At 37.7% G+C, this 72,089-nt stretch overlaps 1 protein-coding gene across 2 annotated transcripts; it reads left to right on the forward strand.

Annotated features, from left to right (window-relative positions):
- The first annotated feature begins 518 nt into the window (after window positions 1–518).
- On the forward strand, window positions 519–49,331 carry LOC111594148. 2 transcript variants are annotated; one of them, XM_030224661.1, is made up of 8 exons: window positions 519–533; window positions 2,810–2,888; window positions 38,909–39,117; window positions 41,371–41,506; window positions 44,933–45,066; window positions 48,038–48,160; window positions 48,230–48,431; window positions 48,579–49,331. In XM_030224661.1, the coding sequence occupies exons 2-8, from the start codon at window positions 2,834–2,836 to the stop codon at window positions 48,929–48,931; spliced, it is 1,212 nt and encodes a 403-aa protein (XP_030080521.1). In that variant the 5' UTR covers window positions 519–533; window positions 2,810–2,833; the 3' UTR covers window positions 48,932–49,331. The 2 variants fall into 2 exon arrangements, with proteins under 2 accessions (XP_030080521.1, XP_030080522.1); XM_030224662.1 differs by having other exon boundaries at window positions 48,606–49,331.
- The last annotated feature ends 22,758 nt before the right edge of the window (window positions 49,332–72,089 follow it).

Genomic DNA, 72,089 nt, shown 5'->3' on the forward strand with positions numbered 1-72,089 from the left:
CCGTAGTAAACTCGAAGATAAAGGCGCCAATATTTTAGATAGAATGGCCTGAGAGAAATTATTAGAACTTCAAATATTTGAATAAATTTTGTGATGATGCAATTGTTTTTCTATAAACAAATCTTCTTTATATATTGATTTAAATATGTATTTGTAACTTTTAATCATTTATTTATTGCTAATCAGTCAGATTGTGTGCTTCATGAACTCCCGGGCAGACTGCACCTTGCTCAACTGTAATCATTTAAGTACAATTTTATATAATTTTAGATTTATAAATATATATGTATATGTTTAGCTAACTGATAAATTTATATACAATTGATAACATTTTGGCCACTTAGCATTTTAAGATGACCTATTTGATCTTCCTATTAATAATGAAATGTTTTTGCTCGTAAGTTATCAGCTATATTTAATATACATATATGTATATTCCATATATATTTATATATTTCGCATTTCATTTCATTTATATTCAGAGAAAATTTGTCAATTCATTTCAGATTTTTGTGTAGTCGAAAGTGAAGCAAGTCGGAATTATATTTAAAATAAATATTAAAATATATATTTAAGTAGATTCATATATTTTAATTTTATTATTATTTATTTTGCTGAAATGTTGTGCACATAATTAAATTTTGTTTACCTTAATTTTTCACTAAAATCGATATTCCATTAAATATATAATCAAATGTCATGTTTAAGACATGATAGTTACTCAACTCTGGTACAGTTTAAAGTGATCCCTGCTCAGATAGTTACTAAAGCGCATAAAGTGGCTGTTCGAAAGTCAAGTGAAAGAAATGCTTCAAAAAAAACTTCAGTTTTCTCTCTCTTTTATTCTTTGCACTGTTTGGCCGAAAACCAATTAAAAGGATGCTGCGCTTTTGCCTTGCATGCAATTTCGGTTCGCCTTTTGCGACCAGAACTTAACCCCTTAACCCTCTTAACACTCTTAAGCCCCCTTAACGCCCTGCGCGCAATTCTTGTGTCTGGATTGCAGTTTTGCGGCTTATCTCGCACTGCCCAGAGACCCAGACTCGATTCTTGCTGTTGTTGCTTGTCGTAACCCATTGACCACTTAGAATGTGTTTTTGTTTGTTTTTTTTTTTTTGTTTTGTGCGCCGAAAGTTTGTCAATGCATAAACTAAAAAGTTGTTTCTTCTGCTGCTCTTCGCCGTTAATGAAGCCCAAGCAATTAAAGGCGCCCACGGCCTAATGGGCCAAAAAATACTTGAAATCTTCTTTTATGTGGGCCATGCGCTAAAACAATTTGCTGCCTTAAAAGATTACAACATGTCATGTGGCGTGCTGTACAGATGGGTAAAGATGTGTGAGAGAGAGAGAGAGAGAGAAGTGAGAGAAAGTGAGAGAGAGGGAGAGAGAGAGTGAGAAAGATAGAGGAAGCTGTTTCTCTGTACTCCTTCCCTAAGGGGATTATTATAATCCGATTTTCAACTTTAAATGTGGAATATTTCCCATATGAACGCACTGAGTGCACTTTCTTTTTTTTGCATGCAGATTGTAGGTGATAAGCGCGGCGCATATTACACTTAAGCCTAGGTATGTAACAATTAGAAGTGCTTGTAAGGAGAAGAAGAAAAGACTGGCTTACAGTTATCGTTAATTTGTGAAATAGATATATATAATAGATATATATAACATCGATAATATGAAAAGCAGAGAAAGGGAGAGATGGGGGTGCAGAGAAAAGAAAAAGAATTAAGAGAAGTGCGAGAAAGAAAAGAAAAGTGAGAGAGGTCGAGAGATAGAGCAATATAAAGTTAGAGACTGAGAGAGCTAAAGAGGGATAGAGATAGAGAGAGATGGAAAATAGAGACCTGGAGAGGGAGAATATAAGAATGGAAATCACAATCTTGTCAACAATATATATTTATAATAATATAGTTTTTTACTCTTTACAGAGTATCTACTAGTCGCTTAGCCGACGCTAAAGCTCTTCCGCTTGGGCGTTTTTTTAACCAGCCATTTTGTGGTTCGTTTAGTAAAACCTCAGCCCTGTTTCCACTCTAAAATGGTAAACTTTTTGACTCAAATGTGTGAGTGTGTGTGTGTATGTGTTAGTGTGTGCGTCTGTGTGTGTGTTTTTTTGGGTGCTTGGTAAATCGCTGCAGTTTTCTTTATAGTTATTACTTTATAAAGCTTTCTTCTTCTACTTGTTCGTTCGCTTTATTTTTTTCTTTTTGATTACAAAATTGCTTTCAATATTTTGTGGAAGAACAACAAACTCGCTTTTGGCGCACCTGTCCAGGTGCTGTTGCTCAGCTGGCCATATACATATAAATATATATATATATATATATATATATATATATATATATCGGTATATATAGAACCCCATTTGGGCAACAGCAACTGCAGCCTAACTTGAGTTACGTGTTGCAGCAAAAGTTTAACGCATTAAGCAACTCATTTCTTGCCTTTGTTGTTCTTGTTGTTGGTGTTTTTATTGTTCTTTGTCGAAAGTTTAACTGCTAGGTCTAGGAGAGCATTTTCAACTAGCCAACCTTGCCATATCAGAGTTGCTTGTTGCAATAGCTAAAAATATAATAAATTATCATATTGTGTAGAGTAACCAAATTTTAAGAGCAGATGAGCAAAAACTTTGGTAAATTTTGAGTGTAAAGAAATTTATTTTAGTGCGTAAAACTAACAAAACTTCTACAGTTAGGCTTCGACTATGAGCCAATTGAATCTTCTAAAAAATTATTAATTATAAACTTATTATATATTTGTAATAGATGTATTAACGTATTTTTATTTACTTCTCTTTACTCTCTTACAGACTTAAAATCGAAAAAATATCAACATGCGGTTTCTACATGTTTTTTATCAACTAGCTTTTCTGCTCACAATATTAATTGGTAAGTTATGCATAAATTAATAAGCAACAGTATAGTTTAGTAGCTTAGAAAACTAATATACGTACATAGAAGATTATAGTAAATGCCCTGTATAAAACACAACTATTCAAGATTTTTGCTTACAACAATTAGACATTAAAATTAAAAAAAAATATATATAATTGTTACTATAATTGAATTAATAAGAAAAATATATGATAGTCATAACTATTTTAAAAAAGTTTCAAAGTTCCCCGAAAAAGAAAAAACATAAACAAATCAATAAAAATATGCACTTGCTATAAAATAATCTGAGCAATTAAATTCAATTAGCAAACAATTATTTGAATATTGACAAATTTGACGCAGAGTGTAAATAGGTATTAATAATAAGTCAACATGGGTCAGCAACTGTAACCCATCAATCGAAATCAATTGAAAACGAGCAAATCACAAGCAAAGCGTCGATTAAAAAAATAAATAAATAAAATTCAATTTGCATCAAATGCAAAATTAATTAATTAAATGTTATGTCACACAGAATCGCAATCGCAAAATTAATGCACTCCATAAATTTGAAGGTACAAAAAATGCATTATTATGATTAACAAGCCGCAGAAGATAAAAAGAATATTGATGCGCATATATTTAACGATTTTTTTTTAAGACCAATACATTTTTATTTTTTGCTTATTACCGTTAATTAAATTGTATGGCATAAATTAACATTTATGCGATTTGGCAAATGCAAATGCAAATGGAAAAAAAACATTTCAACATTTATTATTAATTTTTTTTTTAATGGCTTAAGCTTGAAAGCTAAAGGCTGTAAAAGGTCAAACATGTATGCGGCACAAAAATCAAAATAATCCAAAGTATTTGTAGCTCAACAACAAAAAAACGGGAAGATTTTTCATTTAAAATCAATTACGCAATTTGTTGATGCCAGATTTGATGTTTAATTAGCGGAAGAAATACAAAAATAAAGTTCAATATTTATATTCCATTAAACCCAGATTTAATACCCTGAAACTATTGCAAATGGTGTAGAGAGTATAAGGCTTTTAATGAAATGCAATTTACTCAAATATTATCTTCATTCCAGCTAAAATGTGAAGAGAAAAGTCAATTTTGAAGACAGATAAATGCATATTTATTTATTAATTATTTAAATACTTTACATAATTGACTAAAGATGTTAGAGCTAAAACATTTATATTGTGTATACCCTAATTTAGTACAGAGAAACGGCAACGCCATAATTTTTTATATGCTCGACGGGCTAGCTAAGCTTATCTCACAGGAAAATACAATCAGCGATATTATTGGATTATGACAACAAAATTGTATTATAAACTATCGTAAATGTAATTATAATTAGAAATACAATTTATGAACATTTTAAAACAAATAGAAAAATAAATAGCCAAAAAATAGAGCTGAGTTCGAATATTTCAAATACCTGTCTAAGGCGAGTTTCCGTGTATCTTCTTATATCTTCCAACAAATCCCTTGGAGACTATATGAAAATCCACACAACTTATCGTGAAATTCTTATCTAATATTTGCTTTTAAATGGATTTCCATGCTTTACTGGCTTCTCAACTGTGTGCACATGATTTTTTAAGACACGCTGTTAAGTGTGTGCAAATAAATTCTTTTACGAAAGTCAAAAAATAAGAGGAAAATGTAAATGCGCCTCTTTAATGTTTAACACACTTTTCGCGCAGTTATCTTATATATTTTATTGGCTCATCTTGCGGCTTTCAGCAGGTCTGCGGAGGCCCATTCTATTTACTAGCGCACATAAATTTAAAAACCACACGCACACACATACATGTGCACACATTCGCACAGATGCACTGATAAATATTTGAAGAGCTTGTGAAGTGGAACGCCCCACTGATTTATTCAATAAATCACAAGTTCTCCACCTGGAACAGGCGGCGCAGATTTAAATTTTATCTCACATGTAACTGCATATATATATATATATATATATATATATATATGCGGGTGTGTGTGCGTGTATATATAATTGACTTGCTGCGACAACTAACGGATAAGTCTGGCAGCCAGGACACATGTCAATAAGGCAAAAAAAGAAGAGACTCCTAGTGCCAACGTCCTTGTCAGTTAAATGCATTTAACTTGGGTTTATCTACGACTCCAGCATATGCATACAGTTGAAAGCGTTTGCTTGTTGTAGTTATTGGCAGGGCCAGGCCCCCATCGATTCAATTCAATATCAATCGACATTTATATATGTATGTATGTGTACATGTGTATATATCTATCTATCAGTCACTTTATCAGCTCGCCAACTTAAATGACAGTGAATACATCAAATGACTTTCAATCCTTTCGCGTGACTGAAATTTTCGACTCTTTGTCAACACAGGCGACAGGCTCATCTCCCACTCTGGGTGTATGTGTATGGGCGTGAAGGTGTGCCAATTGTTATTGTTGTTGTTCTTGTTAGCACACATGACTGTTGTGTGTGTGTGTGTCTCGCTTGATAAATGCGAGCAACGTGCCTGGCATTTGTTTTTACTTCATTTTTTATGCGGCGTAGCATTCGAATTTATTTAGTGCTGTAAAATACGTTCTGTTTTTATAGTGTATTTTAAGCGTTTCTCTGCTATGCTTTTAGGCCGTGACAAGCGGTCTTAGTGTGGCTTTATTTTTAGAATTTGTAAAACTTTAAAACCCTCCAGCCTAATAACAAAATGACGAAACAGTTTTAGCCTGAGATTATAAGAAGTTAGCTATGAAAACTGCTGGAACTTAAACACGTTTGCAAATGTGAGCCACAATGGTTAAATCTGGCTTACAATTGTTGTTTGGCTTAATAAAGACAAGTCGAAGATGAAATGAGTGTATTCTAGTCGGCTGTACATGACTAGGATATGCACTGGACTTTGCGTAATGCTGCCATACATGCAATTATTGAATGGTTTTGAGTTTCGTTAAAGCATGCATATGTATAAATTATATGATTTCCAGTCCTGTGGTGACTGAAAGTTAGGTTGAGAGGCGACTGTGCCTCTTATTGCTGGCCTCGGGCTCAGACAATGAAATAAGCCATTTAACGAGCAAATGACGGAGTGAATATTTATTTAAGCGGTTTACTGGAAGAACGCTTTTTAACCCTGCTTTTAATTGTTCTTTTTTGAATAATCGAAACAGTTAATTTTATTGGTTTTTCTTATTATATTCACTATTTTTAGTTTTACTTATATGACACCAATTTTTAGCATGTCCTATCAGTACGAGTTAAAACACGAGACTGATCTATATTTTTACAAATCATAGCCTCACCGGCGTAAGTAGAGTTGCCCTTGCCAGGGCTGTTCCTTAACTTGTCTAGCACCCGATAATAAGTGTTGAATAATACCTTACATTAAGTGTTATAAGCTAACTAAGTGTTATAAGTTAACTACCCCCCCCTCAAGTGTAAGGTCGTCCTCGACCGACCCAATTCCAGCGACGACTCCTCGCAAGTGCTTCGCGGACTTCTTTGCGTCGATGATCCACCAAAGAGTGAAGCCAATGCAGATTAAAGCACAGCATATGGCTCCTCTTTCGGAGTGCCGTACAACGACACATCATCAAAGTGCACCATTTCGGTTCCTTGGTCGCATATTAGCAGCGGTGACCAGCGAGTCGGTGCAGGTGTTCTCGAATGAAATCCGCAAGTCGTTCTCATTCACATTCAATACGGAGCAGTATGAGCAGCGTACTGATTCTTCGCTATCGCCGTTCAGCAGGCGCTTACTAAGCTTGCTCTTGCGCCTACGTATGTGGCGTCTGTTGAAGCTGTTGGTGCACGACGTGGACGTGGGCCTTGGCATCGGATGATGCATACCAAAGTTGTGCAGCTGCAGCGACTTGAGTGTGGCTGGCGCCGTCGATGACTGGCCGTGCACGTGCCCGTGATGGCCGTGATGACTGTGTCCCACCACTCCAGCGATGCTATGAGCCGTTACTGGACGAGTGATGTGTGTAGTCTGTCGGCGCGCTCAGCTGGCGATTGAATTCGGCCTTGCGGCGCGTCAAGTCCGTCAGGCAGTATTTGTTCAGATGGCCGTTGCTGGAGACAGGGCTCTTGGGCGATGATGCCAGATGCTGCGTATAGGCCGAAGGAGTTGCTGCTCACGCTTAGCTTATTGCCGGCGTTGTGCAGCAGATTGTTACAGTTCTTGCCGCTGATCTTGGCCGACTTTTGCCCGTCGTCGGTATCGTGTTGCTGCTGCTGCTAGCCGCCCTGTACTCCTTGTCGTCGCTCTCGCTGCGCACCGATGCTCGATACGCAGGAAATGTCTTCGTCTTGCTCTTCAGAGAGCCGTTCAGCAGTAGCTGCTGTTGCCGTGCGGCAACTGCCGACAATGCCGGCAGCTGCAGTTGACGTGACGCCGCTGCCGATGAGGATGAGGATGAGCCGGCAGCCGTGGCAGGTGTCGACAGAGATGGGCAGCGGTTGGAGCAACCTGTGGCTGTGAAACTTCTTGAATTAATGCAGTTGGCGGTGTTTTGGGGATTTCTTGACTTGGTTCTAGTATGGATGAAGAGTCGCTTGGCTCTGCCGCCGCGAAGAGTTCGTTAGTTGTTGCTGGCTGATGAGCTTCTACTGTTGGTGGTGGTGCCGTGAACAAGGGGGTTTCCTCAACGATTCCGCTTGTAGATTTGCATGCTGTGGTTCTGGCTTAGCATCCAACTATGGGGCGAATAGAGCTGTTGCTGGTTCTTGTGGACGACAGGATAAATCGTAATTTTTCTGCAGGCTTTTTTAATTTTTGGGAATTTGGTTATAAAATGTATAGTGTTGATGGATTCCTCTAGCCAAATTGATTTTAAATCTGAGGAGTCCAAAATGTTTGGGCTAACAATGAGCCTTCGCGAGAGTAATAGCAAGCATTAAACTTTGCAACTCCATCGTCCGCATTCTGTTTCTGGACAGTGTTTCAGTGTTTCAAATAAATAAATCAATAAAATCAATTTGTGAGTTTTGGCTATCCCGAGAACTCCACTGACAGCAAATGTTAACTGGTTAAGTTGGTCTTGAACCTCAGTGTTTACTTCTATCCGTCTACTGTTGGCATTCATTAGTCGCATTTCAGTGGACCTAGTCTGCTCTAAATCACCAGCATCGGGTGTACCCGCCACCAAAATGTTTTATAAAAACTATGCCAAGTGGCTAAAGGTAAATAGAAAACTATATCTAACTTATTCGAAATTGCCTAGCGGCTTAAAAAAAAGGTGTAATAAAAAAAAACAAGGGAGTCATCTTAGGTTGTCCTTGTGGACCACCCTTCCTTTAATGAGGACCTCGGTCCCCAGGTCTGCTTCCACGGCCTTCTCGACACATAAAGGTGTGAGTTTGTTTCCGAGCCGTCGGTTGGACTTGACCAAAACCTTGTCACCAACATCGAAGACTCTATTCTGCCGCTTTGCGTTCTCCCTAGCTCTGAGCGTCGTCTGAGCGTTTCTGATCTTTTCTTCTATCTTCTCTTGTGGCTCATCAGAGTGCGCCTGAACCACATCAACTGGTCTCTGGTCGATGACCGAATGGATCGACTTATTGTATTCGGTTGTGGCCAGTAAAATGACTTCTACGGTGTCATTTATGCCTTTGTCGATCTTTAGGCATCTGGCTAGCTCTAACAGAGTGCTGTGAAAGCGCTCAACCTGTCCATTCGATATGCTATGCAATGGTGGTGCATTTGAAATGCTGACCCCATAGTTGTTTGTGAGCATAGTCATGATGGTCTCTGAATTCAATGACGGTTCATTGTCACAGTAAATGGATCTGGCTTTTGGAAAAAAATTCATAAGTTGCATTACGGCTGGCTTCAGATCCACAATGGTTCTTGAAGCGACCGGTTGGACGATAGCAAACTTAGAGAACTTGTCGATGCAAGTGAGAAAGTATTTCTTGTCAGTGGAGAAAATGTCTATGTGTAACATCTCTCCTACATGTGAGGGGATCGGTGTCTCTCCAAGCTCTTGTTTTTTGGGGTGTCTATCATACTTAGCCCTAGCACATGTTTTGCAGTTTTGTACTATTTCCTTGGCAATTTTTGCCATCCGTGGAAAGTAGTACTCCGAGAGTACCTGCTTAACATTTTCCTGTGCAGACCTATGGGCCCTATTATGCTCGACTGTGAGGATTTCCCTTCCTTCTCCAACCGCAAATATGTCCACTACGCGATTTTTGCAATGCCAGAACTTTGTGGCTGGGTATCTTCGCACTAATGCATCTTGTATCATTGCAAGCGTGTGTAAATTACAGTGGAGAGCATTTACGCATTTGGGTGAGACTACATCTTCGAGCTCGTCTAGCAGCGATTCGACGCATGTATAGCTGATCAAGTAGCGTTTCTTATTTCCAAAAAGAATAAAACTTCGTTTTAAGGGGAAACGCGCCTCTTCTAGCACTATCTGGTTTTGAAAACAGTTCAAGGGTTTGTCTGTCGTCTCAATGGTGTTGGTGAGAGATACCTCACTGTGGATCGTTGCAGCGCAGGACTCAATTTCTTGCTCATTTATAGCGTTGAGCTGCTGTCTTGACAAGGCATCCGCAACCAGATTGTCCTTGCCAGGTTTATAGAAGATACGTGCATTAGACTCGTCAATGCGCGCTTTCCACCTTTTGATTTTCGCATTTGGATTAGATTCCGAAACTGCGAAGGTCAAGGGTTGATGGTCAGTGAAGATATTAATGTCTTTCACCCCATACAAATAGTGCCTTAATTTGGCAAGTGACCATACAATGGCCAATAACTCTCTCTCATTGGTTGCATAGTTAACCTCACTGTCCTTCAATGTTCTTGAAATCATTGTTATAGGACGACCCTCTTGAGACAAAACTGCACCTATGCCGTGAGCCGAAGCATCGGTCGTTAGATCGAATGGCTTCTTAAAATCGGGGTACCTGAGCATTACATTCTCGGATGACAAAATATCGCGCAACTTCTGAAATGCCCTCTGCTGCACTTCAGAGAATTGAACCTTTATATTTCTGGACCTATGCTTACTGACTGTTCCATTTTCACCCTTCAGGATATTCGAGATGGGTCTTGCTATTGCGGCGAAGTCCCTAATGAAACATCTGTAATAACTTGCGAGGCCTAGAAATGATCTAACCTCGAACAGCGTTTTTGGTTCTGGATACTCCTGTATTGCCCTAACCTTTTCAGGATCCGTCGTGGTGCCAGTGCTGGTGACTACGAAACCAAGAAAGTTCACGCTTTTCTTAAAAAAACGTGACTTTTCGACGGAGACCCTCATGTTTGCTTCGTGTAAGCTTTTTAGGACCCAATCCACGTGTTTAATGTGGGATTCCTCATCTTCTGAAAAGATGATTACGTCATCGACATAAACATAGCAAAATTTGCCAATCTGCTCTCGCAGTATGTCGTCGATGGTTCTTTGAAAGATGCTTGCTGCATTCTTTAATCCAAAGGGGAGTCTTTTGAACTCGTATTTCCCCCCGTTCACAGAGAAAGAGGTTTTTTCACGGTCGCGTTCAGCGAGTATGATCTGGTGATAACCAGACTTGAGGTCTAATGTTGAAAAGAATTTGGCTCTCCCCAAATTCCCCAATATCATTGATATATTTGGCATAGGGTATTTGTCCGGCACGGTTTTTTCGTTAAGTTTACGAAAGTCCATTACCAACCTCATTTTCCTATTGCCCGCTTCATCAGTGCCCTTCTTGTCTACTACCCATATTGGGTTATTGTAGGGAGAGACGGACTTTTGAATTATATCATTCTTTAGTAGATCTTTGATTTCTTTATTAACGAAATCAGCCGCTCCCATTGGATATGGGTAAAGCTTGGCATAGATCGGTTGCTCGTCTGTAGTCCTAATGGTAGCCACGACTGATGTGTTATACGGCAACGCCTCGTCTGGGTCTGCAAAGGCCTTTTGTCTGGTCTTCAGCATTTTCAAAAAAGAACTTCTAACTAATGGGGATGCGTCTGCACAGTCTACATTTGTGAAATTTACATTTTTGCATTTGTGGAAGGTGATTGGTTCGACCTCCGTGCCCCACTTAAGTTGTCCTGAAGCTAAACAAAGCGAAGCAGATGCCTGCTTTAGCAGGTCAAGGCCTATAATCCCATCAAAGGTTGATAAGTCCGGCAGAATAAAAAAAGTTGCTTTTAACCCAAACATTGAAACAAAGCATTTGTGTGTAATTTGTGTCTCGCCGTGAATGGAGTGAATTTTGAAGGGGGACTCTACCGAGCGGACGCCTTTCAACCCTTTATGTGGCCGAATGAAATTCTTGGCCGCGCCCGTGTCTATGAGGAATTGCATGTGAGTCCCTCCTACTCTTCGTCTGATGACGGGTAGAAGGGATTTACTCCTAAAAAATTAAGGGCATCAGAGTTATAACTAGTAACGTCATTGGTTTGTGCCGCTGCGCTGGAGGCAGCATCAGCACACACCTCTGCCCCCTGTCCCGCGCCTTGCGTGACGTGATTCAACCTTTGCTGCTTTCTCAGACCGCCTGTGCGGTCAGATGCGGGGTGCTTCTTGTTCGCGTAAGCAAGGGCCTGAGTGGGCTGCATTACCCTTGAAAAGGAAGGATCGACCTCCATGGGCACTGGTGCGCCATTATTGTTGTGCTGCCTGGTGCTTCGTGGGTCAGTCCGAAATGGGGCCCTGTTTTGCTTGCTAAAGTGCGGATTCTTTGTACCGCTAGCTTGTCTTTCGGCTTGATGCGAATACCTCTCATATTGGTGACCCTGCGCTTTTGCATGCGGCTTGCGCTCTTTGTCTTCAAGACTTTTTGCAAAATTAGCCGCGAATGAGTACCTTTCGTGATTCGACTCGACCTCTTGCGCGAGAGCTAGCGCTGAAGGCAGATCTCTGGGCTTTGCTGCAAAGAGCACATCTGTTAGACTGCGCTTGAGACCCGATATGAACACACGCAACGCATCGTCGCGGAATTTTTCACATAGGCCCTTTGCTAAAGCCGGCTCATATGACATATTAACTTTGTTTGTGAGAAGAGCGAGTTTCTTCTCTACTTCATCATAATATTGAAGCAGGGACAGGCCACCTTGCCTCAAGGTACTTAATTCTTGTTCAATGACATGAATTGGTCTCTTATCACTGTATGTGAAATCTAGGCGATTTATTATCGCATCAAAATTCAGCACAGTACCAAATGAGGCTAGCACCGCGTCTGCGGGGCCCCTAATCTTGCTTCTTATGATGATGACGGCCTGATAATGACGAGAACTGCCATTATACGGTCTGAAGATCTCGTAAGTGGCTAATGCTGCCTGCCTCCAAGATACATACGATTCCTGTACCCCTGCAAACTCAGGTAAGCATTTGACGGCATCTAGTGGCTCGTCACAGTGAATATCGTTCCTAATTCCTATAGCAGCATACGCTACTACTTGTGGGGCGGCAACGTTTGCTACCGCTATTTGTTCAGCTAACTCATTAATTCGTTGAGTTAATACATGTTCCCTCTGCTGGTTTACAGCGGCCTGTTCGGCTAAAGCTTTGCTAGTAGCCGTCCTTATTATTTCCGTAAGCTGATCTGCATCCATTCTACCTGATGGTGGGGGAACTACACAGTCGGAATCTGAGTCGCTAGACTGCCTGCGAGGGTTTCTATATTGGTTGAACCGAGACATGCGCAGGTCAGTGGTCGCGAAAAATAAAACGGGCCGTCAGAAGATGGGTCGAATTACGTCACAGCTCTGAACTACGAGAACTGCATGCACAACTTCAGACACACAGAAAGTAACACAATGTAATTTTATTGACGATCTGAATGATCAATTGCTGCCACTAAAATTCCCAAAGTAGTCACTCTCACTTGGTTCTGATCATTAATTTTTTTTTTTTTTTTTACATGCAATTGCAATATAAAATACTCGCTAGTCCTAGGTATTTTTTTATAAAATAAATTTTAACACTTTTTGTGTTTGAAGAAAAATTTTGGCTAGAGTATCCACTTACAAGATTCAACTAACACAAAACAAAAAAAAAAAATCCCTTTATAAGATCTGTCAATTGCAGCTCCCGCGCTGCTGTCTTAATTGTTGTTGGTTGTGGAGTCCGACCACTAGTTGGGCGCCAATTATATGATTTCCAGTCCTGTGGTGACTGAAAGTTAGGTTGAGAGGCGACTGTGCCTCTTATTGCTGGCCTCGGGCTCAGACAATGAAATAAGCCATTTAACGAGCAAATGACGGAGTGAATATTTATTTAAGCGGTTTACTGGAAGAACGCTTTTTAACCCTGCTTTTAATTGTTCTTTTTTGAATAATCGAAACAGTTAATTTTATTGGTTTTTCTTATTATATTCACTATTTTTAGTTTTACTTATATGACACCAATTTTTAGCATGTCCTATCAGTACGAGTTAAAACACGAGACTGATCTATATTTTTACAAATCATAGCCTCACCGGCGTAAGTAGAGTTGCCCTTGCCAGGGCTGTTCCTTAACTTGTCTAGCACCCGATAATAAGTGTTGAATAATACCTTACATTAAGTGTTATAAGCTAACTAAGTGTTATAAGTTAACTTATATATAGGACTTATTTATATAAACTTTCCATTTCGAATTTATTTAAGATACCTTGAAATATAAAACTCTTCACATGAAACTAATTTTAATGCTCAATCTATATAGAGCTAAAACACTAGAACTTTTATAAAAAATTAGTAGCTTTTTGTTTCTTTTGTATGCATTTTAATAAATCTTATTAATCTTATTATGCTTGTGAAAGATATCCTAAAATGGCAATACAACTTTTTCATACAATTACCTAAATTTGAGAGGTATTACCTGTGTTCACTATTTGCTTATATAGAGAAATCTAACTAATATGGACGCATATACTGTTCATTAAAAAGAACTTATAGCTATGAATAGTTTTAAAGTTGAGAAGCTAGTAATCAAGCTAACTCAAAGAAAGACCACGAAAAGATATGTCTAATTCAGCTCAGATCAGTTCTTAACCGAGTCATATAAATACAAATATCTCAATGATACATTCCATTACAACTCTGAAATATCCTCAGCACTACCAATATAAACTTCTCTAAGATGCTAGCTCAACACACAATTGAAATGACAATCAAAATAAGGTTTCTTATTCCTGAATGTTATCGATTTTCCATTAAAATACCATAATTATACAAATTTTTATAAAACAATATATTAATTATGGATATAGCTTAGCTTGGTTTAACCGTAAGCTAAACCAATATCCAGTTTCTATATACGTAAAATGCAAACAAGAATTTCTCTGGGCCAACGACCTGTGGACTGTGGACTCAAGTGACGCTTTCCCTTATCACTTTTCCTGACTGATTTGCTATGCACCACGCCCCCATAGCCTTTGCGCCCCTTTGTCACACACCTTTGCCTTTAATTAAATCTGAAACTATGCTGAGAGCTTGGCAAGAAATAAAAAAAATCAATCGCTGTATTTATTATCGAACCAATTACCCTGCATGCCAAAAGCAACCAGCCACACCTTCGCTTCGCCCTCGCCTAGCCGTCGTGTTGCACTCGAGACGTTGGTAATCCCAGCGCTGCTAAAGGGGAAAGCTATCGGTATCGGTACTTGAGCTGGCTTCTCATTCGTTTGGCATACTTAAAACTAACGGGCAAATACAGAAATATGAATAAACTGCAGAAGCTGCAGCAGCAGAGTTGGGTGTGACTGAGGGCTAAGGGTTAGTTAGTGGCGGGGGCGGAGGAGGGAGTCCAAAGGAGTCGGAGCTTGCCACGAACGAAGCGCACAAATATTATTGAATTTGCAATTCGATGCAGTTTTTCAACGTGTGATACAAGCACACTCACACACAGAGCGAGCAACACCCCTAGAGCGCTTAAGGGATGCTGGCGGGGTGTAAATCGTTACATAAAATTCATGAAAATCTCGCAACGAGCTAAAAGCCAAAAACGACAAACAAATTGAAGCCTGACAAACTGCAGCTGTAACAGCCGGAAGTTTGGGGCCATTTTTCCATTTGTCAAGTGCCAAGTGGTAGGCAGGGGACGGCCCTGTGATGAGGGATGGGGCTAGCTTAAAAATTTTTATGCGGATTTAGGGTAAGCGCGAGGGGCGAGCAGCAGCGTATGGGGCTTGGCTTACTTGCCAAGTGCTCGTTGGGAGCATGGCTCTGGCCAAAAAGGGTTAAGCGGCTTAATTGCTGCTAAGGTCAATTCTCTGTGCTCTGTTTTCTGCTCTGTCTCTCTCTTTCACTCTCTTTCTATATTTTGTAGTTTTCACTTTGTAGCTTCGCAGAAAAAAAAAGAAACAGTTTTCATTTACGCTTTTCATTTTCCATTGTAAGAATGCAAAACGCAGCACCAACCTGCTGTGACATTTACATAATTACAGGAAACAATTTCTATGCACATTTATGTTTCAGAGTGCGTGCTGTGAACGCATCGAGACGGGCTAGGCAGGGTCCTGGCAGGGGATAGGCTGCATGCACCGGAAAATGATGTGTTAGTTTGACAAAATGCAACAAGGCAGCATGGCAACATGAAAAGAATGTGAATATGGAAAATTTGCGGTTTAAATGGAAATTGGTTTGGCAATTCAGATGCAAAAACAAATTGCTCAGACGAAGCCTGTCATTTGAGATTGTTTACATAAAAGATTTGAAGGAACGAAATCAAATTATTTCTCTTAATATGTTGGAGAAACGTTGAGCTTGAGCTTATAGCAAATGCAATAGAATTTATTGGCAAATGCTAAAAGAGCAGCAATATTGTCATTAGGAATACATCTATTTCAATTCAATAAAATGTTTCTACAAAATCTTAATTTCAACTTTAAGAATTCCACTTAAAACTCTTGTTGTGCAAATTTCTCTCGCAAGTCTGCAGTTAAATAAGCTTCGCGTCCGTTCTGCTGTATATGAAATTTGCTATCTAAAGAATCAAGAGTATCCCACATTTTATTAGCTTCATTTCATGAAAACGTTGAAGTAGTAGAAACTCCGCCAGCAATCTTCAATCTTCAATAGCCAGGCCCATTGTGCGAGTAGTTGAAAAGAGTTTAAAGGTCATCTAGATCTTGCTCGCACGCTTAACCTAATTAAAGCTAACCGAACTATCTAGATGTTCATATATATGTATTAGGCTATATACATTTCATGTAGCCATACTTGCCTCTACTCTGTGCTGCTCTTCTATTACCAAATATTGTCAGAAAACATTTTGCTTTAAATGAACTCAATTAGTTCGCATTACATTAAAAATTATGCATTAAGAGCTACACGTGTTTGCTACCTTTATGTTTGTGCACCTGTGTGTGTGTCGCTAAATAACGTTTATTAACCTGCCATTAACGGGCAAGCCCAATGCACCCAAAGGTATTTGCTTGTCAGGCAATCGTCTGGTAGCTGCACAATTTACACGAGCCGATAAAAATCTTCAGCACGCACCAAACAACAAAACGTAATTTGTATTTGCAGTGTCTGCCCTCCATAGGGGGCCCTTCCAACACAAACCCTAATTCAACAACTCCCAACAAAACTCGAGCTTCTCTGCTTGCTTCCTCCTGCTTAGCGTGGTAACAAAATTAGTCAGGCTTTGTTTTTGGTGCTCTGATTTATTCATACTCTTTTAGAGGGTATTTTCATTTGGTCTGAAATAGGTCTCTGAGCTCGTAAGCCAAATATATATTCTTGTTGAATATTGATAATCCAGTTGTTGGATTTATATGCATTGCAACCTCTTCCTATCAAACTGTCCTCATTTAACTTTGCATTGATTTGGGCTTCAGCTGTTAAAACAGGTTAAATCTTATAGCTTTCAACAATTCCGATAAGCTCTTCCTGTTCAAACTACTCTTATATAGTTTCTGTAAATATTCAGTATGTATCTATTTTTTCCAGGGTATCAAAACGTCTTTCTTATGTTTTCGAAGTTCTCTCTGCTGAGTGGCAAGTGTCGCAAATTGTTCGTGTACCTAATTTTATTATAATAGCTACTCAAAGTCTTGACTCGCTCGCAAAATATGCCAGGTACTCGTATATAGAGGGGGCCTCACTCTCTCCACTCACAAACTATTGTTATTAAACAAAACGATTTTCATGCTTTACTTTCAATGCATTTGATACGTTTGTATTTGCTTTCTCTTTTTATTTTTTGGAGTCATTGCTAATGTCTTAATGCCTTTTGTTCGGATGTTTGGAAATTGACATTTAATTACAAGTTAACCTCCCTCCCACAAGCGACATTAGAGGCAATCAGACACGAAAATACTGTGGCCGTACACTGTTTGCATAGGGCAATAGCTGTCCAGATTTCTATTACTCGTAAATGTATATTAAATTGGAATCGAAACGTAGATAATTCATTGATTTTTTTTAGCCCCAATGGAGGCAACACTTTAATATTATATTGAATTAGCTTTCATTACGAAGGTGTTGACATCTATGAAGTAGTATATGGATATGTATTATATGTGGTATAAATGTGTGTGTGCATAAGCATTGCTATGGAAATAAATTGAGTAATGCTAATATACATAGTATATAAACATATATCCTTAGTTTTAGACGTGTTTCGAGGAAAGGCTTTAAGAAATATCCCAATATTTTCTTTAGTTTTCCCAGAGTTCAGTTTCTAATTGTCGTTACAGTATGGCAGCGCCTTCGAAGTGACACAACATATAAGATTCATGATAAAATGGCCATGCTTATTGAATATTTCAATAGCTAAACGTTATCGATAGCTTGAACAACGGTTGATATATAGTTATCAGTAACAGTCGCAGTCTTGTTGGGTCAACCTTTCTCGAGGTTTCTGCTCACTTACGCTGTAACTTTCAGCTCATATTCTCTGTGCCTTGTATTTTATAATACTCCACAATATATACCTGTGTGGGCGTGAGCGTGTCTGTGGACTTGTGTGTGTTGATGTAGGTGCGGTTATCTGCACCGAGCATCGGACAAATAGTTAATAATCATTATTATCAGTTTACGTGGCGAACTGCTGCTGCATAATAACAAAGCGCTGTACACACGCAAATGTCGAAACAACACTCACACACACACACACCTGCAGACAACAATTACGCCTTCATGCGGCAGGCGAGTCGACGGCTGTACTTTGTTCATTTTTTCATTTATGAAAATTGAATTTTTTGCGTGATTTAATTTCAATTTCAATAATTTCAATTTTAATTTTTAATTACAAGTGCATCAGGGACATTAACGCATTACTAAATACATCAATTACATATACTTTAAACAAAACTTAATATGAATATTTATATTTATTTACTTTCATTAAGAATAACATTAATTTATAAAATATTAATGCTTGTAAATATATATTATAATATAAAAAATTATTATTAATATTAATTTTTGTTTATTTTCATTACGAATAACATTTATTTATAATTTATTAATGCTAGTAATTTTAATTATGCACAAAAATTCTTTACATAATAACAACAAATATTCGCATAAACGTAAAGAAACCACAGACACACACATGTACACCTGCACACCTGTACACACCTACATAATGGCGTAAATAAAAGCACTTAAAATTAAAATGAAAATTTCATTCATTAATTCTGCAATTTGATATGAAAATGAAAATTGTGCATATTTCTGGCCAGTTGAAATTGAAATTTGTCTCTGCTTTTTCCTGTTGTCTTTTTTGTTTTTTATTAAATAATTAAAAACAGTTCGTATACTTAATATATGTGTCAGTAGCTGCCATCTCAATTAACACGAATTTATCGAGACATTGCATCGGGCAAAAATAATTTATAAACAGCTGCAGAGCTGACAACTGCAACATTTATTTGCCAACAATTAAATGCAATTTATTATCACATTTGATTTTATGCGCACTTTTTATTGAAGAACTGAAGCTGGAAACATATAGAAGAAAACCAAAATAATATTCGATTATTTATTCATTTATGGTTTTTGTCTTAGCCACAGGGCACAAATGAGAATGCTTTGTAAGTATATTTTTATTGTTTCTGACTATATTGTATTTTAAAATTAATAATAATAAATTTATTTATATTCTTTAGTTTTATAGGCAGAAACAAGTAAATGAAAATGTTTTAAATTTGATTTAAGCATTTAGAATCTTCCCCTATTGTTTGTGCGTCTGTTCAAGTCTTCATCCTGGGACGTATTTATATATATATATATATATATATATATTATCCTATTAGATAAATTTAATAGAACGTGCGAATCCACATTAATGATATCAAAAATCTATATATTCAACTGCTCTGAACCTCCTCTACTATTAGACCCATTAATTGTAGAGTCTGTCCACTGGGGCAGGGCAAGCTTCAAAATGTTAATTTTCATACAAAGTTAACCTATTTATTGACCATGGACAACCATTATTCAGTTGGTTGCGCTTGACTGAAACGTTTTTACGTTTTTAGTTATGAATGACTATCTATTCTACAACATATGGCCAACATTAGCAAGTTTTGCAGTTGGCTTACTTCTATATATAGTTCTAAACGTTGTTCAATAAATAATTGCGATCTGATCAATAATATAATAATTTGTATACAAATTTTTATTTTATATATAAGTTGGGGCAGTATCATATTAATCACCTTATATTGTAACTAAATAATTGTAAGACGTATTCTTTGTATGCTGTCTTCCAACATGTTCATTTCGAGCTTATTAAAGTTCAGCAGCATTTGATTTTTCACGCTGCCTATTTCTGGTCTAAGCAGCAATCTCGCTCGCACTAAGTAACACTACATTCAGCAATAGCTATCTTTGTCTCCCTCTCTCTTGCGTGTCGAAACCAGAAATGAGCCGCATGCGACTAAAAAGCAAACTCATACGCATAATATTGTACACAAATGTTCTCAGCCTCTCACTAATACAACTGCAAAAGCAGATGACAATCGTGGAAAAATTGAACAGAATGAGAATATTAATTTCACAATATTAATTTTGCATACATATGTATGATAACATGCTCCATTTATCTATAGATTGATTGTTAGTATCTGTTCTCTGAAATAGTTGAATCTCCTGTGCAGAACTTATATTAAAGAATATTTTCCAACCATCCACACCCGCCTAAAAACTCTTTAACTGCTCTTTTTCCTATTTCTTTGTTAAGCTGCAACTGTAACACGATTTCAAATGCTTTCGTGTTTGTAGCTGGGCGCAAGTTAACTGCCACTAGAAAATGCATGGCAATTTATAAAAACTGCCACCGTGAGCACCGGCAAAGTGTACAGGGTACAGGTGTGAGCTAATGTATCTGTGTGTCTCTCTGTGTGTGTATGTTGCATATTAAATAACAATATCAGCGTTATCACATATGAATTGCCAACATTTGCAGACGTCGCTGTAATAAAAACATAATGAAAGCATTTGCCATGCATATTCAGCTATTAAAAAATTTACGAGACACCACAGAAACGGAACGCGGCAGACAGCAACAATGGCGGCTGACTTGCAACAAAAAGGGGCAAGCAAAACACTTGCAGTGAATAAAGTTTTTTTGTGATCGCAATTTTATTTCAGTTGCATGAAATTTAATCAACTTGTTGGCATTTTGTCCAAGTTTTCAGAATAGTAATCAAAATTATTGATTACAAATTTTGCTGTTGCTGTTGCTGTTGCTGTTTTGCCTGAATCGAACTTTGACGTTGCATTTGGTAAACTTTTTGTACCTGTGCCAAAAATTTGTGAAACATTTCGTTTTCGGTTTCATTTTGTGACCTCAAATGACGAATGTGTTTGCCAGAGTTGCCAATAAACACGTACATATCGAATATATGTATTTATATATATATATATGTGATATATATATATATATATATATATATATATATATATATATATATATATATATATATATATCAAATGGCAGTAATGGGTCAGACAGCCACAGTTTTTTTTATTCTTTGAGGTTGGGCATTGGTTTTGTTGTTGATTGGCAGTGCAGGTGGTTCACTCTGAAGGAGCAGCAGGTGTAGCTGAGGTCTGTGAGATGTGCGCGTGTAATGAAGAGTTGACCAGCAAAGGGCGGTTGGACAAGTGTGTGGCTCAATAGCACATATTGGTAAGTAAGCGATTAGTGAATGAGGTATTTATTTGAAAAACAATTTTTATTAAAGTATATAAATACATGAATTGATTGTATTCGTATACTGATAGCTTATTTTCGATATGTATTCGATGCTGGAGATTATAATAAGCTGACGAGTGGCGAGGGGGCTAAATATATAGATCGATAGCAGTTATCGATAAGAGCAATGGAACTTATTGTACTGCAAAAGGTACATAATGGAACGTATTAATAGAACAAAAATAAAAGTAGCCATTTTATAAAAAAAAAAATTTTATAAATAAATACTCGATAAGGGCTATAAGATATGAGAGAGACAAGAGTTGGCTACCAATTAACTTTTAAATGAAACGAACAATATAGCGATTAATTTTTTATCGATAAATCGATATGGTATATTTATTTACTTGGATTCAAAATATATTTAATAAAGTTTTATTGCTAAGGCTTCTTTTGATCGAAGCTTATCGATAACTATCGATGCTAGCAATAAGCAGCAGCAAAAGTTTCTCTGTAGTTTCCTATATCCTATATATGCCACGTTTGTCTTCGCTGTTACCCTTAAGTTCCTTAAGATTTTCATTATATATGTGCTAATTAACACAAGGCTTAGGTCTAATATTAAGTTCTTTTACAGCCGTGCTCATTGGCCAAAAGTCTCTTGAGCTGGCAAATCAATGAATAAAAAATTGCACACAAAACTCAATTTTCGACAACTTTTTGGGCATTCGAAACGCACATTTTTCTTTTTCGCCACGTGCTATAAAACGTGGCCAACAACAACAATTTGGCGGCTGAGGCGACAATGTGGCAACTGCCACAAGGCTCGAGAAATTAAGGCCAAGACGTCAAGATAAAAAAACTTTACTGAGCTGTTGTTATTGTTGTTGTTGTTGTTGAACTTGACGCATGTTTGTTGGCAAACAAAAGTGTGGGAGATGTGGGCGTGCCTGGCACACTTGGCTCATTAAAATGCGAGGCGTTAAGCCAAAGTTGTGGATAGAGAGCGACAGCGTGAGCGAGTGAAACAGCAGGAGAGAGAGGAAGGCAGAAAGAGCTCTGACCTGTGCGCCCGAGTCACATCTTGAATGGCAGCCAAACAAATCTTATTTAATTTGGCTTTGGCGCTTTTCACGCGGCTGCTGCCAACAAGTTTGCACACCCACACACACATACACTCGCACACTTAGCCAACTCGTTTAGCAGGTCGCAGCTGTTGCTTCAAGAATTTCAAGTGCATTTGAATGGCCTCATGGAATGGCATATCGCTCGCCTGTTTGCCAAAGTGTTAAATGTCATGAGGGCGTGGCTAAAAGCGAGAGACTGGAATGAGTAGTGAGTGCCGTTTGCTGCTTGCTGACTGCTGGCGCGTGGGTGTTGCCAACTAACATTACACAGCTGGGCCTTTTGAATTGATGTGAATTTCAGTTCGCATTTACATTTACTACATGCCATATTTATTATTTATGCGCGCTCTTGATGGGGTTGGGGCACAGGCCAAGCTCTACGACCAATAAAACTGACAAGACGCATTTCCGACTTGACGACCCGCCGGAAGTGCGCGTCCAGGCGATTTCCGTTTAACATTAGCCAAGCCAGAGCCACAGTCAGAGCCGGTGCCAGAGTCAGAGCTCAGTGCACTTTTATTTATGCAGACGGAGCCTGAGGTTTACAGTCAAAAAATTAATATGCGCACACGTGTGCACTTGTTGAAAAAGTCTAAATTGAATTTACGCCCAAAATTATGCAGCTTTATTTTTTCTTCCATTGAATGCCCGCAGCGACAGCGTTCAGTGAACAACTCTGGCATATTAATTCTATTTAAACTGATTTTCGTGCGAGTGCTTCAAGAGTGGGCTGTCAGGCAGTCGACCCACTCGAGCGACTGCTAAGGGGTGTTTGTGTATCATCAATTAACAGACATGTTGTACTCTGATTGATAGCAATGTGTGCGGGGCACAGCAATCAGTGAAGAGGTGGTCGCTATAGCTGTCAGTGTTGAAATAAAAAACCTCTGACAGCTTTTTAAATTTTGTGGAATTGTCTTTGAATTGAATTATACTTTTCATGCCAAATACAATTAATTCAGCTTACAGTTCGTGTGTGCTTTTATAAAATTTGTTAAGCTTCCTCTCAGCTTGCTTGTCTGCTTTGAAAGCTACTCTTCACGAATTAAAATGAATGCGAGCTTATATACTTAATCGACACATGACTCTAAAACATATGCAGTTTAAGCATGTCTTAAATATTCCTAATTTCAGAAAGTGAAGCTTTTAGGTGAAGTCGAGTATTGAAACTGATGACTTAAGAGCTTTTTTAATCTATTTCATTTACAAACTTTCATTTAACAAGTTTCTAGTTATCCTAGTTTTATTAATCAGGTAAAGCCAGCTTTAATGTGCTTAAAGTATCTGATCTGGAACTGACCTTATTGATAAGGTATTGATATTTATAGTACTGGCATATACAATTGAATAAACTTAATAGAACTTTTAATTTATGCCTCCTTTGAGCTGATAGCTTTAAGTTTGCTTTAAAATTTATATTTTCATGTACAGTTGAAATGTATCTTCATCTTATCTGTAGACAAAGCTTTCAGTTAACCTCTTTGACAATCTGACAAGCAGCTTTAAAGCACTTCGCTTTCACTTTAAGCTCCTTGAATGCTTAAGAAATATGCTAAGCATTTGCTTGGCTTGCCGTGGCTTGGCATTTGCTTTGACCAAATCGCATTTGATAACTTGTTGCGTAAGGAGCTTCTCTTACAATCCTATTACTTCGCTATGCGAGTCACTATGCCCTGCGTTTGCTGTGGACAGCTGCCCTTTCAGCGCGCTGTCCGCCCCAACCCGCTGGAGCTGCCAACGTTTTTGTCAGAGCTTAGCCAGAGCGCGTTTCACTTAGCTGCGTGCTGCTAATGGCGCAAATTTCAAGCACAATTGAAGCCAGTTTAAATGTCCTCGGCCTCGAGTTGAGAGGCCAAGAAAAGCCGCATAAAAAGAGAGAAGCTCGACACCTTTACCAGCGTCGACTTCCAGCTGCCAACTAGACGACAGTTGGCGGCATTTTTCACGCCCAACTTCAAGGCAGACGTGGCCGTGTACGACAGGGGCCAAATTAAGTTGAAATTAGCAGCGTTTAAAGTATAATGAGCGTATAAATGATTAATTCTAGGTGTGTACCTTTTCTTTTTTCTGGTCTATTTTGTGGAAAATTGATATAGGCAGGCCGTGAGTGACAGGCGAGTTGAAGACGCTTAATTAACTTTGGCTTTATTGGCCAATCGAATTAAGCTAATTGACCAAGCGACACCTGACGGTTGCTGCTTCTCATGCGGCTCTTTTACTCCGTTTCTCATTTTACTGCTGCAGCAGCTGCTGCTGCTTCTGCTGCTTTTATATTTTTAGTCTTGTCTGTCAAATAAATTTTATTTAGAATTCCCCGATGCGAAGGCCGCTCGACAATTGGAAATGTCTTTGCTCTGCTGGATTTTTGTTCAGAAAGATTTCTCTTCGCATTTCACAATAATTCTATTTTTGCTTTTCACAACAACGGAAATAAGAACAACAACATTTTTCAATTGTCAAGTCTGACTGCGTAGAGCAGCGTAGCGAGCCAAGACTCCAAGGACCTTAACCAAAAGTTTCAATTACTTTAACTAATTCATTAATGTTGCTGAAATGTTTTCAGAATTTCAGTGCACATTGTATACATATATATAGTTCTATATATAGATGTATATATATATATATATATATATATTTATATATATTTACTCGAGACATTTTTGGCATTTCCTGAAAATTGAAGCGCAAATATTTGTATATAATTACAGCGAAGAAATAGTTGACGTTATGTCAGTAAATGTGAGTAAATAAAGCTCTTGAAAGCGTGTAATGGGCAGCTCCATTGAATTTCGGCTAGAAAATAGAATATACGCAAAATAAATAAATTAAAAAAAATTAATTAAAATACTTAAAATTTAAATAGAAATAAGTTCAAAGCAATTTAAATAAATAAAATGAAAAATAAATAAATAGGAAAAAGTATATTACGAATGAGAATAATAATGCTAAATGAGTTTACTTAAGTGTAAAGCAAGAAAATAAAATAATATCAATATTAAATTATTTAAAAACAGCAACAAAATATAGTGATTTTAATTGATATTGCGTTTAATTAAATATCAAACATCAATACCTAGCATATAAATTATATGTATGTTTATGCTGTTCGTATTTGCTTTTGTTTCAAAATCTGATCTCAAATGGACAGTTATAAAAAACAAGAAAGCAGTTAAAGACCATGTCCAGAAACCCGTTTAATGTTTATTATATTTTAATTGTAGATTATATGAGCAAAGTAAATAATGCTCGTTTACGTAGACCAAAAATTAAATTTCTTTTGTTTCTGTATTTATCTGAGAAGTGAGAATTTAACAAGCTGGTATAGGTTAACAAGAGTTATACTATTTTTTAACATAATTATCACAAAATCTTTACATATACATCTAGTAGGTAAAGTAGATAAAGGATAATAATTGAGACAGCATGTAAAAGCTTCACAATAGAATTGACTTTTATTTGAGATTGGCCTTTGGTCAATTGGTTCTTAGTTAGTTCGAATAATTTCAATGGGTTTTTGTGTTTTTTTTTATGTTTTATCTTATGTAGACGTTGTTGTCGTTGGTTTATCTGCAACCAAGCAGACAATGGGGCAATCTAGCGCTTAGCTTTTGTTCTCGCACACAATTACCGCCATTAACATTTATGGTGTCGACCCGAAAAAAAAATAAAGTGGAAAAGCGGCTGAGGAAATTAAGTAGAAAATTGCAAAAATTAACAGCAGGCAAAGAAAGCAGCAAAAATATTATATATAGGGAAAATGCAGAAGAAAAAACTCCAGTTTTTCTTTTGCCCGGCCATGCCTTGCCTCTAAGGCTTAGACTGCTTAAGGAAAATTAATTAAAAATAAACATGGCACACGCTTGTTCTTTAGGAATTCCAAACCAAAATAGACCTGTGGCAACAGAAAGGGCGCGACAGGAAGCGGGAGAGCGAGCGAGAGGAAACGAAATGAAAGCCAGGCAGACAAATAAGAAAAATAACAGCTAGTCGAGACCAAATTCCAACAAAAGCGCACGAACATTTTGTGGCCACAAATCCGAGACGATAAGAAAATAAGTAACACAAGCGTAGCATAGCGAGGTGGAGAGCGAGCGCTGGAAGAGAGAAATAAAACACAGACATACACACACAGGCACACACGCACACACATACATACACTGAGACACGACAGCACGAAAGACAAAAGAAATAGCTGAACTATTACTGGAAAGCTACGAAAGCCCAAGTCTGAAGTCTGGACAGCGTCAGCAGCAAAAGTATTTAGTAATTACGTCAAGTGAGGGCTGTGAAGGTGTGTGCAGGAGTACAGGTGGTATGTGGAGCATAGCCAGGTGAAAATTGCATTAGGTCAAATTTTTTTATGTTTTTTTTTTGTGTTTTCGTTTTGGCCTGACTTCAGTTAGCCCCGTGACGCCGTTGTTGTTGTTAGCGTCATTTTTTTGCCTGGCTAGTAATATCGTAAGCATGCGAGGCTTTAATAGCAAAAATTCCAGAGCCCATAAGCTGAGCCGGAGAGCATTAAATGGGCGCACAAGTGGGCGGTGAACGGAACTAAACACATGTGAATTGCATAGTTGGATAGGGTTAAAAAATTAATATGAATATATATCTATGTAACTATATAATTGATTTATGCACTTATAAATATTTATTTTAATAAATCTGTTCTATGTATATGGTAAGACTTGAAGTAAGTTTTGAATATTTTGAGCTCTGTAATAATTTTTATATTTTAGAATATTTTCTTAAATGTTTGTTATAGGTTTCATTATTGTAGAACTTTTTGTTATCACAACTTACTCAAATTTCTCTAGATATAGACAGAAAACACAAACAAAAGAGCAACAATAAAAACTGTTCAATTAGTTAACTATAAACTTTGGCTTGGACAGGATTCGCTGGTATCTAGAATAAAATTTAACTGATCCACTTAGAAAATTCAACAAAAGCTAATTGCTAAACTTTAAGAAGGCCACAAAATTCAAGTAAAAGTAAATAAATAGATGTAGCAAACCACAAAATACCCTGTAACTAGTAGTCAAGCCAAATGCATCTACAAATATATTTGAAGCCCATTTCAATCCACTCCCATTCCATTCAAAATAAATCCACTTCCCTCAAAAGCTTAAACCATAAAAAATACGAAGCAGAAAAGAGAAGAGAAAAGCAACGTTTCATAAATAATTCGCAAATGCCCAAAGCCTGATTCTATTTCAAGTGAAGCATTTTGTATTATGCAACTTGTTTGGGGCAAGCATTGCGTAAGCTCGCCACTCGCAGCATCGCAAAGCAGCTCCGCACCCACCCAACATATGAGAAAAGTAATTTTATTAAAACAATAAAGCAAAAGCATGGTAAACTGATAAGCGTTTCATATGCTGCTCTTATTCATTTTTTCTCTCATATTTTGCTCTTAGGGCGTGGCAGGATTAAGGAGGGGTGCAGCAGGAACCTTGTGCGATTAAGCATTATTTTGTGTAGAAGACGAAACTGTGTTATTACATATTGTAGAGGGTAATATGGACTTGTCATGAGATGAGTTACACATAACAGGTGACGTCATTTACCCAAAAATGTATATATATATAGATATATATATATATATATATATATATTGCAACGTGCTATTTCCTACCTCAGCGAAAAGTTATATTTGCTAGCTTTTTAAATATATATTCTCTTTTTATATGTAACCTAATCTTATGAAAATCTCATCAACCTCGATATTTATATATTATTTATGGAATGAATTGAACGAATTTAAGATTTTGGTTATGTAAAGTTTTTCTGCTTCTCAAAATAAATTTGCCTACAATCTTTTTATGCTTCAAATATTTTCTGAATATGACTATGCACTCTACTCTTTATGACTATGTACTCTATATACTATATACATTTACACAACTCATAGGGCACCAAAGATAGCCTCTATCCATCAGACCATATATTCTTTGCCTTCATTGCTCATTCCATAGTATTATTATTCAGTCCAAATAAAACTTCTAACTCTAAGAACATACAATGTTCGAATTTAGCTTATTTAATGTTGTTTTTTTATGTTACTTCTCTCTCTCTCTAGTATTTTTAATATTTTATTACATACTTACATTTGATCCACTTCTTTATTTATTTAGTTTTTTCTTTTATTTAAGATAATGCCCTTAAATGAAAGAACAAAAAATCAAATCCTTTATGCATGTTAAGAGCCTTTTTCATCCTAAAAGCATTTGTATTTGCTTTCGATATGGTCGAAATGTTTATCAATTTTTATTCAGTTTATTTTGTGATTTTCATATTTTTGTCTTTTTTATTCTGTTCAATTACAGAAATATTGTGCTTGTAGCATTTTCTTTGCAAATTAAATAAAATAAAAATGGAATTTTTAAATTAAATGGATTTTTGTTGAGAGTCAGTCTTAAGAGCTTAGAATATACGATATTTAAGACTAAAGGCAAAAATAATATGAAAAAATGCATAAAATAAAATTTAACTATATTTTGAAAATCAATTAACAAATAGAAAATATTTTTGATTAACGTTTTTCAAGCAAAATTTGTATAGTTTCAGTTTAAATTTAAAAGCAGCTGGAAAAATTTTATTTTTAATTTAATTAAATAGACCTTTGACATGTCAAAGCAATAATGTGAATAGAAAAATCATGAATAACTGAAATGAAATGAAATTGATTTTTATATATTTTATGTTTATTTCTCTATGCTTTTGTATGTTTTTTTGTAGCTGTGTAGACATGTCTGGTCTTTGGCCACACTGGCTGACATTATGATAGCCCAATGACAGCTATTTGCAAATCAAACATGAGCGAGCGAGCGAGCGCCGATTTCGTATAAATCAATTGATTGCCAATGCGTTTTGATTGCCAGCCAAATGCCAAGCTGCCAACACAGAGGCCAAAAGAATAATATATAGAAAAATGTATAAAAAACAATTTGGCTCTGGCACGCGACGACAAGTTGATTGAGGGCCAGCAGCAGGAGCCAGCGCATGTGCAGGGGCAGGAAGTCTCAACTTAAGCCCAACTAGCTTGGCATTGATTTTGGTGCGGTGGGTGTCGTTGAATTTTGCCTCATTTAATATATTAATGCGCGACATGCACTCAAATGTGTTTTATTGCCTGCAAATCGTCGAGGCTTTAATCGACTGGAACTTTTGCCTACAAAATGAATGAATCCATTCGAATCAATTGAATTAGTAAACTAAATGTGAAGCTCCATTTTTAATTGATATTTTATTAAATGACAAGCAAAAGATGATAAAAGCATGTCTTCTGTAAAATTAAGAGCACTTAGAAGCAAGGAATCAGCTGGGACCATGTTTGGAAACTTGCTTAACTTTATTATATTTGAACTATTGAAATATTTAATGGCATTTGCCATTTGGTCAAGTCTGCCAAATATGTGGAAATATTTAAAAAAATATATAAATAATTTTATAATATGTAAATTCCACTTCAGTTGTTCATTGTCGTGATCCACTGCACTCATATATTTCTAAAGTGCTTTTAGAGTCGGTCTTTTGGATGAATTCTCTATTGGATTCATTTATTTATCACGAATATAGCTTCAAAACAAAGTTATAAAGAACATCACATCTCAAACCATTTTTTCTTTAAGTCAGTTGCTTTTGCTACTACTCTCAATTGGTCAGCCTAAATAAATGCACAGCTGCCTTAAATATCTTAAAATTCTGTCCAACATTTAAGCACACTTTTTGCCTTAAGTAGCTATGCAAAATATGTTCGAGGAGCAAGAATTTGAGCCATATATCATAACGATAAAAACTATTACACAGCACAGATTGGCGGCACTTGGACCACGCTTCCTCTCTCCCTTTCTCGCTTTCTCTCCCTCTAAGTGATCCCTCTGTTATGCCAGCATTACCCCAATTTACTTTATTATCTCGGATACCACCTCCATCCGAGCTGCGCTCAGCATTAAGCGACAGGCAGCACGCGTAATTTTTAATTTACCATGGCATAAATCGCATAAAACTGTCACAGTCACTAAAAGCAAAAAGCAACAGCCCCCGATCAGCCCAGCCTAGCTCTGCTCTCTGGTCCCTGCCTGGGCACAAATTATGTTGCCACACAGCGCTCAGGGTGTCGAAAGTCAATGGGGAGCCCAAAAAGCAGTTCAAGAAGGAAGCTGACAAAGAGCCAACTGTAGCCCTAGCACCCTTACCAAACAAAACTTCAAAACAAAACAAAGTAACGCAGTGGGTGGTAATACCCTCCCTCCCCCTTTCACCATCTCTCTGTCTCCCTGTCTGTCTGCGTGTCCCTTTTGCCAGGATGCCATTCAGGCTGGCATTAATAAGTAAATCTTCAGCATGTGACGGCTATCAGTGGCACTTCCGCAACAATCCAGCGCCACACATACATATATCTATATACATTACATACATATATATATATATATATATATATATATATATATATATAGTCAAGAACAACATCCTCCCCAACAATTCAAGCTATTTATATTTTATCTTGTCGTCGTTGAAGGCAAAGTTCTCTAAAGTTCCGCTGCGCCGTTCAAATGAAGTTCTGGCTTGGGTATCTCTAACTCTAAGTTTACCATGTCTGGATGCCATAGCCAGCAGCGTGTGTGTTTGCGTGTTGTTGTGACAACCGGAAGTTGCAATTCCTGGCTCAATGCCTATAAATTTAACTTAGCCTTTTGCTGAGAGCACATCTTGTGCTCTTCTTGTCGCATTTGCGGCTTGTTCTTACAGCAAGGACATGCCAACTCTTTGCCCAGACACTCAACAGTTGAACCAAAACCACTCAAGCTGTGCATTAGTTTAATTAGATGAGCGCTCTACAATCAATTATTGACTAGAATTTCTTACATTTTCGGGGGTTTATAAAACGTATAAGTAGTTCATATCTTAATAACGTTATGCCTTACCCTTAGCTCAATCCCTGGTCTCTTAGCCTTCTCCTCTCATATTTCTCCTCAACCGCAACAATAAGCTCACGTGCTTTCTGTTTATGTCGAGTTGTTAAATTTAGCTTAACATATATATTTTATTACTTGTTTTTTATTGTAACAAAAGAAATTGTGCAATTTTAACAAATCCGCAAATAATTTGTACGTATAGGACAAGTGCCAAGTGGGCGGCCTTTACAAATGGTAGGCGTGACCGTAGCAGCGTTGTACTACCTGTTCAGGATATAAATTTGCAGGCGAAAAACCTGCTGCCATTGCAAATTCCACATCGAAAAGGAATGCAAAAAAAGGTGTAAAATGCAGAAAGCATTGCATACACAAAGACCATAGGTGATTGTGTGTGTGTGTGTGTGTGTGTGTGTGTGTGTGTGTGTGCATGTGGGTTGAAAATGGATAATAAAAAGCTCATTGCAACAAATTCTTGCTCAATTTTCAGTGTTAGATTAGACACGCTTTACCTACTGGTGGTGGAAAGGGCTAAGAGAGTGATAGCGAGGGTCGAGGGGCAGGTGCAGCTAGGAGAAGCAACGAACAGCGCGGCGCAATGCGAAGCGATGTTCACTTTCTACAGCGCACACCTTGCACAGACGTGTCCTTCGTTTTTGATACACTGCCCAAGGGTATTCAGATATTTGCAAGCAGTGTATGGAAAAACTTTTCTCATGATTTATAATATATGGAATAGATTTGTTTTTCTATATAAATAACATGTTTAGTTAGAGTGGGAGAGAAACAGTGGAAGAAGTAGTAAAGGGAATAGCAGAAATACAAATAATAGTAGAACAATAGTAGAAGAAGTATATGAATTAAGAGTAGAAGTAGTAGTAAGCTTAGAAATAGAAATAGAAGAAGTTGTAGTAGAACTAGCATTAGAAGCAGTAGTAGAAATAGTAGTAGAATAAGTAGTTAAGGAAGTAGTAGAACTAATGGTACAAGAATTAGTAGTATAACTAATAGTAGAAGAAATAGAAGTAGAAGTAAAATTAATAGAAAGAAGAAAATATAGTAGTAAAAAAATAATAGTAGAAATATAAAATGCTCTGAAAATAGTATTAAATCGAGTACAAAAATATTAGAAATAGTAGTAGTAGCAGTCAAATTGGCAGTAGAAATAATAGAAGTAAAAGTACTACTAAGTAGTAATAGTAGTAGTCAGTTAGTCAGTTGTAGTTTTAGTAGTAGTAACAGTCGGAATAGTCAATATCTAAATCATATACTATGCATCATATAGCTGCAGTAAATGGGATCGATAAATAATAGTTATAGTAGTATATTGAATATTATCATAAAATATAAAGAAATAGTCTCTTCCATTCTACTGCATAAAGGAATCTGCATATCTTTAGAGTATTTCAACTTCTGCAATGCCTGAATACAATTTTCATTCAAGTATTTTTTTGTGGGTCATGTTTAGTGTCTCTTGCTTGCAGTTGTTTGATTCCTTGCACTTTTCCACAGTCCTCTCTTATATATATATATAGTTTTTTTTATAACTCTTTTTTCTCTATGTTTTTTGTCATTCACTTTTTCACTTTGGGCTAACATTTTCAACGTTGCTTTACACGTTGCTCGACACTTGTGTTCGCTGCTGGTTGCGTGTGTGTATGTGTGTCGGTGTGTGTTGGGGGTCTTATGAGCTTAGTTGGCGATTTAGCGATGCTTGTCTTATTTAGTCTTATATAAATGGCCAGCACTGTAGCCGGACGCCCCTTGAGAGTATCCTCTAAATACGCAAGCGTTTATTTCGGTGTAAATGAGAGAAAAAGTGTGGCCAACGTTTTTAATGAAAGGATTTGGTAAATGTTTATTAATAGTGTGGATACAGTTACTATTCTATATCTAAATTTGTAACCAAGACCCTAGAAGTGGAGCAACAGTTGTCTCTAATAGAACAACTTAAGTATACTCTGTGAATGGGGTCAAGAGAGAAGAAAAATGGCAAGTGTTATGTATATTTATATAGTATAAATTCAGTTAAATAGAGGCAGTAAAAAATCTATATATTTAGATAGTTACTCTAGATAGACACCCTAGAATATTTGAAGAAATTGTCAAGAATTATTTAATCAAGATGTATGAAAGAATTTATCAAATATCTAAATTCAGTTGCTATATACTCTATACTACATATCTATTCACAACAAATGCCCCAGAAATGGTGTGAAGCAGCTGCGAAATCTCTTTGCAATTAAAAACAAAATGCATAAAATTTAATGAAACAAGCAGCAGTTGACAGTTGGCAGTTGGCAGTTGTGACTGGCTCTGGCTGTTGCTCAGTTCAACTGTCTGTCAGGGAAAGCCCGGAAAATGTTCCATTAAACAGCAAACAAGAACAAGAGCAGCAACCCACACTTAAAGAAACAAACCCACACAAAAAGTCACGAGGTTTTTGTGCTTAAATTTCATAATCCGCACAAAGCAATGAGTCAGGACATCGAACGTCCTGGCCCCAAGCAGAAGCTACCCCCAACTATGCTAGCGGCAGCAAATGCGTCAACTTTAGCTTTATTCCTGCGGCTGCCGCTTTCAATGGCTCCAACGAGGCGGCAAAGACATGGCTAGAGAGGAACAAGGAGTTGGTCGGGGAGGGGGGCAAAAGGGAGCGAGACTCATCAACTTGTTCGCAATTTCGAGCAGCGCTAAAAATGCATGAAATGAATGAAAATCGTGTTTGTGTGGGTGTGTGTGTGTGTCTGTTTGAGCAGCGCAAACAAACTGTGGAGAAAGCGAACAAAATGAACCTGCAGTCGCAGTCGCAGTCACAGTCCGCGTCGCAGTCACCAAAAAAACTGACATCCAAATGCATTAAGCAAAAATTGTCAACAATTTTTCAGTCACCCTCACGGCTGTACCCTCTCCTCCTGCTGTCTCTCTTTTTCTTTCTCTCTCTTCGTCGCCTTTGCACACGCCTTCACCCTCGGACAGCAGCAGCTTCCAGACGCGACGGCGTCAAGTCTGCCTGAATAAACAGTCACTGGAAGCTGAGGGGGCGACCAACGGCTGATAAAGTCAGTGAGTCAGCAGCAACAACGGCAGGTCGCTGAAAAGAGATGAGCACACGGCCATAAAAGAATTACTACCAAAAATAAATTACACAGTTATATAGTAAATATAAACATAAAAAACAGTAAACAACATAAAATATATAATCAACTATAAAGAATATTAAAAAATATCATTTTGACTAGAAAAGCTTTCAATTGATAGTTCCTTACATAAGTTTATATATTGTCAAAGCCAAGCCGATTTTCAAGCTCATCAACTTTTTATTAATGATTTGTCCCATTTATCTCCCAACATGCATAATAGCATTACTGTTCTCTTCTCCTTTGTAGCAAGGAGCATATAATTCACTAAATGACACACAAAAAGCGTAAAGTGATTAAATTGAGAGGATTATTGTAGTGCACTTTGAATTAGAAACGGTTATAAAAGTTACGCTAAAAGCGCAACTGTGTTACTCTGTAAAAAAGTTCACTCGAATGAGAATTGTTATACGCCAGAAAGGGAGGGGAAATTCATATGCTCATTTTGTTTATTGTTTGATCCTGTTGTGCGAGCACTGCGAAAGAATTATCTTATTTATTTGTTATTGTATTGGTGTGAGTGCTCGCTTAAGAAACACTGACCGTAGCTGCACCAAATGCTATAGGTTGGAGAGTGAACATTGTGTGAGTGAGTACCTTAACTTTTCGATAGATTAATGAAGTAGTAGCATACGAAATACTCAAATTTGTGGATTTAGTTTGAACAATAAGGAAGTTAAGTTTCCAGTAAGTTGGTATATTTCTTTGTATATATTTGTATGCTTTGGTATTGAGTAAATTGCATTCCAATCGTTTTTCAGTGGAATTGAAATGCTGAAGATCACTTTCTATTCTGCTATTCAATCTTATTCAACAATTTTCGGCATAACCATGCTCAAGTTTGTAAATGTAATAAAACACATATTCATAAATATATTCAACATACATTTTTCGTGTTGAAAACTATCGCTTGGCTTGACTTGAACAAGTGCTCATCTCTATTGTTTACAGTTCAATCTGATTGAATAATGACTGCTCCACAAAGTGAGAGGCTGTCAGCTGCTGACACTAATAGTGTTGGTAAATGCGGCAGACTGGGGTGCTTTGTCTTTTTTATGGGGGCGGTTGTGCTGCTGGCGTAATCTGCAGCACCCGCATCGAGTTACACTTTGATGCGATTTTACATTTTTAATGGCTCAAATGTCACGACAAATTATGATGTATTTGGCGCCAGTGGAGCCATCGTAGCCAGACGCCAAAAAGCCAACCTCCACAAGTGTGAAATGGCAGCTGCCGATAAGAGCCCAAATGCCCTCGCCACCATCACAGTCCTGGCTGCGCCATAGTTTTTTGGCCATTGCACCTGCTCTGGCTGCACTTGAAGTTATGCTCGAAGGGGCAGTTGGCTGCCTGCTAATAGAAAATTTAAATGCCATCTCCTGGCAACTGCGGAACTGCGAAACTTGATGTTGTGCAACAATCTAAGCAAAGTTCATAAACTTGGCCAGGCCAAAGTTTCAAAAACTTATAGTTGCTTTAATTATTATTTTTCTTCTTTTTTAGGTATACTGAGAATATACTCTTAAATATGTATGTATATATATATTTGTAGCAAGTTCGTTGCAGGTCATTGAGGCAAATGTTGATTCTTAAGAGTTCATGTGGAACAAAATTATGTGGCTGCTGTGGACAGATTTGCCAAAGAGAGACAGAGCAAGAGAGAGAGAGAGGGAGAGAGAGGCGTCTAATATTAAGACTGTGGCTGCAGGTCAAGTTAGTTCGCTTAACTCAGAGGTTTAGTTTTTAGTTTGTTTCTTTTGTTATTTCGGGTTTCAATTAGCTGTGGCAAATTTGCCTTTCAAGTTTCAGCTTCAAACTGAACTACTTAATTAGAAGTTAGCAAGCAGCAAGTGTCATAATTTCGGTTATAGCAAAATAAAAGTGGGAAAAGCATTTATACATATGTATAAATAGGTATTCTCCTTGCTTTTTAACTGCAAAGTCTTTGAAACATTAAAAGTTGAGGGATTTTCCAGTTAAAGAAAAGTTTTAACTCAAACTTTAACTAAGGGATTTCTAAACCAGCTTTGTTTTTTAGTTTATATTGTTAACGTATATTAATTTTTTAAAAATAATATTTAACTCTTAGCGGTTGCTCCTTACCTTTTCTAAATCCTCTTAATGCTGAATCATTCACACCGCATTCACTCACCTAGTTGCCAATTTCTGCTATTGCTATTCACTTTCTAGACAGCAAATCATTTGCTGCTTTGGTAACTTTTTTTCTTTTAACTTCTTCTTCGAACACCTTCAGCTGTGGCTAGTATAAATCACGCTTCCAGCTGGACAGTCGCTTGGCACAGGCACAGCTTGAGTATCTATGGCGTATGTGGCATGCATGTTGCATAAACAAGGATTAAACAAAAGAAGTCACTGGTCCCATGCCCGACTCACTCTCGAATGCTGCGACCCTCAGCAGCGCAGCACAAGGCAAATATTTGCAGCCGTGCGCCGCCTCGGCAAGGACATCAGTCGAGGGACGCCATTTCCCTGCCAGAGTGTCTCTCTATGTGTGTGAGCTGCTTTTTACTTTGTGTGCCACTCACGTTGTGCTCGTTATTCATATTTATTGTAGACGTTGCCAGTGCCAGCGAGAAGGACCCCTTCATGAGACCTGGACGAGTTGCATGTGCATTGCTTCTGCTTCTGCTGCAGCTGCTGCTGCTGGTGTTGTTGTAGGCGTGCGTTCGTGTCTAGCAGCAAAAACTTTGCAATTACAGTTATTTGATGGGATTTACACCCACTCGTACACCCACATATACACACCTCGAGTCCTTTCGCCCTGGTTATATCATGCGGGTGTTGCCTGTTTGGACATTCATTTGCTGCCTCAATTTTACAGTCTTGACGCGAAGGAAGAAAGTGGGAGAGCGCACGGGAGCAGGGCGCGGTGGCCAGCAGGAAGCGTAAAGTGGTGTTAAATGACAGGAATTACAAAAGAGGATAAAGTAGTTTTATAGGTTCTTAACGGAAAAGTACGAAAATAAATTTGCACTTCTAGTAAAAGCCAATAATGCTAAGATTGTTAATGAATGAAATAGTAGCAGAAGAGAAAGAGAGAGAGAGGGAGACAGCATGAGAGGACTAGATAGATGGAAGAAGGAAAATGAGAGAGCGAGGAGAGAGAGCGAGAGCCAGAGTGCGCTAGGGAGAGGGAGCGATGAAAATATAAACATACATGTGATAAAATATAAATATAAATATATTAAAATAAATAAAAAATAAAAAAAAATAAAAAATTTGAAAATAAAATAGATTGTAGAAGAAAGATATAGGTAGAGAGAAATAGAAGAGAAAAGCATTGAAAAGAGGTACAAAGGTACAACAATATATATATATATAAATGCTAGATACAAAAAGTCATCATATCATTTTGCATTTTACATTATTTTCACTTTAATTTCCAAATCGAATTTATGGTATTTTTGCCACTCTTATACCGAATACCGCACGAAAGAAACAAATGACGAAATTAAATAATAAAATTTAAAATATAATCAACAAGATAATTTCATTAAAACATAAACATATAGGAATTTATTTCATTATTAAATCCTTTCGGACAATTTCGACAATTGCGTATTTTATTAACTGTTTTTATGACATTCAAACAGCGAGGTGTTATATATTTTTTATACTTTTAATCGCATCGCACTTAATCAGACACAAATCAAAAATAATTTTATATTTGTTATTGCATATTTTATGACCCGCGCTGGCAGTAAACAAAGTGGGGCCTGGTTGGGTCGGGGCCACCCTTGTAATATGCTGATTTATAATGTTGCGACAGGGCAGTTAAATTGATGGCCTAAAAATGCGCTGACAATAAACAAGCGAAGGGAACGGGGGCCGGAGTGGGGCCAGTCGCGACATGTGTACAAATTTCAACAACAGACATTTCACAAGTACATAAATAAAATAATTGATAAGTATATGTTTTTGTAAATGATGTGTATATTATAATTATAATGTGAATATTTGTGAATACGTGACATGATTAAATCATAGGGAAAGGGCTTAGCGAAGCAACAAAAATTATGGGCTCAAAATGAACAAGTATAGATTATAGAAAGATTAAATAACATAACTGATAGATAGGAAAGATAATTTAGAATAACTTTCTTAAATTTAAATTGAATTGATAAATTTAATTATATTAAAATATAAAATTATAAATATATATAAAAAATTAAAAGGATAAATAAAACCAATATAAAAGTAAAAATTGTTAATATAAATTAATAAATATATATAATATTTATGTAACAATTATATTTTTATCATTTTGATATTAAACTAATATTCATAAATTTTTGCACATTCCTGGCGTAAGGGTATTTATCAATATACAAACATATATATATAAAATACATATACATATATATATTTTTATATACGTAGACACACACACTTTCGTATCTATCCCTTCGGGCACACGTCAGACGTGTTTGAGGATTGAATGTCCATAAAATGCTGTTGGGATTTATTTAATAAAGCGCACAAATAAAATATCAAATGCCCATCATAAATAATTCGCCATGTCGTTAAAATAAAAAAACAAAATTGATAATAAAATGCAAATTGTACATAAAAGTAAATTTTAATATGAGAAATACGCGCGATTCCCTTTTAATGCACCCCAGGGATTTATTTGCTTAGCTTTTTCTGTTTATTTTTTTCTCCTCTTTTTGAAGCTGTCGTCAAAAAGATTTAATAAACAATCCCTGTTTTAAATTAATATTTAATTTCATTTATATTTGCAGAACTATCGATTGCACTGAGAGATGTGCGAGTGCGAGTGCCACATGCAGTGAGGCGTGGCGAGAAGGCTGTGCTCAAATGCTTCTATGACATCGAGGACGACAGCCTCTACTCAGTCAAATGGTATAAGGGACGCAGAGAGTTCTACAGATATACGCCCAAAGAAACACCACCGATGAAAGTGTTTCATTTTCCAGGTGTTAAAGTGAGGGTAAGTTAAGATTCAAATATCTCTTAGTCTGAAAATTAGATATAGAGAGAGATAGAGAGTTCGAATATCTTGAAATAATAGAAATAATGGAAATAATAGATAAAATAAAGAAATATTTTACATCATTTCATTTTATTAACTAAAGCAATCGGGTTACAATAATATCTATAACAAATACTTGCAGAAGAAGATTGATCTTAAAATGATTTATTTTAATTAATATATACAACAGAAAGAAGTTTTATAAGATATGATGTTGATGTTGCCAAGCTAAAAACATTTAATTGATGAATTAAATATCGAAGCTAAAATAATAGAAATACGTAAATTAATTAAATTTGTTGGCAGGTGTTATATGTGGATATTTTTATTATAAAAGCTAACGAATTTAAAACCGAAAATTTCTCAAAAAAAAGCTTCAATTAGAATTTAAATTCGTGTAAAGTTTTGCCATGATATAGAAAATCGAAATAAATTAAACGAAACGTGAATCCAACAATGTGAAACATTTGCATTGAAATGCTTCACTTAACCCGGGGCAGGGTCATGGCTGGAACACGGGAGCAGGGCGAGCGTTCAAGCGGTGCATAGTTCGATAGACAAACACAGAGCGAGAGAGACACACAGCAAATATTCCAATGCACAATCAAATCAAAACACGGTTTTTAACTTCCGCTTGATGGCAGTTACGAGCTATAAAAAAGGTTCTGCCCTCTCGCTGCCCCCCGCAACCTTTTCGTAACTCTTGGAGTTTTGTTTTTTTTTTTTTTTTTTTTTTTTTTTTTGGTTTTTTTGAATGTGCAATATTTTTCAATAAATATTGGCATTTTTAACTTGCAACACACAATTTTCGAAATTATTCAGGCATATGAAAGAAATACATGGACATGTTATTTATTTTCATTTACATTTACATTTCTATGCCAAGCGACAATAGCAAAAACCAAAAAAAAAAAAACAAAAAAATGAAAACTAAATATAAATAAATGTAAAAAGACTACAAATTTGCAGTTTGATGGAATGGAAATGTTTGTGCTCCAATTGCCAAATGTCTGAAAAAAACAAATTTGAATATTTAGAAAAACAAAATTCTATTTAAAATAACAGTAAAAATAATTGTTGTGAACAGTATTCAGAATTTTGCGTATTTTGTGTAGCTGACATCCGTTCATATTTTATTTGTTTTTTTTTTTGTCAGGTTTCTTTACAATTTTTATACGATATGAAAGGTTTGATGCAGCTATTCGGTCATGTCATCAGCTGGTCTTAAATATTTATTAATATAGAAAACTCGCTGTACACAGTCTGGGATTGAGCTTTGGGATTTCAATATGGCCAGAACATATTCCCTTTATTTGTGTGCCGTTTTTTGCACAGAACAAATAAAATATTTAATAATTCATTTAACAACGCAGTCGACACTATCGTCATTTGATATTGTGCGGAGCCACAGAACAAAATTGCGAGCAGAAAAAAAACGGATATATATGTATACAGATATACATATATATTTGACAAACATGACACAAGCGCAGCTTTTATTATATACCATGCTGATGATTTTGAAAAATACAACAGCCAGTAGAAATATCCAATATATATATAAATGGTATATAAACTGCTGGCTTATGAAATGCACAAAATAAAAACGGGCCAAACATTCGTTGAGATCCGCATAAAGTTGACCAGCTTCAGCAATTTCGCAGCCAGAACCAATGTAGTTTGTATACTCGTTCGGGCAGCATCGAAGGAGCATATATGTTAACATTATAAAGATGAAACTTGGAATCATATGCTCTATAGCATACAGGCAAAAATTTCAGCTGCAACGATTAAATTAAAATTTGCTCAGTTTTGATCTACAAAGGTCAGCTGCAGACTTCCCATTTCTTATCTATATTTCAATAGCAAGCATTAAGCAGTCGCCTACGCTCGTCTGCATTGCATCTTACTTGTTGTTTTGCTGTCCGCCCGCTCAATTATTGAGGAGCTCAACACGAAGCCAGCAGAAATGCACGAGATACGTTTGCTATGAAATTTTTCAGATAGTGCGCTGCTCTCACACTTCCCCTCCCCCTCTCTCTTTTACTCACTTCCATATATATATATATATATATATATATTTGTATGGTATATATAGTTATGCCGTGTGTTTTTTTAAGCAAATGTATTTCGCTTTTATGTCAGGCACTTCCCATATTCATTTGAGGGTCTTTCTCTACATCCTCTCTCTCACTCACTCTCTCTTTGCAGCGCACTTCGTCGAACGAGAGCCAAGTGGTGCTCGACGCAGTAACAATGTCCACATCCGGTAAATACAGTTGCGAAGTATCTGCGGATGCGCCCTCATTTCATACATTAATAGCGGCCGCCGAATTGGAAGTTATTGGTAAGTAAAATAAATACAGAAGCCAAACAATTGTTCAGCAATTGCGCTACATGGAAATATTTAACATGATTGGCAAAAGGGCTGAAAAAAAATATATAAAGTAAAGAAATTAAATAAAATTCACTATTTATGCTCTATATGGATTGAAATAATTTAATAACTCACTGATTTTGCATATATAAAACTGAGCTGCTTTAGGTTAACAGTCGAACTTGATCAACGATTTCCTCTGAATTTTAAGCTGACTTTTATCAAGACAATAGATTTGTAGTTAAATATATACACACGTACTTTATTATATAAACTTAATTAAAACAATGTACTCTGACTACCCTGAAATAATATGTTTTTATTTTTTGTTTAGATGAGCTTGGGGAAGAATACGAATGGTTTGAGTAGCGCAATGGGCTTGACATGGCTATTTCTGCGGGCAGATAAAACAAAACTATTTTGAAAAAAAAACTTACATATTGGACTAATAAATTGATTTTTAAATAACAAAAATAATTTTTTATTTTATTATTGTTATTTTTTTTTGTTTTTAAATCAGTTAACAACAAAATAATAAACTGGTTGAAGACATAAAAAATTTTTAATCAAAAAAAAAGCAATAAACTGCATTAATTTAATTTTTTTACTTACGTGTTTTATTTTTAATTTTTTTAGCTATTTAATATATTCAATGATTATATTTTTTAAAAATGTTTTAATCTGTCCGAAGCTAAGCATTTGCTTAATTTAGCAACAATTATTGTTTAATCATTGTTTTATTGCAATTTGTTTATGCTAGACAAATTCAAGACAGTTTATGGTAAGACAGCAGACACATTACATTAATAAGCAGACGGCCATAAAAATATTCTCATTCATAACAAATTATGGTTGTCTAGAGTACCAGCTCGGGCGACATCTGTTAAGGTCCCGCAGTCAAGTGTTTACGCTCAAAGACAGATGTTTAATTCATAAAAGGAAGAGCTGGTTAAATGCAAAACTTTAACTTTTATAGTTGTATGTATATTAAAGTTGGCTCTCAAAATGAATTTATATTAATTCATTAAGCAATCTTTAAACTCTTGCCGACTTACTATAAGTCTATCCATGAGTTTGCCTCAAGCTTTTAATTACTTCAATTACTTCAAAAGATTCTTGTTTACTAAAGAGATACTTTTCAGAAGTATCATAAAGGTTTTTATTTGAAAATTATCAAGTCAAGTCTTTAAAAACTTTTCATACTTGATCTTGTTAGCGCTTATTAACAATATGCTAAGCATAACAATAAATATTTTATTATGTGCCAAGTCGCTTGCTATAAAAGTGCTCAGACGTTTGTCTAGTTCAATGCACGCACAGCTGCTTTGCTCATAAACGTTGGGCTATTAAAAGATATTATAATAATTAATTATATGATCTAAGCAAACTGTGATAAACCTTTGCAGCATTTAATGATGTATGCCACAAATGTTTGGCCATAAACAGAAAACAAGATAATGTGGGGCTCCACTGTGTTTGACTGCGTTTTGTTGGCTTGCGGTTGGTCCAATTGCCGCACACATACCAATTGCTTCCAATTGGAAATGCACACAGACTGAGAAATATACAAACACCCAGATATATATTTATATATACATATATATGGCCATATAAACATGAAATAGACACGACCAAAGTTTGCCACGGCGGGCGAGCAGCCAATTTGAGCCCCTACTTTGGCAAAGCTTCTAAACCAATCATCCGTACACACATACAGTCACACTCTCACTCCCACTCACAGTCACACCCTCAGACGCTGCCACTCACACTTGGGTCTAAGAGTTTGTTGACCATCTCAAACGTTTTGCGAGTGCTTTTTCTATACATTTCTTAGTTTTGTTTGGCTGCTTAAATATCTTCATCTTCATCTGGAGCCAACAAATTTGTTTGTGTTTCGTCTGCTTGAATACGACCGCACATACGAGCTGGAAGTTTATTTTTAAGTTACGCCCAACACACACACACACAGAGAGAGAGAGACACAGACACAGACAGAGATAGCTTTGGCATTCGTTGGGTCTTTAACCTCTTGACTCTTGACATCGGCTCAAGTCCGGCGTCCCTTTGGCCCGTCCAATTGAACTCGGTCGGGCATGTCCTGTTCACATATGACAGCCTTGTCCTGGAATTAGACAGTCGCTTGCCGCTCGTCTTTCCGTCTGACTTGCAGCAACTTGATGCAAAAGTAGAAAAATACTTATTTATAGTCGAGTTTGTTGCATCATCTGCATTGAATTGTCGTTTGGGTGCATCATCAGCACACGTGATATTGTACTTACTTATCATACTTAGGTTATTTGAATGCACAAATGCCAATCGCTATTTGATGGCTTCCAATAGTTGACTCTGGCTGAAACTGATTCAATTTAGGTTAAAATGCATTTCAAATTGCATAAAATTCATGAGCTGAACTAGTTTTAAAATGAACAATTCAAGCTGCAACTGGCTTACAGCTTACTCAGGAATCAGTGTGAACTTTTTTGCTTGAAAGCCAAGTTTTGAGCATTTTCAGAAACACTTTTAAGCTTAGATGAGCAATTGTTTTGAAACTGGTTCACAAGTGAGCTGGGATTACAACTTTTTAAATTTTTTAAAATTCAATTTGCTTCATATTTTATTTAAATCTGCTCACAAACTGAGGTATGTTTGCTTCAATTTTAACTTGAAGCTGATTTGCATATGATTTGAGACACTTTAAAACTGTTTCATGAATCAGATTTAAATTGTTTATGAATTATATTTGACTGCAACGATTCATTTCTGATAGAAACTGGTTCAAAATGAATGCATATGCAATTCAAATCTACATTTTCGAAGATCTCTCTAAACCGAAATTCAGTTTCTGAACTTTTTTGAAACTAGTTCCAAGCCAACTTTTGTGCTAATAAGCCTGAAGAGAAAAGCAAAGACAAGCTTACAGATTGCTCATAAGCCCTTCAGTGTTATGGCAAAGCGGTTCCAGCCTGTTTGTTAGAGCCTTCCTGTGCAGAGAACATACAGACATTTGAAACGGAACGACTTCTGTCGTGTTCACAATCGGAATTCGTGGCTCATTCATGGCAGCAGAGCCATGAGCGCTGCATGCGTGCAGGCTTACAAAAGCATTTCAATTATGGACCGCGAAACCGCAGAGATTTGACCTCTACTGTCATTACACACAAACACACGCACAACAAAAAATGAAAATAGCAGCGAAATGAAGGCCTTAAAAATAGCCAGACATGAAGACCTTTGGGGCACATGGACAATGGGTGGATTTGACCGCCGTGACAGTCGATGGCCATGTGTGGGCGACCAAAGTTGGCCAAGGGGCACATAACTAGTGCCGGAAAAAAGAAAAACAACAAAGAAGAAAAAAACCTTACAGTCATCTCTCATTTTGCAATGCATTTACAGAGACGCCGCACAATGCGCCATTCATAACCGGGATCCGGCCGCGATATCGGGTCGGCGACATATTGCGTGGCAATTGCACATCGCGGCACTCTCGGCCGGCGGCCAATCTCACATGGACGGTGAATAATGAAGAGGTGAGTCCCAAATTATGCAAAAACACAATTTTCTTGTTTTTAAGCGTCAGCTGTGCGTGGGTGTGTGTGTGTGTGTGTAATTTATGCAAGAGTGTGTGAATGTGTGTGAGTGGTGTGTGTGTGCCCTGTAATTACCGGGCAAACATACTCACATAGTCAACGATTCCCTGTCTGTTATGCCACGCCCCATCCATTACGCCCTATTTTACGGCTCAACTAATTTAGTGAAATTTTATGCACGCAGCGGACATGAAAATGCGGCTAAAAATGACATCGCTGCAAACTCTTCAGTTGCACACACAATTTTCAGCCACGCCCCTCTCGCAACAGACACAGCAAGTGCATTGGGGCGTAACTCACACATTTGACTTTCGGCCTTCGGTTTGGCTTTCGGTTTTCTGGGCTCAACTAATTTGCCAAAATGTATGCAACGATATTTTTGTCATGATTCGCACAATTCAACGCACTTGTTTATTGAAGCTCATTAAAATAACTTCAGCCAAGTCCTGTGCATAATGAACTGCATATCTGTGGCGCATGTTTGCCTATAGTATATGTGGCTCATGTGCAGTTGAGGTGGATAATGGAATGGCATTTGAGCGGATTGCATTGGTTCTGGCTGCGGTTGCGGCTAAATGAATGAATATGAAGCTTAAACTTTTAAAAACCATTTGAAATTGGAGACAAAAAATACGAGAAAGGAGAGGGGAGATATAGTAAATAAGTGAGATGGCAGATGGGAGAGATGGGAGGGATGAGAGAGATAGAAGAGGTGGGAGAGGATAAATGAGAGATAGGAGACAGGAGATAGGAGATAGGAGATAGGAGATAGGAGATAGGAGATAGGAGATAAGAGATAGGAGATAGGAGATAGGAGATAGGCGATAGGAGATAGGAGATAGGAGATAGGAGATAGGAGATAGGAGATAGGAGATAGGAGATAGGAGATAGGAGATAGGAGATAGGAGATAGGAGATAGGAGATAGGAGATAGGAGATAGGAGATAGGAGATAGGAGATAGGAGATAGGAGATAGGAGATAGGAGATAGGAGATAGGAGATAGGAGATAGGAGAGGAGATAGGAGATAGGAGATAGGAGATAGGAGATAGGAGATAGGAGATAGGAGATAGGAGATAGGAGATAGGAGATAGGAGATAGGAGATAGGAGATAGGAGATAGGAGATAGGAGATAGGAGATAGGAGATAGGAGATAGGAGATAGGAGATAGGAGATAGGAGATAGGAGATAGGAGATAGGAGATAGGAGATAGGAGATAGGAGATAGGAGATAGGAGATAGGAGATAGGAGATAGGAGATAGGAGATAGGAGATAGGAGATAGGAGATAGGAGATAGGAGATAGGAGATAGGAGATAGGAGATAGGAGATAGGAGATAGGAGATAGGAGATAGGAGATAGGAGATAGGAGATAGGAGATAGGAGATAGGAGATAGGAGATAGGAGATAGGAGATAGGAGATAGGAGATAGGAGATAGGAGATAGGAGATAGGAGATAGGAGATAGGAGATAGGAGATAGGAGATAGGAGATAGGAGATAGGAGATAGGAGAGAGGAGATAGGAGATAGGAGATAGGAGATAGGAGATAGGAGATAGGAGATAGGAGATAGGAGATAGGAGATAGGAGATAGGAGATAGGAGATAGGAGATAGGAGATAGGAGATAGGAGAGAGAATCAAATAGAGAACAACAGAGAAAGAGACAACATGTAAACTATATAGAGATAAGGGAGAGATGGGAAAGAAAAAAATGTAAACAATAATAAATTCTTAAAGCTGTTTCTATTTTGCTTATAATAATGCCGTACCTTGCAACTTGTTAGCCAAAGATCTCCATTTGTACTCGCTAGAAGCATAGAAATCGATATGAAGTTCAAATTAACTACAATTTTCTAGCAGTGTAATCAATATTATATTGCAATTTACAATTTAATTGTTTGTGGGTTTCTTGTGCCAAGTTCTGTGGCGCAGAGTGAAGAGTGTATTGGGATTTCAGGAATAGAACTGCATTTCCAATCAATCGACGAGAGCGAACACCAAATGCATTCAATTCAGAAGGCAAAACCAGAAGCTGAGGCAGAAGCAAAGGCAACTCAATCCTGAACCAAGAAATTCATGTGAAACGCCATTTTAGCTGCCAACGCGCAATTGCGGTTTTCTCTATGTGTGTGTGTATAGATGTGAGTATATATACATATATATATGTATATATATATGTGTGTGTGTGTGTGTGTGGATGCCTTCGTGTGTGTTTGCGCTTTGTTTTGTTGGCAACGTTTCCGTGCTCCGTAGTTGTTGCTTCCGCTATTATACGCCATCAATGAGCATTGTTTGCCATGGACTGAGGCTCGAAGTGCCCCAACTGTAGAGGTGTGTGTATAGCATGAGTGTGCCTCTGTGCGTGTGTGTGTGGGTGTAAGCTAATTATTTAGCTGGCTGCGTTTATTATATGATTTGCCATGCGTTGCGCCATGTAGCAGAACTTTATGCCAAATTAAACATTAGGTAAACTGTTTAGGCAAAGAAATAAGATCCTTGACTTATAAGCTGCTTATGTTCGGCAGCGCTCAAAAGCTGCACTATAAAGTGGAATTTTAATGGAAAGCAACCCAAGAAGTTAGCAAATCTTAGAAATGGAAATTTTCATAGAAATGTTTGACATTTGGGACACGAACAAGTTAAAAGTTTTAATGACAATAGTTATTTGCTAAGAGTATTACAGTTGTATATAAATATATATACATATATATATTGATTTTTTGATCTGCTTGTGAGGAAGTTGATCGAATTTTTCACAGTATATATATAAAATTGTTTACAATATGCAAAAACAATTTAATACATATGTAAAATAAATAAAATGTACAATATATAGTCAATGTCTGTGCTCTAACAAGCTGCAGGTTGAGGAAAGACTTTTAGTTAGACTTATGTATTTACCTGTTACCTTTCAGGTAAATCCCTCGCACGTGCGACATCATAAAATACTTCGTGATACACGCAACGAGATGGAGACTTCAATCGTGGGCATACACTTCGTGGTGACCGATCAGCACTTTGAGAATGGCAAACTGAAGGTAAATAAGCAATAAAAATATAATCAATTTGATTGGAGCGCCCTAATAAAGGATCGAATATGTCTATAGCTACGCTGCAGTGCACAGCTGCACGATGTGTACTGGAAGACGACGGAGAAGACCATTTTGGAGGCGGATCCATTTGGCAAATATGGCGGCAACGGTGCCAGCGGGAATCGCGTGAGTGCCGATGAGATATATGACCAGTATACGCTGCACGAGGACGAGCAGTTCCACAGCAAGAAGAACAGCTACCTGACCCAGCTGCAGGGTAAGTTCCTCTTCTAGTTTTTCTGTTAGCCAATTAGCACACACATGCACCTAGACAAAAGACAGCAGTGGCAGCAACAACATCTCCAACAATCACAACAACAACAGCAAAAGAGTACATGGCCTGCATTTTTCTATTTCTCGCTAGACTTTCTCTTTCATTTTGTACCCTCAGGCGAAGAAGATGACGGAGCGGATGGTTTAGAGGATGGCGGCGCCGCTTGGCGAGGCGTTAGCTCCTCCTCCAGCTCAACGGCGTCGCTGGCGCCGACGGCCATGGCTGCCACGTTGCTGGCGCTGCTCAGCTGGTCGCTGGCCAGGCAATTAGTGTCGCAGCTGGCGCCGATTACAAAGCACAGGCACATGCGGGCGCAGCAGGACCTACAGTGGAGCAAAGGCCTGCGGGCGCATAGCTGCACGGACAGCAGCAGCAACAGCAGCAGCAGCAACAACAAAGGATGCAGCAAAGGATGCAGCAGATGCATCAGGCAATTAACATGATTCAATTGTCACGCAACTCTTGTGCCACACTTCAGGGAGGAACAGCGGAAGGAGACAATGCAACGGCAGCAGCAGCGGCAGCAACTGGCAGCAGGCAGCAAAGTAGGCTTCAGCCCTAGGCAACAGCAAGCAACTGCTAAATGTATCTAAAATATTTAATCCTCAACACAAACAGACAACAGTTTCAGCTAGCTCAAAAAAGTCATTTCGAAGGCATTTAAAACACAAAAAAGAAATAAAAAATTCTTTGGCAAGAAGAAGAAACTAGAGCCTATCGCTAGGTTTCCTTAAATACAAACTGAATTACTTTGTTTGCCGAGCCGAGCCAATAAAACGGAACCACTTGCGAACTGGTTCACTCTTTTTGATTTAGACACTATGAAAACCAAATATACGAAAAAGAAACCTAAGAAAAAACGAAAACGAGTTAAAAAAATGTGCTAAGCTTTTCACTTTGTTTCTCTACAATTACATTATTTACATATATATATATGTATATATATATATATATATCTATCTATATATATATAAATAAATATATATATTTATATTTATATAACGAAAGTCAAAATTATTTATATACATACATAAATAAATGATTGATATTTATATGTAACATATAAAGTTATATACAGACAGATACACGTACATAAATACATACATACATGCCTACATGCATACTTACATATATACATACATGCCTACATACATACATACATAACACAATCCCCAAAGAGTAAAACGAAAGAAGAAGAGCAATTAATTTGTAAGTCTATAAATAAACGCCTATATGTATGTAAAATCATATATGTAATTGTATATAATATGAAAATGAAATAAGAAACGTAAATTGTATAATTGATAAGTATTTACGGTAGATAATCAAAAATAAAAAACGAGCGAACGAAAAAAACCGAAAATATTGAAGTCATTTTTAGTCTATTTGCAAGAGTTTAAGGAAAATGAAAGTACAGTAAGTAAAAGAGAATTTTCAAGGTTTAGATGTATTTATGGAAAATGCCAAATAATATGCTATTATATATTTTTTTATATTTTATAAATTAATTTGCAAATATATTTTGAATTTTTTTTTTGTGTTTAGCATTAAATATATAAGTATATATGACAATATTTTGTAAATTTTTATTTTATATTGTTTTCTTATATTTTAAATTGAAATGTTATAAATTACAAGAAGTAATTAATTCTATTTAGCATTTTCATATTTATATTTATAAATAATTAAGCTAATTTATTTAAGCAGCTACATTAACAAAGACTAAACAAAAATGTATTTTATTTTAAAATGTTCATGTTTTTTTTTTTTAAATATTCATTTTGAATTTAATTTCTTTTAAGTTATTATACATTTAATTAAATTTGCAGAGAATTTTTAATGTTTTTAAAAATTGTTTTTTTTTTTAGAATGAAAAACACATTAGTTATTTAATATGTATATGCATTTATGTTAATTTTTTATAGATATATAATTGTATTTAATATAAAAATGTTTATTTTATTATTTTTGTTCCTTAATTTATTTATTATTAATATACATAAGTTTCTTTTATAAAATTTTCTCATAAAACATACAAATATATTATGCTATGTAGATTCCAAGGCTTCAATTTAATTTAATATTTTTCTTTCGTCAAAGTTGATATAATATTTGTATCAGCTTAAAAGATTGTTGAGGCTCTGCACCTTATATAAATATATCATAAGCTCTAATCGCCAGTATCAAATATAGAGGATACTCTTGCTTACTCCGCTGCTCTATATAATTACGCAATTAATTATTTACATTCCGAGAACTCACGCCCGCCGCGCCCACAGCGCCCGCAACGGACAGCTCGTTAATGATCCTTCGGCCGCAGCAGGACTCGAAATACTTATAAGAAATGACAACAATAAAGATGAGCTGCTGGGCTATAGTGGGCAAAGCAGCGTTGCCCGTGGTGGCGTCCCCTACAATTAGCATAACTAAAACGCTCAATTAGACGCCTAAAATGGTTCTGCCTCTGCCGCGCAGTACTTGCTGGCAGGACTTGCTGGCCAGGCCAGGACAACGCACAGGCTCAGCGGCCACTTGGCCGTTCGCCTGTTGTGCAATGCAATTTTCACCTTTTATTACACATTTCTTTGAGTTTGCTTCCTTGTTTTATTTCATTTTTTTTGTATACTTGCCTAAGAGTTGTTTGGGGTATATGGGTTTTATTTGTTTGGCTGTGGCTAAGACGGAAACTTGGAACTTTTTATGTAAATTCAAGTGAAGTTAGGGCTGATTGTTAGTTTTCATATATATTCAGAGCTGTTTATACCTTTCAAAGTATCTGAATTTGTTTTTATGTGACAACTTGGATGCGATTTTCAAAAAGTAAGTATAGGAATGATCTCTTCAGTTTTTTGGGAATGGATTTGTAGCATTCAAAGTGTGATCTTCAGCTAATGGATTGGTATATGATGAATGTTTGACGTTTTGCTTTGTGCAAGAAATTTTGATTGTGTCTCTGATAGGTTCAACTTCGAATGGAAATGTTCCATCGACTTATCTCACTGAATGCTTGCATTCAGTGTCTTCAAGTTAATAACACATCCTACCTATATCCAAGCTTCCTATATCTTCCATAGTTTGCCAGCTAGTCTAAGCCACGTCTCAAGTTAGCTGGCAATTGATTGTAACATATTTCTGAGCGAGTATCAAACAGTCAATAGCATACATTGGCAACATACTTAATTGTTTTTTATTTATTTTTTTTTTGTTTTTATTTTTTTTTTGCTGCTCGTTGTCTGTCGCTGCGTAATGTTTATTTTTAATTATATTTTTTTTGTTTTGTTTTGTTTTTGCGCACATTGTTTTTATTTGATTGTTGGCCGTTTCGCTCAGTGTATTGCTCTTTGCTTTTTGTGAACGCTGCGAGGGTGTAATAAACGTTAATGGCGGTTGACCACAAAGAGAAATTGCGAACACTTTGTTTTTCGGCCACGTTCCTTTTGTCGCACATTTTCCCGCAGCGCATTTTACTGATTAGCGCACTTTTCTTTCGCCGCTTTCCTTAGTTTCTTTTCATTTCTTTCTCTTTTGATTATTTCTGTGTGGCATTAGATTTAATTGGCTCCATTTAATTGATGATTTGTTATCAGCTGTTTAGTGCTTAATTATTTGCGTTACTTATGCCATTAGATACAAATAGTCAGATGGATATGAAGTCGGGACTACGAAGCACAAGTCTATCAAGCTTTATTGCCAAGTTTTTCGGGCAAAGCGGCTAAAAGCATTTAACTTCAAAATATCAAAATAGTATGCAGTTCCAAATAGGAAATACGAAGAAGAGCACAAGTCGATGCTCGTCAGAGTTTAGCTTCCTTCCGCCTTTTTCGCTGGCAAAAGTTTTCGACCAAGCGAAAGTTAAGTATTTACAAAAGTAAAGCGGCTTTTAAAAATGTTCAAGCAACTTGGCTTGGCTTTTCACTTAGCGACAAACTGACGCTCAGCAGCAGCAACAACAGCAGTAACAAAAACAACAATGAGGCACACATCAAGTCAAGATGATGTCGCTACATATTCATAATGCTGATTGTCGTTGTTGTTCCCGTTGTCAGCAGGCAGATTGAAAATTTATTCAAAAGTCTGGCAAGTCTGCAAGTGGCTGCTGCCACGCCCCCTGCCCGACTTCCCGGCCGACTCGCCCTGGGATAATAACTTTAACTTGAAAAGTAGCTCACAAGCAGCTTTGTATTGTAGTTTTTCCTTTTCTCTCTTTTCTTCTCTTTTTTTTGTGTTTTGCTTTTTTTTTCATATTTTTTCCCAACTGAATTTGCGCTGCTTTCCATTTAAGTGAATGTCAGCGCATTTTCACATAGCCAAAGGAATGCCAGTCACAAATTTAACTTCCAGTTAAGCTCTTGAATATTGCAACTAGGCAACTTTCGCTGTGCGGAGTGCGTCTTTAGTAGGGCACAAGAAATATTATTTTAATTTAAAGAATATTTAAATTGAAATGATATAATTATGTTAAGGAAATATATTAGCAAAGTAAAGTCATACTTAAAATAGCTATATTTATAGTTAACTCTGAGTTATAAATGCCTTAATTTTTATATATATAAATGAATCAGTCTGAAGGAAATTTGTTATCTTCTTCCAAAGACATTTGATTGAGGCATGACAAAAGCGTTTGTTTGTAGGGTCTACCAAGGCTATATATTACTATATATATATATATGCAGACAGTAAATATATATAAAACATCAATAATCGAAAGACCATGAGTCAGTTCTTAACTAGAGTCATTTGATTGACTAACCAAACAACCTAAATCTAAATATGAATTGTCGATTATTAGTGATCGATCTTATATTCTGTGTAGATGAATACTATATACAAGACACTGACTAAAATTTAAAGCAAGTAAAGTCTGCCTCACTCAACATCGAGATGCAACTGCAGTAAAAAAAAGGAAAAATAAAAAATATCTTAAGAATTTATTAAGTCTCGCCAAGCATATGTGTTGGCAACAGGACATTGATCAACTTTTATATATATTTTATGTGCATTATACAAATCGTGACTATTTTATAATACCCCATATTAGTGTATGTGAGCTGTAAAAGAAAGGCGAGCAATGTAGAAGCAGATGCACGTGCAAATCAGGTGGTATTTTAACAAACAGAGCAAATACCAGGCTAAGCCAACTGACTTGTGGGTCTACCGCACACACATAACCACAACATATTCCCACACACACCACGCACACACACATTTCTCCACATTCGCATTTAAAGTCATAAATTTTTATTTGTATGATGATGACTTAAGTTCTACGTGCGTAACAACGACTCCACCCACACCTGGGCTGCCCCTCAGCACTCACACACACACACACACATAAGCACAGCTGGCTTTAGTTAAGTGCATGATTATGCTTTTAGTGGCATGTTGAGGTTTTGTCAGTCAGTTTTGTGCTCTCAGCTTTTCAGCTACTCCCAACAACAAACTTACAACGGTCATTATTTTTTTTATTGCAAATACTTGAAACTGACTTTGACTATGTCTCTCTCTCTCTCTGTCTCTCTGCGTGTGTGTGTAACAGCTGTTCCATACACGTACATATATTACCACCAATCTGCCACGCCCTCTTTGGCGCCCCTCAGCGCACATGCACACATCCTGCGCTTACGTGCGTGAATAGAAAATTCTCTTTGGATTTACCCGGGCTGCTCACCTGTCCTGCTTCAAAGATTCTTCACGTAAGATTTTCATTACACTTTTCCACAGCTTCTCTAAAATTCATAACAGTAACTGTCTTCCACAGTTGGAGTAATCAAAATTTTCAACAAATTCACTTTGTCAAGCACCTTGTCAAGGAGTTTATAATATATTCAAGAAAAAAAAATAAACATATAAATAGTTTCCAAAAAGTTCTGATGTTTGAATAAGCTTGGGACTCATACAGTGTATTAAAAATATATGATGTAAACTCAAATATATCAACGAGAATGCTTAGTTATAATGAAAATTAAGTAAATATATTCTGATTATATTTATACAAACATTTTAAGACATTATAGAATTAATAAGAATTCATAAGAAGCTAATTCTTGTATCTTTTGATTTCAAGTTTGACCTGAAAGAGTGCAGTAAATCCATAAAAAATATGCTTCGGCGAAAATAGTTTCATCCGCATAGTTTAAATTGACAAATGCTGAGTCTTGTTTAGTTACATTAGCATAAACATACCTTTTCTTGCTATACCTTGGCTTCCTTTTAGTTTATCATAGATAGATATCATGATAGATAAAATTTCAATATAGCCACAAACCCTGATTACTGATCGATCGAGTTGGGGGCTCTAATCCTTAGGTACGTTCTGTTTCGACAAACCTGAGCTAAGCAAGCTGATTTAGATATAAAGATGGCTTCAGTTCTCTGAATATATATATATATCACTGAAATATGGCTAACATCCTTATCAGCATTATTAAATACAAGCACCACTGTAATATATATCTCAATTGATTCAATATTAATGCACATTCCTTGTGATATAAAAACTATTCTTTTTATTTCAAACTCAAATCGGATGCAACATGCAATTTATGTGAATATCAAAGATATTTTCAACATAAAAAACAAGCAAAAATGATGATTGTCTGTGAAATACGAAGGCGCCAGCCCAGATCTTTTTAGTGCGCATAAAAACCGCAGAAAAGTATGCTATCAATTTTGATAGGCATATGCTAAAGCAAAAGCCAAAGCCAAAGCTGAGGCATAAAAATTCAACTAGATATACATTGTTAGCCGAAACTCCTCGGCCATAAAATAGAAGGCATAATGAATGGCAAACATAAAAAAAAATGCTCGAAGCTTATAAATTTTAATAAGCCACATGAAAATAGTGCAGCGAAAGAGACAGGCAGACACAGAGAGAGGAAGAGAGCTGGTAACTAGTTAAATGCACTAGTCTATATAGATACTTTATATATATATATATTTAAATGGAGATAATTATGTAGCTGGCAAACAAGTTGAACACGAATTTAATAGGCAGAACAAACGGCGCGACATCTGTGAGTTATGCGAACTATTTTGTGCCTGGCTGTGAAATAAAATAGTGCAAAATTCTGGCAAGAAATTAAAACATTTTTGCAGCCAGCCACACAGACAGACGAACAGACGCACAGACAAAGGGATGGACAGCTGGCAGACACCACTGCGTGAGTCATGCGACGCGTTGTCTGCGAGGCATTGCCAAAATAATAAAAAGTACATGAAGAGCAGCAGCACTTGACAAGCCGACTACTAAATACCCTAGCTAGTATATATATAAAATGGTGAAAAATTATGTATTTAAATATTTAATATATTTGACAACTGAGAGAAAAATTGGCTTTGCACACATCTGTTGATCACAAATAATATAAATATATAAAATATATGTACAAAGATGTTATTTCAAGTTGAAACTAATATGCCCTTTGCAAACGAAGCACAAGCAGCAAATGCAAAAGAAACATCAACATAAATTTTAGTCAAACAAAGCGTAACGCTCATGTTTTGCTTTCTTCTATTTTTTTTCTTTCGTTTTATACACCAAGTGCGAACTTCGGCTTCAGTTGCGTCCCGGAGGGGGTCACAAAGGGCAGCAGAAAGGGTAATGGCAACTTTGTGCTATTGCCAAATGCCGAGCTGGCTGCGATTCTAATGTCGTTGTCGCTGCATGGCTAAAAATGTTGCGTTTTATAAGGCGTAAACACTCACAATGTGGATGTGGTTACGCGTACACACACACACACAAACAAACGCATATATAATAAGTAAGTCAGAGTGAGATGGCACGAGCTGGCTTTTTGGCTTGCCGCTGAAAAGAATGCAGCAAAAAAATCACTGTCCCATGAAAAGCCAACAACAAGAGCAACAAAAACTCATGCGTTTGGAATGCGTTGTCTGTGCAGCTGGGGTTGCGGGAAGGAGTGAGAGAGCGAGAGTTAGCGGTTTGCCGAGACATAGCTGTAGTTGTGTCTAGCCTAGCCCACACTCTTGCACATTCGTTCCCTCCCTGTCGCTCCTGCTCTCGCTCTCACACACTCCGCTGCCCTCTCTCATGCTGTGGCGAAATGATGCGACAAAGTATCAAATGAGGTTACCCTAAAGCAACTGCTGCTTCACTCTCTGCTGGCACCGCCGGCAGTGCTGCTGTCGCTGCTGCTGTTTACTGCAACATAAATCAAAATCAAAGGCAAAACAGAGAAACCTACACACTTGGGTCATACTTTTCAGTTTGCAGAAAGAGTGTGTGCGCCAGAAAGAGACGGAGAGCGCGAACGTCTTGTGTGCCAAGTGTGGAACGGAAATGCAGCCATGTAAGTAAGATAGTTAGATATGTTGAAATAAACAAATTTGGCTTGCAGCATGCAATGCAAATAAAAACAAAACCAAGTAGGTGGACAGCTGAAGCAGCGGCGCATGGCTCAATGTTTGCCATGGTGATAAATACGTGAGGATGTGGCACTTCTTAAGCCACTGCATAGGGAAAAAATCTACAAAGAAATAGAAATAAATTGTATTTAGGCTAAATGTGACAGAAAACCTAACTTGAGACTTGAGTAAAAAGAAGAAAGTTGAATTTTTCGAAAGTGAAATCTATAAATCATGAGTTTGTCTGAGTTGATAATCTGCTTCAACTTGAAGTAACTTTATTCCTAGGGGACATATTAAAAGATTGTTTAGTCTTAGACAGAATAAAGTTCAATATTTTAAGAGAGGATGACATCATATACATACATATATAAGATATTATGTATTATAGGCAAAATCATTCTTTATATATAGTAAATGCATTAGGCGGAGAGTATATTAAATTTGAACTTTCGAATCTAAAAACTCTTTATATTTGTGGAATTTGAATATTTAAATTGCAGTCACTATATACAAAAATCTCTTTTATACTATATTCTATACATATAGTATTACTGTACCTATTATAAATCATATATATACCCAACATAAGTGTCTGCAATACTTACATCCTTATCTGATAAGCAAGCGGTTTGAGTCCCTGTTTTAAATATTAAGACTCAGTTCACATGCTGATCGACTGGCAAAGATTTCTGCTCGCTGAGACTTATGAATTTTGGGATAAAATTGCGCAAGCTATCAGTTCATATGATCTACTTTTTTTAATGCCAAGTGCGTGAACACCTTCACTTATTCAACAAGTCTCCTTATTCTCGTTATCAGCTTTAATTAATGCTGCTGCTGCTTATCTTTAGCTTTAGCTGTACGAGCTGCTAAATATAGCAAAATGTAATTTCCATGAACAGCCAAAGAGTAGCATTGCTTGCCAAACACACAAGCTCACGTCACACGCGCAGCTTTTTAATAAGTGCACAGAGAATGAGAGAGAGAGAGAGAGGGGGAAGAACCATAGCATACTTACGAGCGCAATTTTTTTTTTTTTTTTTTTTTTTTTTTTTTTTTTTTTTTTTTTTTTTTATTTCTTTATTTTGTTGCAGCTTATTGTCTTAGACTCTATAGCGCATTTAGCTCTAAACCTTAACTAATGGGAGGGCAGATATGCCAATTATTCTGCACTTGTAGCTACTATCTTAATTAGTTCTAATATTGTCTAGAGGATGCAATCTCTTCAGTCTTCGCCTATTGTTGTTTATAGCCAGGTTGCTTGCGAGATGGTTAGGATGCGCTGCAAGTCTGTCCGCGTATCTTGAACTGTGTCGCCCAATGAGTTCAGCAACTGTGGGAATTGCTAAATCCCTATGTAAGACTGAGTTTCTTACAAACCAGCTGGCTCCGGTCCATCTGCGTAGTGCTTTATTCTGCAGGGTCTGAATTTTGTTCCTTGTAGTCTTCGCCGAGGAGCCCCATAGAGAGATACCATATACGAAGGTTGGGACAACTATTGCCTTGTAGATGGCGGCCTTGCTGCTGTAAGACAACTTGCTTGAAGCTCTCAGCATCCAGTCGAGGGTTTTTAGCTTGCTTTTGCATTTTGAGGTTACTTGACTTATGTGCGCTTTAAAAGTCAGCCTTCTGTCAAGAGTGATACCAAGGTACTTTACTTTTGAGGCTTTGGGAATAGTGGGCCCCAATGCAACGCTTGGGCAATCTCCTCTTCTAGTGGCGAAGGTAGTATGTACAGACTTTTGTGCATTAATGGTGATACACCACCGTTTTGCCCAGCGTCCGAAAGAGTCCAGATATTTTTGTAGTGAGTCTGAAGCTTCTTGCGCAGATACGTGACGTGATAAGATGGCGGTGTCATCTGCATAGGTCGCTATGAGTACTGCATCTGTACTTCCTATATTTGGCTCGGGAGTTGGCATATCTCCTGTGAATAAAGTATAAAGTGTTGGGCCTAGAACACTGCCCTGTGGTACTCCAGCCATAATTGGTCTAGTCAAGGATACTGCTTGCCCCCTTGACACTTGGAAGGTTCTTCCAATAAGGTATGAGGATAGCAACGCGAAAAATGGGGCTGGAAGGGTGGTCCTCACTTTCTGCAGCAGTCCCAGGTGCCAAACTCGATCAAACGCCTGTTTGATGTCTAAAAAGACGGCAGAGCAGTACATCTTTTCTTCAAAGGCTCCAAGGATATGGTGCACAACTCTGTGAACCTGTTCCGGTGTTCCATGCTGTCTCCTGAAGCCAAACTGATGGTTTGGAATGGCCTCCTGGCGTCCCAGATGTGTCAGTACTCGTTCCAGAAATATTCTTTCGAATATTTTGGAGAGTACTGGCAACAGGCTAATTGGTCTGTACGACTCAATTTCTCCCACGGGTTTGCCAGGCTTAGGAATCATCACAATCACGGCGCGCTTCCAGCAGGCTGGAAAGTGCCGGATGCGGAGCATGGCGTTGTACACCATAGTTATGTAGTCTATGGTGGAGTCAGGCAGTGCTCTAAGGACTCTGCCGTTTATTAGATCATATCCAGGGGATTTTTTTGCCTTCACTCTTCTGATGTGTTCAAGAACCTCTTCTTTTGTACATCCAGTTATCTGGTCTTCAGCTGGGAGGGGCGAGAGAACGATGTCTTCTGTTGCTTCGATTTCTGAGGCCTCTGCGGTAATCACCGGCGTGAATTGGTCTTGAAGGTGGTTTGCAAAAGCCTCAGCTTGAGCTTCGTCTCCAATGTGCCAGGAACCAGAAATGCTCCGAATGGGATGACGACGTATTGGCTGCCGTTTGAGCTTTCTTGTAAATTTCCATAATTGAAACTCTGCGTCAGTGGGCGATTCAGCTCGTACCAGCGCATCGCTGATACACCTCTTTTGAAGCAGGGCGAGAGCAGCTTTAAGATGCCTCGTGGCTTCGTTGTACATGGATTTGGCATCAGGCGTGCGTAATCTTAACCAGCGTCTCCTGGCCCATCTTTTGTGTATTAGTAGGTGTTGGGCCTCCAAGGTGAGGGGGATGTTGTACGGAGACTGTTGTCTTGTTTGGCAAGATGGTGGGGCGGCTTGGTGCGCAGCTTTGACTATTTCTTCCTGCAGTTTGTTTGCTGCGTAGTCCACGTCTTCAGGAGTGTTAAGTTCCATTTCTATGTGCAAAGAGTAATGGAGCTCGCGCCTAAAGACTCCTAAATCTGATCCTGCTGGCAGTAGTTGTTTCCTAATGGGCAAGGGCTGTGGCTGCGCGTGGATTGTGACTATTAGTGGCAGGTGGTCAGAGGATAGGTCCAAGGATTCTTCAATGGTCAATTGCCGGTCACAGATGCCTTTGTAGACAGCGAAGTCGATTGCCGAGGGCCTGTGTCCATTAATTGGGTAACGGGTGGGGGCTCCAGTCGCCAATATGCTGAATTGTAAGTTTTGAATCGCCTCAAATATGACTTCTCCGCGACGATTCGCACTATTGCTTCCCCAAAATGGGTGCCATCCATTCCAGTCGCCGCCGATGAGGGTCTTATTCAACCTTTGGCCTAGAACCTGTTCCATGTGATGATCACACAGACCAGTGTTTGGCGGAAGATAAATTGACGCAACTTCGATCGCTCCAATAGACGTAGGCAGGGTGATGGCTGAGACCTGCATTGTTGCTTTGCAAATTGGCAGTAAAGGTGTATGCGGTATTGTTGCTCGTATGAGGATTGAGGATCCACCAAAGCAGTTTGCTCCTTCACCATGAGCCTGATAGTGTTCGTATCCGAAAATTTGTGTAGTGGGGCACTCATGAGTTTCTGTTATTAACATTATATCTATGTTTTCTTGTGAGAGAAACGCAGCCAGTTCCTGAGTCTTGTTTCTCAGGCCATTGGCGTTCCAGATACCCACACGTAAAGCCATTATTTGTAGGCAAGCTTGGTTATGATGGCCATTAAACTGTTTAGCATGGTTGCTTGTTGGGATTGTACTTCTCGCATCGCTTTGAGCTCGGCATTAATTGCGTCAAACTGACGTTGTTGTTGCTGAAGCATTTCAGTGAACAAAGTGTCACTTGTGGTATTCTTATTTGACGGTCCACCTCTAGCGGCCTGTGCGTAAGAAACACCACTAATAGGCGTTGCAAAGCTCGTGGCTTGGGTAATGCTCCGGGGCCTTGTAATTTCGGAAGCAGTACTCGGACCCGTAGACGGTGTTTGTGTGGGACTCCTTTTTTGTGCTGGGGATTGCAATTTGCGCAACCGCTTGTATACTTGGCAGCCCTTATAGTTGGCTGGGTGCTGTAACTCACAGTGCACACAAGTTGGTGCCTGGTCCTTTTCGCGGGTGCAGTCTTTGGATGCGTGTTTCCCGGCGCAACGCACACACCTGGGAGCTTTGTGGCAGTAGCGTTGTGTGTGTCCAAATTCTTGACAGCGATGGCATTGTGTCAGGTCGTTGTATCTTCTTGGCAGTTCCACTGTGCAGCGTTGCCTGCAGACAACTCGAATGTCCAAAATTTCTTTGTTGTTGGGGGCCTGAGCCACGTCAACAAAAAATATATTTAGCGGTGTTTTGTCCATACGGCTCAGTGGGTTGTGCACATTTGTAATTGTGTGGCCTTTGGTTTCCAATTCCTTTTTAATTAGTGTTGTATCAGTGCTGGAGTGAAGCCCTTTGAACACGACTCTATATGGTTTGTCCTCCTTAAGCTGGTAGCAGTGGAACTCCAATTCCAGCTTAGTAAAGTGGTCTATAACTCTGCGATAGTCCTCACTGCATTGGGTTAATACACCTATGTTATTCTTCTTTGGCTTAATTACGTATGATTTAGCATCAATTACTTTATCTATTATCTGTTGAAGTAGGGCCACAGACTTGATGTTTGGACACCATATGGGGGGCGGACGAGGTTTCGGTGTAGTTTGCTGGTCGGTCAATACTGGGGCTTCTGGAGCTACAGGTGATTCGCTGTAGTCTTCATCTTCTTCTACGAGCAGTGAAAATCGATTTTCTGATATTAATGCTGCATTGCTGGTGCTTGGTTCGTCGAAGATGAGCCTTTTCTTGATGGTTTTTGGTGAATTTGGCTGTTTACGTTTCGTGTTTTTGTTGTTAGTGATGCCTTGCACGGAGGCGATATCTATTTTTGAGTTTATTGGCATGATGGAGGCTTGCCTATTTGCCATCACAACGTTAAGCTGGGCTTGCATTTCTGCATTTACCTTTACAGCTGTAGCGAGGTTATTGACATTAGATGTCATCGCGGATTGTGCTTTTGAGTGCAGGCGCACTCGCGCCAAGCGACGAAATTTCGTAAATTGCAATTAAAGCAATTGAGTTACGCGGAAGCAAGCGATAAGAAAACGCTGCGTGTGCGGTTTTTGTTGCTGTTGCGTTGAAGAATGCACCGCAAAGTTCTATTTTTAGAACTCTGCAGCAGTAGAGCTTAAGCGAAGGCTGTTCGAATTCACGTCTTTACAGGTCGAACAACTGATCGCGATTGAGCGCAATTTTAACGAAATGAAAAGTGAAAAGGCGACAAGCAACAGAAAAACAATTTTGTATACAATTTGAAATGAGCCAAAAAAAAGAACAAGCACTCGAGGCGCTCTCCGAATTGTGACAAATAAACATAAATAAATAAATTAAATGCGCGACACACTCTTAAAACGGAAAAAAAGGGGAGGAGCGTTGCTGTTGGTGGAAATTTGAAAATTCGCACCTGTTTGGCTGTTTGCTCAAATAAATATTTGATTAAGCAGCTGCACAGGCATGAAAATGAGTTTCATATGACGGCTGCCGCAAATGTAACCGAATATGTTGATGACTATTGGCCATATGCATATGGGTATGTGTGAGTGTTTGTACTTATAGTCATAACTGTGAGCTGCGTTGGCTTTTGGTTTTGCCACGGACTGGGCATAGAGGCGATAGACGACGGGGCGTATGCGCAATGTGAAGCTTGAATGAATGGCGACTAATGAATGGACTCGACGTCCTAAACGTGAGTAGGCGAATACTCTCACTCTCTCTCTCTCTCTCCCTCTCCCTTGCTCTCTGTATGCCTGTGTGGGCGTATATGAGTTTGGATTTTCACATGTTTTCAATTCCATTTGGCATGCACAACAGCTGCAGCAAAAACAGCAACTAGCTTGTCTCGGACACCTTTCTCTTTTAAGGCCCCAATTTTTTTCATCTTTTTTTCATTTTTCTCTGTTTGTTTTGTTTGTTTTGTGTGTCGTTTGCCTTTTGTCTATTATCAGACTGTCCAAACGCAAAACGCAGAACGCAGATTGCGATTCAATTTCAATGTTTGTTTCTGACTAGCATTTATTTGTGTGGGTGTGTCTGGGTGCCCTGGCTGTGCAGGTGCGTGTGCGTGTGTGTAGGTGTGCATAACTGAACGGCTGAGAATTCGTTTATAAATTGGCTTAGCATTCAGTCGCTTGAAAGGTAAACGAAACGGTAACGCATCGAAAATAAACTCGTTGCCAACAATAGAAAGCGCTCAGAGTCTAGCACTCAGAGTGAATGTGGAATGCTTAAATTGATAGCTCAAACTATATGTAAATATGCAGTTTAAGCACAAATATATAATGCAAATATAAAAACTATATGTAAAAGGCTTTTAAGTAAGGTTTAACAGCAAATATTTATATATATATATTTAATAATTATCCTAAAGTTAAGCAAATATTTGCTTTAAAAATTGAATTGGGTATGAAATGGAAATATACTATTCACTGCGATAAAATATTACTTATAAACAATAGCAGCTTAACAAAATTTGAAATATATTGTTTATACATCATTTTTTTAATATACTATAAAAATATAATTTTTTTATTTCTATATGACAGCATAACCCTATTATTATCGGAAGTGTTTGCTCTACGACAGTTTGTCGCTTTGAGGAGCCTTCCATTTTAATTTCTTATCCAAATAAACATTTATTTCCCTCTAAAACTAATTTATCTCTATTATCACAGTCTCCTATGCCTTTTAATTGCAGAATACGGCACAAGAGTTTATGTGCCATATATTTCTCTATACTCAATTCTCTTCTTTATTGGGGAAGGTTGTACACTGCATCTTGATGCTTGTACAATAAACATTTATATTCTTTTTATCATTTTATTTTTTTAACAAAATTAATTTAGTTGTCATTATTATTAATATTAATCATATTATTATGATTACTTTTATTATTATTCTTATTTTTATTATTGTGATTTTCATTTCATTTTATTACAAAAATTTTATTAACTATATTAACAAACTATTATTATTATTATATTTATTATTGTTATTATTATTTTTTTATTGTTATTATTATTATTAAAATTAATATTAATATTACTACTAGCATTTATATGGTCATTATCATTATTATTGTCACTTAAGTTTTAATTATCATCCCTATATTTTGGTTTAGTCTTATATTATCATGATCAATATGATTTCCATTATCATTATTAATATTATTGTCACTATAGACATCATTGTTTTTGCCATGGTCAACTTTATTTCTTAGCATAATTATTAACATTGTCTTTAACATTATGATTATTATTAGTATAATATTATTTACATACACTATTTATTATTAATAATAAGCTGTGCATTGATATACCCTCAATGTGACTGGTACTCGAATGGCTGTTTTACATTTGAAATACACACATACAATACAAACTTAATATATATATATATATATATATATATATATGTGTGTATGTGTCACAGTGGTCAAATTCAGACAAAATGTTTACTATGCAAATCGAATGACAAGAGCCAAGGGGCAGCTGAAGCAACGCGCAGCGAGTGAAAGAAAAAAGAAAAGCAAAATGCAAAAGCATTAATTAATATTCAAGTGAGCTGCTGTTTTTCTACCTCGTTCTCACTCTACCACTCTCCCACTCTCTCTCCCTCTGTCACACTCTCTTTCTGTTCTTTTATATGTGCGCCTCTCTTTTCCTTATTTAATTTGATGCAGGCAACATAAACACGAGAGCGAGGGAGATGAAGAGAGCGAGGGCAAGGAAGAGTGCGAGGTAGAGAGCGTCCCGGGGGAAACTTATCAGTGTCAACGTTGTGCCAATAAAAACTATACCAGCATGCAAATATTTCCACAATCAAACAAATAGCTGCTAACAGCAGCAGCAGCAGCAGCAGCAGCAGCAGCAGCAGCAGCAGCGGCAGCAGCAGCACAATACAAACAAGCTGGAGATGTTGGCCAACAAATTCTGAGGATCCCCACAGGACGCACAACAACAACAGCAGCAGCAGCAGCAACAGCTACAGCAAATGGGACATGCATAAGGCATGCAGAAATAATGGTAAAGAGCAAAGCGACAACCAACAAAGAAAAAGGCGCAGCACAGAAAGTGAAGTGCTCCAAACTGAAGCAGCAGCAGCTGCCTCACGTTTTCCTGTTACGCCGCAGGACAACAGCATAAGAGGACACACAACAGGCAGCCGGCAGCAGCCAGCAGGCAGCTTTACTCTTCCTTAATACTTCGCGCTGTAGCTGAACTGGGCATATTGACTCAATGCTGAAGACAGAGACTTGATCTGTATTATAATAAATGCGAGGTCATTAATGAGTTGTCTAAGTGAACTAGTTTGTTGAGAGTTGCAGTGGCAGACTGATGATGTTGGCTTAGCTGGGAGGTCAAGGTTCGAACACAGAGCTGCTGCCATGCACTAAATGGCAACTAATGTTGTCATAGCCCAAATGTGTGTTGCCTTAGCTGAAGATATTCATTCAGAAAGCCAAGTCATTCGGATAGCTTGGTGCTTGTTCCTTATAAAATTCCTGAGCTATTTTATAATGCTTCAAATGCTAATTCTTTTTGATGAATAGGCTCAATTCGTCTTGAAAAAGTCTTGAAATATTTGAGAACTTTATTAAAATTATTGACTAGTTCAGTTTAGTTCAACGGTTCAGTTTAGCAGTTCAGTTGTTCAATTGGTTCTGTACGTTTAGTGTGAGTCAGTTCTTTAACTCTTGAATCATTCATGAGCGACTTATGAATAGCTCGGGCAAATGTAGCATTTGTGAACTACTTAACAACTAATTGGAACGTTCATAAATATCATTATTGATCAAGTGAACTACTCAAGTGAACCTTCATGATCAGCTTATTCATAAAGATAGCTCTGCCAAGTGCATCCTTTATGAAGAACTAGTTCATTAGCTCATTCTTATAACTCATTATTACCTAAGCAAAAAGAGTATTGCGTAGTCAGCTACAATTTGAAAGCTCGACTTTTTTGCCGCTTTCGCTATTCGCTCTTCCGATTCGTTCACTTTCCGCTTTCACTTGAGCATTGGCTTTGATTTGCCCCAGCTCCAGTTCCGACTGCGACGTCGCTCTACCCCGCTCGCTGCCTCTGCCGCTAGCTGTCGCTGACGCAGACGCGACTAAAAAGCACAACAACAAATTTGCATAGCTCAGTGCAATTTTGCATTCTTTGTTTGTTTCAACTACAACAACAACAACAACAACAACAACAACAACATTAAGCACAACATTGCCGCCCGCTCGCCCGCTCAGTTTTTCTTGTTGCGCCAACTTTCATACGCCATGTGGGACGCACTTTGGGCCTGCCTCTCTCGAAGTAAAGTCAGCCGAGAGCAACGCTAGCAAAACACAAGTAGAGAGCAGAACGCAGAAAGTAGAAAGTTTTTCCTTCAGTAACCCCCAGATGACCCACTGCTATTCTCCAGCAACTACTTAAATGTAGCAGATACTTTCCATTTTTATTCGACTGCGTTTATTAGCCACAGGACGCAGCTTATGCATAATTTTAAACAGATCCTCGCATTAAATACATTTTTTTGAACTGCTTTTTTTTTCAATTTAATTTCAATTGTTTTTTTCTTTGGCAACAATTGATTTTTATTCAAAGCTCCTTGGGATTTATTTAGCTCAATTATAAAATATTTTAACTGCAATTGACTTTCATTTGGGGATTTTCTGCTTTCTTTGCCTTTATATTTTTTATCTATCTGATTTCCCAAAAGAGATTTCTTTTATTATTTTTACTAGTCTCCAAAGAAGAGTACTCAACGAAAAAGAGAGCATAACTAGCTACCATATATATTTCATATAGTTGAAGATATTCCGTTTTTATACTCTTTCAGAGCAGAAATTATGTCCAACCTATGTCCATGTATCTCTTGAAATTATATTTACATGAACATTATTTTTTAATATCAAAACAATTTTCTTTGCTTAAGATAATTCAATTAAGTCGCTGCGTCCTTGGCGCATGATTCATATAAATTGCATTTTGTTTTATTAAATGGCAATTTATCAAATAGTTTCGTCCTTGGTCTCATAAAAATTCCAACAGCTTCTCCTTGGACGCAAAATTTAATGCCACGCCCCACGCCAGACGCCCACGTTCGCTTTTAAATAACTTCATTTCACTTAACCTAGTCAAAAAGGCTGCTTGACGCGGCTCGCAACTGGAAAGCCATAAAAGCCGCAACAAAGGCAGGAATGCACAGATCCTTAGCTGGCCCCTGCTCCGCCTGCACGACAGACCCTAACCAGCAAGCACCTACGCAGTTTATGTAAAACTTACGCATTTGGCATGCCACGACTCGAGGGGGGCTGGTGGGATGGGGGCGTTCTTCTTGATAAACTATAAGCCACAAATTTGCATGAGGTAAAACGCCAGTCCGCCCGCCCACCGACTACAAATTGCCATTAAATGCAGCAGGCGCTAGGCGATGGGCGTGTGCGTGGGCGTGGCAAATAACGCGCCAGCACCGGCTGTAAGCGAATCTATGTACTGTCCCTGTACTTAGCTCTTACTCTACCTGAGTTCTAGCTGTAACAAAAACTGACACCAGTTGCTGGCGGCTCAAGGTGGGGGCGTTGGGGATGGGTTGGCGTGGCGGGGCTACACTTTGTTGCAACAATTTGCGCGCCGCCCGAGGCGTGAGCAGCAACAGGAGAGCCAGGATGAGCAGCAGCAGTGGAGGCATTGCTGCTTCATTGCATTTAATTCATTTTTATTGCAAAAGCTTACAGACAGATAGAGCCACAGGATAGGATGGAACAGGACAGGACAGGACAGGACAGGAAGCCACTTGCCGCCGTGGCCTGCTCTTTAAAATTATATTGGCGAAATTTTATGCAGTTGCAGCCACTCCTTCGGCTGCTGCTACTGCTGGTGCTGCTGCTTAGCCAAGACCCTGTCGTAGCACCCCACCCGCCCACATTCCATACAAAAGTTTTTACAAAGTAGCTGCGGCAACAGCTGCTGCAAGTTTGAACAGCAAAAAGGAGTGAGTAGAGAACGGCAGCTAGTCAGACACAAAGCGCAGGACCCAAGGACCCCAGACCTGGCTGAATGGGGCGTTTTGATGAAGCTGCTCCATATTGGTTGGTCGGGTTGGCTGTTGGCTGTTGGCTGTTGGCTTCTTGGTGGAGCTCTGGCAACATAATTTAAATAGCATGTAAATTAGACGGAAGTCTAAAATGAGTGCATAATGTCTGCTAAAACAGTTTTAAGTGATTGTAATTTAGGATAAGTTGCGAGCACCTCGAAATCTTGGCCTGCCTTCGCCCAACTTCGCCATAATTTTCATCTGAACTTCGTTGGCAAAGTTAAGCGCGCCATTTTAGCACCGACCCGTTGCCTGCGTGTGGACAAGTGTAGAGAAAGAGAGACAGAGCTACTTAAGAGTCGACACAGTAAACAACATAGTAAACGATTAACAGTAGTAAGCATATAAAGCCGTATTCTATTAAATTTAAATGTAGTCTCTCTGTAAATGTCTTTGCTCTGCGTGCTGAAGAGCGTTTTTTTCAGTTTTACAATAACTGCAAGTTGCGACGAAGAGACAAACATAATCCACATAGCTGAGCTGAAATTGCAAAAATAAACAACACACACGCACTCATGTATATTCGTTTGAGTGCAAACGTTCACTTATAACAGACTTATGCATTATGTAGACGAGCAAGGGAGACAACAATAGTATCCGCAGATGGGAGGAACACAAGACGCAGCTGGCATCGTAAAGCCTAAGACGCTGTTCTAATAGTTGAGCTGAGAGCGCATGCATACATGTATGCATACCAATTGTGCAGGCACAATTACATTTACATAGTTTTAAGTTGTTGATCTAAGCTGCTTGTGAGTATGTTGCTATTTTTAGTTGCTTAAATTCTTATCGTATTGGTACGCCTGCGTCGCATGCACACTGTTAAAAGACGCAGTAGAGTTCAATCACACAGCGCTCATAGAAATAATATTTTTTTGTTATAACCCCCAAACTGCAGCACTGAGATAGCTGAGCTGAAACCTGATATAAAAGACATTCCAAAAACAAACTCAAATGCATGCATTCCTTTGGCTTGAGTGCAAATGTTCACTTTTTGCAGTTTAAAACATTATGTGGAGGTGCAAGGGAGACAACTATAGTAAGCTCAAATGGCAGCACAGAAGATGTAGCTGGCATCCTTAAGCCTAAGTCGCTATTGAGCTAAGGAAGCATGTCAATATCATTGTTAAAAGACTCAGTATTTCAATATTGTGCTTGCTTACTATTAATTTTCTTGAGAGTAGTATCGCTGTCTCGCTCTTTTTAGTAGCTGATCGAACTTGCTAGTTGGGCGTATGTATTGATATCTCACTTCTGAGCTGTGGCTGTATTAATATGTGCCCTGACTAAGCAACGGCGCATGCACAGTCTAAAGAGAGCAATAAGCAAACGTGCAACAGCTTTTTTCCATCCTATAAAGAATACGTAATTGTAGTTTAAAGCAGAGGCACAAGAGTAAAAGTGTCGCAGATATTGGAAAATCAACTGGAAATCGAAAGCTAAAGGCATTGGGCAAAAACAAAGGGGAAAGCTGAAGTGAGAAAATCGAAAAGGGAAGCAAAAGGTGTTAATGCCATAGCAAATCCGCAGAGCCGCAGACTTTGAGCCACGTCTTAGTTAAGGTAATGCTTCGGTTGCCTATTCGCAATTTGGGGTCTGCTTCTTCTTTTTTTTTTGGCTTTTGGGATTGCCACAAGAAGCTTTTGTAGCAGACGGCCACAAAATGTGATCTGCCAAAAAGGACATGGCAAAAGGGGACATGGCAAAAGAGAAAGGAATTGAAATTTACGTCGACTTTTTTGTTAACTCCAAAGTGCTTGCCAAATGAAGTTTCGAGGCGACTCTTTTGTTGTTGATGATGCAGAGGCAGCGCGAGAATAAGCTAAGCTGCAGCTGTTGCTAGTTGCGGCTAGTCTTTAATCATCTTAGATAAGCCCCAAAGATAGCAACACTTAGGAGCATATTCGTTGGCCAACTCTTGGCCCTGCCACAACGACCCACTCTTAATCTATCAATAATATTATTGCTTGTTACGGTATGGCCCCAAGTAGTTGGCCAAACAGCTTGACTGGCTAGTTGCAACTGCAGTCAGCACCTCCATGCACCTGCCGGGTAAAGTTCTGTGACGCCACCTGTAAACTCCTTCAACTGCACTCAACGAGCTTGCGTAATTCCTTAGGTAAATTTATAATTACTGTAAGCAACTTGAACTAGTTACGCTAGCAATTGAAGTTCCTCATCCTCCTCCACCTCCTCCTGCTTTTAGCCTGCTCCCACGGGCACCACTTGCAGCACTTCACAAAGCGGCAAATAGCTAGAAAATACGCGACTAACGGATATCCTAGATAAAATATATATTTAATCTTATAACTCAATATAGAAAGACAGAGAGACAGCGTAAATTTCTTAGTCCATTTTATTTTAAGTTCCATAATTTGCACTTCGATAAATATCGATTTGTAAAAAAATGTGCTGATTTATTAATCAATATATACATCAAAGTGCCTAATGCTTCAAATAATATTCTTTGCATTGCCAGCTGTTTAAATCTCCCCTATCTATGCGTAAAAGCTTACTTAACAACGAAATAAATCGATTTTAACAGTAATCGAATGATTCGTCATATTGAAATATGGCAAGAATTACTGGTGATATTCTCTACAATATTCTAGGCGAAATATCTCTCTATATTAGCTGAATTCTAATTTCAAATGTGCCATTAAGAATGTGAAAAACTGTATTTTTTTTTATCGATTTTTATCGATTATATGCGATTTGAGTTTGTTTACTTATGATTTTACTTAACTTCATATAATGTGGCTTTAAATAAGCCTTAAAATAGTTGTTGAATACTAATCTCAAAAGATTTTAGTATCGATTGTTATCGATATGCCAACTGATGGCTTTTAAACTCTAGTTTCGAGTCCATCATACAGCCTGGTCACCGATTAATGACTTTTATGAGTCTAGGGTGTACGAAACACAAAAAAAGGAAAGGAAAAACAAAGGTGAGGCAAGATAGAAACTTGTATCAAGTTTTGTCTGGCAAACTGGCGTCGGGGCAATCTAATTTCCATTTGCGCTGGGCACTGCACCTACAGCACCTACGACTCCCCGTTTGCCCATTGGCCTTTGCTCCCTCGGCTGTTGCCAGCATTTTCATTAGTTTTTCATTTTGAAGCACTTGCACCTGGCCAACTGTAAAAGTGCTTTGCGCAATGAAGTGCCATTTTTTGGATGCATAAAGTGCATTTCCTGGCAGAGAGAGAGAGAGAGACAGAGAGAGAGAGAGAGAGAGAGAGACAGAGAGAGAGAGAGGGTAGACATTTCGCGCGAGTTTCGCATTTTATTGATTTTAATGAAAATGCAATTAAAATTTTAGCACACGATGTGCATTAACCAGCCGAACCAACGAAGAGAACATGATTTATGCCATGTTTGACATTTTAATTATGCTCACAGCCAGCCGTCCAAACATATATAACAATATAAATATACAAATATATTCACATATATACTATATAAATGTTGCATATATAAATGAGTGCAACATTATTTTTAATCAAATTTCATCAGAGTTTTTGTTTTTCATAAATTATACGGATAGTTTGTTTCTGCTGCTGCTGCTGTTGTTGCTGCTGCTGCGCTCGACTGTGCATTTTGTCGTTGCATTTTTAATGTTCAATTAACTGCATTAAATTATATGTGTAAAACACACAATTTATGCACTTAAAATGTACTCAATTTCGTTGACAACTGAGTTACAGCTTAACTCTCCATCTTTCTCTTTTTTTCTCTCTTTCTCTCACTCTTTTTTTCTCTTCCTCTTTCTATCTGCCTCTCTCTCGATCTTTCTTTTTCTATTTCTCTCTCACTATCTCTCCTTTTCTGTCTCTCTTTATCCCTACATATCTCTTTTCCTCTCTC

This window comes from Drosophila hydei, unplaced genomic scaffold (genome assembly GCF_003285905.1).
Source record: "Drosophila hydei strain 15085-1641.00,03,60 unplaced genomic scaffold, DhydRS2 tig00008116-arrow-pilon, whole genome shotgun sequence".
NCBI classification, from domain to species: domain Eukaryota; kingdom Metazoa; phylum Arthropoda; class Insecta; order Diptera; family Drosophilidae; genus Drosophila; species Drosophila hydei.

Bases quoted from the DNA above. Each gene is read 5' to 3' on its own strand.
- LOC111594148 (XM_030224661.1), top strand. From the start codon at position 2,834: ATGCGGTTTCTACATGTTTTTTATCAACTAGCTTTTCTGCTCACAATA. The intron at 2,889-38,908 runs GTAAGTTATGCA...TTATATTTGCAG, and splicing joins TCTGCTCACAATATTAATTG to AACTATCGATTGCACTGAGA. The intron at 45,067-48,037 runs GTGAGTCCCAAA...GTTACCTTTCAG, and splicing joins GGACGGTGAATAATGAAGAG to GTAAATCCCTCGCACGTGCG.